We start from the raw sequence: 72,089 nt of genomic DNA, 5'->3' as shown, positions 1-72,089 counted from the left end.
ATAAATATACATAATATATATATATATATGTATATATATATATATATATATATATATATATATATATATATAAAGTATGACCCAGCTAGGGATCATCCCCCCAGGTCTAAGGACCTGTCTACGCCACTGCAACGGACGGATGACAATATGAAATTGCTTTATCACTTACATGGACTCTAAGGTTGTCAAGTTGTTGAAGACACCAGATTCTATATAGCCTATCTCATTCTGTGATAAAACCCTGTGATACAACAAATAATGACGCTGTTTGTAGCAAAGTTGGGCATTTGTAATGCTCTGATTAAGTTACATAATCAGAGCTATAATGCGTTGTACACTGTTAAAATGCTGTGGAAAAACAACAAAGGATTAGTCTCCGTACTTTGAAACAGAAGGTCGTGGGTTCGAGTCCCAGCCATGGCGTAATTTCCTTTTAGGCTCCAGCAAGAATTAATCCACATTGTGATGCACTCAACCAAATGGTGCTTGACAGGAGTTCATTCTTTAAATGGTTGAGTGCTTAACAGTAATTTTAGTGGATCCCTCCATTTTCTCAGAATTTTATTTTATGATGTTTATGATATTTTGCTTATATATAATACTCTGTTTTGTTTTACTCATAGAAAAATCACATATTATACATGCCTCAATTTATATTGTCTGGATAAGTTCATTGTTATTATTTCGACCACTTGACTTTATTCTGTTGAAAAATAAGAAGTTTCCACGCACTCTACAATAAATCCGACATTATTGCCATAGCTTTGGTCGATTTTAATTTTTTTTTCAAATTAAATTTTTTTTAATTTGAAAAAAAAATCGACCAAAGCTAGGGCAATAATGTCGGATTTATTGTAGAGTGCGTGGAAACTTTTGACATGCGCGATTGTTTAGAAGGTATAATAAAACTTATTTATGAATTCTGAAGGATGCGAGTATTCCTATAGCCTAGGTGTACATTCGAACTAAGGTGTTTATAGCTACGACAAAAAACATATTTATTTGCAAAGATAATGTGACCAACTCCACACATCGTTATTGCATCAAGGATAGTCTTAATTACTTACTGAATTATTGGGAAAAATCTAACACGTCCATCGGAGTGTGTTGCTTGGATGTTTATCAAATTTCCTCCTATTCTTTATAGAATATCGAAGTGTGACGTCAGTTGCCATGGAGTCATGGTTCTAAACAGAGTCGCAGTTGACGATCGTCTGTACCTTTGGTCTGTAGGCCTACACATTAAATTGTATTGGCAAATGACTTTGGCTCGTCCGAAAAATGGTTTACAAGCGATCATTCCGATAGCAGCCATTTTCTTCTATGAGAAACACAAACTTTCATTCCGGGTTCATTTGTTTAGAACCAGGCCGTCGTGGCACCTTGGCAACTGACGTCATAGCTTCGGTACTCTATAGCAATGTTAGAAAGAATTGTGCATGTTTACTTACATCATTTGAATAGCAATCAACCCATCAAACGATCCATTGCGAAGAGATGTTAACCGATTATTATTGCAGAATCTGTGGGGATCAATAATTATGAATTACTAGTAAATTGATTTGATTTATTATTAGAACATTTTTACTGGCATTCGCCAATATTGCTTTATCCTCTCCAATTGAGGAATATAAGCAGATAAACAAAAACACACAACAACAGTATGTCGTCAAAAACTTAAGTCTACTTTCACAAATGTTTTGAAATAAATACAGTTGTCAACATCCATTGAAATCATCAATTGTACGGGAGCTTCCAGCATTTTCTTCCGATCCTAAACATAAGTGCGAGATATAATCAGGGGCATTTTTTGTAAAGTGGATAGAGCTCGTTTTATGCCACTGCACACACGACATTGAATCCACAGAAAAAGTACAATGAGGACTCAATTAACTGTAAATGGGGCTATAAGTAAGAAACAACACGCAAACGCATACGCAAGAGAATAAGCGTAGAAGTTTTTGCGTGCTTGACCATTGGGAGTAATAGTAGTTAAAAAAAACAAGTTCGGTGGCCGCGTTGTTGCTCTACCCTTTTCTAATAACAAGTGATATAGGTTTATTCAAACCAATCAGGTGATATACTGTACTATAACAAAGGTTTGCAAAGAGAAAATAACATGAAAGGTTTTGGACCCCATAGAAACAGAGCTTGTGAAAGGGTCCCCTTCATTAAATTATCATAACAACGCAATGAAACAACGGAAGATACATAAAACGTAGCCAAAATATCGGTGCTAAAATTAACATACAAACAAAACAAAAATAATACAAACGTTTTTTTTACAATGATAAGCTAGAAAGTAAACAAAAGTTTAATTGAAGACATTTTGCAAGCTCTAAAATAAGAATTTTTGACTTGCATTTTTTATTATAGGCAGTGTTTGTGGTAATCCATTTAATTCCTTGATACAACCTATCAAACATTAATTCAAGCAGCTTTTGTTCTTGCAAACGATTGATGGATAAAATTAACAAAGCAATAAGTCTGAAGTTCACAATGTTTTTACGTTCACTCTCTGGATATAACTTGCTATTTCGAACTTACAATCTCTCCAATGCAGGCGATTCTCGAAAATTCCCAGGAACTAATTCAGATATCTGGTTGTAATACGCATGCCTACAGGACGAAAATATTAAAGGAATTTTATTTACATTCATATTTTTACATAGCAGACAGAGAGAGGATGACGATAGACAAAATACATACACATAAATAAATATATTGGTACTACAGGTTGAAAATAATATGGTTTAAAAATAATGTCAAACAACATTACGAAAATTCATCAAAATCGATAAGGAATAATAAAGTTATGACAATTCAAACAATTGCTTTTTTTCGGTAACATAATTACATACATGTGTTAGATAATAGGCAATGAGCTAGCTAATAAATGATATCCCGTCTTATTATCATGTATTGTATTAATAAGAATTCAAATTTGCCCCCCCCCCAAAAAAGGAGGGGAATTCTATTGAATCCTGGTTTAATGTGTAATATAATCACTTCTGCATCTTATTTTGTTAAATGAAAGATATATCACACACAAGTCATGTATATTTAAAAAAATATATGAAAGTCATTTAATTTAATACCAAATGAAAAGGGAAAGTGCGGATGTCACATCATCAGCCAGCTTATCGCTTATTCATGACGGTGTTCATGTCAAGTTTTTCACAAAATGTTACCCAACTTCAATATTCGTTAATCAGATTTGACGAAATTAAGCGATTCTCTCGGTGAACAATATTTTGAAAAGCCAATGAGGATTAATTCACTGAATGTGCGTGTGTGATTTTACACAAAAATAACAATTCGATACGGCACAGAGTGGGGCCAAGGCCTTGAACTTTCTTCTCATTTGCATAATTTTCGAGTATTGTGTGTTTTCACAAAAATCAAATCAAATGAACTATGCAAGGAGGTTTGTGACAGATGTCCATAGTTACAAATTGCCTTTTTTCCAATAACGTAAAAATGAGCTAATCACATTCCACATGTTCATTCAAGCGTGAATGTTTAATGAAATGCCTTTGAATCATTGAAGCATGTTAATTGGTCATAAAAACAACGAAAAAGTTGAGAAATGATCATTTTCAGTTCCAAGAATGAAGCAATACTTGCCTATGATATTTGAAAATCGCATTTTTTTTCAATAAATGTTCATTGAACCGTGAAACGATGAATACTGTTGAAGAAACTCTTCCCAAAAATAACTGTCATCATATTCTATCATTTTTATTGATAGAAATGTGTAATATATCCAATTATAGCAAATTTTGGCTTGTGTTTATTCAACCGTGAAATTTAGCCAAAAAGTTGTGTCGTCCTTTAGAAAGTACCTTTTATAAGCCTTCTGACTATTTTTCATGATGAGAATGTGGAATAAGTTCCAATAAAATGGAATCAAAGTCATGATATTTGGCTTGTGACTTTTGAAAAGTGACATTTTTGCCTTCTGACGGTGCTCACTGAAGCATGACGTAAAATACGTCCATAACATTTACTCATAGGGTAGCTTATTAAATTACCTACACGCTCATGTAAAAATATATTAAAAACTCGCATTGGTTTGGAAATTATTGATGTTTGTTTAAGGGGGGACTTACTTTTTTTGTTGTGTATATATGGCATTCCAATTCAAATACACATGCAATTCAGTTTGTTAACTGCAATATGTGGAGAATATTAATAAATACCATTTATCTATCTATCTATCTTTCAAATACAGTCCACAATAAATCCTGAAATGTCATTTTCTTACAAATCAATCAGTGCCGGTAGTCTTGGAAGATAATCCAAATGGGTAATTGCATTAGAAGACAATTCTCTGTAAAGAAATAAATGAAAAGAACACATTGTTAGTATTTATATTTCTCTGGGATAGTATTTATATTTCTTGGGGGAAAATGGTTCGTATCTTATCTAATCAAAGATAACTTTGAAAACGAATTATATTAGTCTCATTTTTTTGTGGAAACAAAAATCGTTGTGTGGGTGCGAGAACGCAGCACTCGTAAGTTGCGTATGGCGTTTCTGCATCCATACGGTGAGCAAAAAAGTTTTGCTGAGGGAATTCTTGCACACGACGAGCTATCCTTTGATCGAAACAGATTATAATCAGATTCTCATATTTTCCAATCGAAAATAATCAGGTCTATATCTAATTAAAGTTATTCTCTGGGTTGATAATAATATGAATTAAACAGATAAATAAAAATCAGACAAACAAGACATTAAAAATAGGATTAGGAATAGCGAAGTTATGGCATTTTAAAGATGTACATTGTTCCGTTGAAACAGTTAAAGGCATGTCTTTATGAATATTCAATGAGCAACTTGATGGTGTCATACCCCCACTTGCTCTTTTGTATGTTGTTATATGAAATTTTATTCAAATTTCTTCTAAAAACTGAAAATTGGAATGACGACTGATTTAGTGCATTAGATATTCATTGCTGCAACTTATCATAAAGGTGACACATTATTCAGACATGCATGGAAAATGACAACAAAATACATGATTTCGTGTAATAGCATAAGAAAGAGGAAAGTTGGGACGTAACATCATCAGCCACCTAATTAATATTCATGGTGACGTAGATATATTTATTTTAACAACTTATTGCTAAACTTTAAAATTCCATAACTTTTTCATTTGCTATCCGATTTTGAGAAAATTTTCAGCATTTGGCTTTGTGAATTTTACTCTGTTTATTTAGATATAAATATTTTCCGCCCGGAGTACCCCTTTAAGGCTTCAGTCACGACTCAGAGCGGCGGTCGACCGAGCGCTTAGTAGCCTGCTCGGGCGCCACTGGAATTTAAGCATCGCCTAACGATTTTTTTTTTTATAGAAGTCGGACGGGCTTTAAAAGACTTATCGGTGGCCGAGCAGTGCTCTGTCTATTACCCACTACTCACACCCAAATCTGAGTCGAATCGAGGAACTTTTCAGTTTGGTGTCCGAGCAGAGATCGGCTGACGACCAACCCATTCCCTGGGCGGTCTCCCACTGGCGACCGGCCTATTTTTAAGTATTCCACCCGGCCAATATTGAATTCGCCGCGAGCTCATCGACCGATTTATGAGCGGTCAGCGGCCGACAACTGGGGTCGATTGCACGAAAGGGTCTTTCCAAGGACCGTCTTTCGTGTCGCCCATTTTTATGATACGCTATAAGCGGGGTGTTTCTGAAATTTATGATAAAGAATAAGATTCGTTAGCTTGCTTTTAAATCAAATTTTATACAATTTCATGATATATCACATCATTTTATAAACAAATATTTTTTTAATTTCAACGGACGAATGAAATATGTTTGTAGGTAATTTATTTAAAATGCGTTTCACATGGCGCATCATAAAAGATGGGCGACACGAAAGACGGTCCTTGCAAAGACCCTTTCGTGCAATCGGCCCCTGGCCGATGATCAATTTGAAAAACATTATGTTGTATTCCCCACCCACCCCCAGCTACCCCGACAAAATATAAACCAAATAAATGTTGACTCAATTGGATGATCCATCCATCCCCCTGATCCAATAATTTTTTTTTTATATCGTATGTGTTATTCAATCAGGGCCTCATGGAAGATCAACCTATTTAATAGGCTAACATGTTGAATTCATTATAAGTTATAATAATAGCATACCATAAGGAGATTGGCTACGTTGGCGAGTTTTCTCAATCGCGTCGGGGACGTATGCTACAGCATAAAAAATCTGTTGAAAATGCCGTCAAATCACAGCTAAGCTGAGAAGTCATTGTCGAAAGTTTGTGAGCCGGGACAACTGATCGTCGTTATACAGTGCATATCAAAAAAAAGTTTACACTTTGAAAAAGCTCTGGGAATTAAAAAATATACAACATGTTGGTATTTTTTTCACATATAATCTTGGGTTTGGGTCTCATCTATCCAATGAAAGTAAAAGTTTTGACAGAATGTTACACTTGACGCAGAGGCGTCGATTATGGGGGGCAGGGGGGGCGATCGCCCCACCAATGAAAATATTGGGGGGGCAAACATATCATTTTGCCCCCCAATAATTCTGCATGTGCTAAAAATAAAATAAGATTGTACTGTTACACAGAAATCAGCAAGCGAGATTGAGATTCACAACTCGTTCTTCGTCTAAAATCGTGCTCAAAATGTCCACTTTTCAGATTGGAATATCAAAAAATTTCAGCTCGCGCTTCGCGCTCGCATCATTTTTGTAACAAAAACCCATACTTTCCATGATTAAATAGGTGAATATGGTCCCGTTTTCAGTTCTAAACCTCAAAAGAACTCCCACTTCGATTTGCAATAATCTTTTGTTGGATATATATATCTTGTTCTTTATTAAAAACGTCCATTAAACTCAATTTTTTTTTTCAGATCGAAATATCAAATTTTCAGCTCACGCTTCGCGCTCGCATTAATCTGCTGGTGATATATATATGTATATATATATATATATATATATATATATATATATATATATATATGTCTGTGTGTGTGTGTGCATGGTGTGTGTGTGTATATATATACATATATATATGTACACATGTATATAGGCATATGTGTGTGGGTGTGATCGAGCGCCTTTGGAAAATTGATTCATGATTTTGCCCCCCCCAATCTGAAAAATGGATCGACGCCCCTGCACTTGAGTGAGCACTGTCCATTTTTGTAAAGCTCGCAGAAATCTGTTTGCGCAGAAATGCTCGTTTTCACGCAGTGTCAAGGGGAAAGGGCGAAATCAAACTTACCCTGCGATACATTTTTCCTACATTTCCCTTGCACTTTTAGTCGATTAAGATAAAATAGATACATCCAAGCATTTTTAAACAAATTTGCCACCCAAATTGAAATTTCAACACTTAGTAAGCGCAAGTTTTACCCTTTTTGTGCCAGCTGGATCTGAGGACATAACTGAATCTGAAAAAAAAAATTACATCAGACATCTCCAGCACTTTTTCACTAAGTTTTTATTATTTAAAGTGGGTTGACATTTCGTTTAATACTTGTTTCTCCACACTTTTCCCAAGCTTGACAATGATTAAGAAAATGGAAATGAAGTCTAATTCATTTTATGTAAATCACAGCTCAGTTTAAATCAAATGTCGTCTTGATGGCCTTGGTGTGTGGGGGAGTGGGGTGGGGCGCAATGCACTCTTCGAAGTGTATTGGGCAAGGAAACAAGTTAAAAGAGGTAAAAGATATCTTCAAATCAATTTCACTTGCTAAATTCTACGTGTTCTTCATGATAAAGGTTTCCTTTTATTCGCTTAGCTATTTCAAAGTTCTGCGCAAATCATTTTTCACTAACTTTTCAAAAGTAAGTGGTGCTCACTCAAGCGGAAATATTTTTCGATAGTTATATCATCATTTGCTTAAATGGATTATACCAATGTTAAAATGTGGAAAAAAATCTTCAGGATATTACAAATGTATAATTTTACAGGATATTTTCAAAGTGTAAACTTTTTTTTGATACGCACTGTAGAGGGTGGGCTGAAGAAAACTTGCAACTAATTGTCCAGGACGAAACTGCTGTTTTGATTCACCGATTTTCGACCAAGACTTCGTTGCCATGAAGGGTTTTTGACAATAGATTTCCTGTGTTGTAGAATTTGTCCCCGTCGCGATTGCTAAATTCCCCCTTTATTGGCAGTGGACGGCTGTTACGTTTTAATCTTCACCATGAAAAGTCATGAAAAAAGTCAAAATAAGAAATTGGAAACATGGCTTACAACTTGATGAGGTTGCTGTAGGTATCAAAGGCATTACAATCGATGTCACTGATTTGGTTATGATCGATGTATCTGAAAAAAGTGAATAGGGAAAGGGGATTATGTATGAGCTCTTCTTGCTGCCATAGTGAACCACATCAACAGCCAGTAACAACTGATACGATTACACTAATAATAAGATATAAACTCAAAGTTTTGAATAGATACTATGTTTCATCTGCAACTTCTCCTACTCCCGTAAGTATAATTACTACTACCACCTCCAATATTGCTGCTAGTCCTTCAGACCACTAAAGTGTACTTCTGTTGCTGATACCATGATACGTTACTTGTCGTAGTCTATGGTACATTACAAGACCACAGAAAATGCCACAATGATTGAAAACCCCCCAACAGATTCCTGTGGTACTGCAAATGCGTATTCTGTTGTGAGTGGTTCAAATAAATATTGCCGGTACCTTAAGAAATACCATACAGCGGACAAGGGCTGTGGTAATTTTATCGTACAGGGTACAGTGCAATACCACATGGAATACCACAAGGGTAAAAACACACACAGATTCCTGCAGTATTCGAGTGGTACTAAAATATGTGTAAGTGAGGAAAACAGGTACCATAAAAATACCATTCGAGTACAACGGTATTGTGGTATTTTTTGTATGGTGCAGTGTATTAATATCACATGAAGTAATATACGGGTGAGCACCCTAAACAGAATCCTTTGGTATTGAAGTGGTATTAAAATAGTGTACGAAATACCTAAGGGCAAAATGGTACCACACAAATACCATACTAGTACAGCAATGCTGTGGTATTTTTATCGTACAGCCTAGCACAGAGTGCCACAGACAAATGAATAAACAAATGACACACACACATAATAGCATGGTGTAGTTAGTAGACCTAATGTAGAATCAAACTAGGATGGCAGCGATTTATATGACAACACTGTGGTACATAACTACGGCTAATACTAATATACGTCTCATGCTTCTGTTGCTGCTACTGCTTTTTGCTGCAACGCCTAATACAATTAAGTAACTACTACGTACTATTACTAGGTCTACTACGAAATATTAAGGTCTCCTATACTACAACAACAATAAAAACTACTACTACTGCTACTACTACTACTACTACTACTACTACTACTACTACTACTACTACTACTACTATACTACTACTACTACTACTAGTACTACTACTACTACTACTACTACTACTACTACTGCTGCTACTACTACTACTACTACTACTACTAGGATATGCGTGCGTGGCTCTCGTGTGGGAAGGACGTGTGCTTACGTCCCTCCGCGTTTTTAAGTTTTTTAAACCTTTGATTTGGATTTTTATCGTATTTTTAATAAAGCAATTTTGTCAGGCAATATCTTAAAAGCATATCAAAAGCTTGTGTATAGTAATTTTTATAAAAAGAACATTTTTGCGGCGAAATTCTTCAGTTTTCTTTCCAACGAGTTCATCGGGCTCCGAAGCGACTTGCCACAGTCGGGGATCTAGCGACTCGCAGCGATTCGCCTCGCCAACAGTCCCGGCGGTCATCTAGTGGAGGAGAGCGGATTGTGATCTGTACACATCTCGATGGTGAAAAGCAACGAAAGACTGTTTGTAATTTCGACACTTGGAAATTGGTTTCAATTCATTCTTTTGCCCGCTGTACTACATTGGACACTCATAGATAGGGTTTAAAGCGTTTTTAGCTACATTTGTGAGAATTTGAAGCCGTATTTAATCATTTTAACTTGCTTCTTGTGTCATTGACTTTTGGCGGGAAAACGGCGGCCATCTTGAATTTTCTCCGTTTTGCCGAAGTCATCCGCTGGAGGGACAATATTCTTGCCAGCTTTCTGGGATGCAACTGAGGAACACCACATCAGGGAAGTAAAAATTATTATTATACTTCTTTGTACTTTATGCATGCTGTATTTGACTTTGACATTATTTGACAATATTGGAACCTGGCTTTGCATGTTCAATGTGAAGAGTGTGTGTCGTTGAGAGTGTCTCTACACTGCAGCTTGCTACACGATGATGTCGACAGTCAATCACTGAATCAGCAATGAAAATGTGATTTTACACCACACCACGCTTTTTAGCCTGTGATTTTAAAAAAAAAAAAGTTTTAAAACATTTGGTCCTAACTGGTCATCCCCCTTCTTTTTAAGAAAGACATTTTAACAAAAGGAATTGAACTTTTTAGCTTAAACTGAGAAAGTCCACAGACATCTTTTGCAGGAACAGAGGATTTGATTTGGTTTTGAAGTCTACAATTTGATAGCTAAATTGACGCAATGTCTTCGTTTAACATTACTATATACATCTTATTTTGGTGTCTCCTGGGAAAATATTTTTCCTTGGGAATGGTCAGTGATGCTTATGTGTCTACGGCTACGCTAAATAACGCTAGGGAAAATGAATGGGACAGTGGTTTTTCTCATCTTATACCAAGATATGATTGTACGAGATACTCTTCTTTGTACATAATTTCGTGTAACCATTTGTCAAGAACATCTCTCATAAACCCTAGAAAGCATTTTGGTTACTTTTTAATTCTCTTGATGAGCGGGGATATTAACCTGAATCCAGGGCCAGGATGTAGTAATTGCAGTAAACTTTTTGCGAGAAACAGTCGGAGATTGAAATGTTATGATTGTGAGGACTTGTTTCATGTTAAATGCGTTGGAGTATCAGCTGCTGAGTATAAGAGCATTCATCAAGATAGTTTGCCTTGGATATGTTCGAACTGTAAACCGGAACCATGTGGGATGTGTGATGAAATGGTTACGAGACATGATAGGGGTATACAGTGTGATGAATGTAACAGATGGATACATGCACATTGCGGTGGAGTTGATGATGAAGCATACAGCAAATTGGAGGGGAAGAACTGTGTGTGGATCTGCCCAATATGTAGTGGAATGAACATTTCAGATTCACTATTTAATTCATCTGCCGAAAGTACCACCTCAAATATATTTTCTGTTCTGAAAGATGGTGATGATGGGAATTTGGCAGATTTTCCAGCCCAAGAAGCTCCTTGTAGATCTCAACCTAAACGAAAGACACGTGGTCATTTAAGAAGGAGAAAACAGCAAAAAGGAAAAAATGTGATTAAGACAATGTTAATAAATTTCCAGAGTATCTGTAATAAAAAATCTGAACTAAAGGTCTTGTTAGAGGAGTTTAAACCTGACATTGTGCAAGGAACCGAGACATGGTTATCTTCTTCAATTCATAGCAATGAAATTTTCCCAGATGACTATGTAGTATTTCGACGGGATAGACAAGTGGGTCAGCATGGGGGTATCCTGACGGCATGCAGAAATGACTTGGTGATGTCACGTAAGGAGGAATTCGAGGGAGATGGTGAGATTCTTTGGACCCAGACTGAGCTTCAGGGTCGACGAACATTGTTGATAGGAACTGTCTATAAGCACAAACATGATGATAAAGATACAGTCAATGAACCGGAACAATCCTTTGGGAAAATAAGTAGGAAGGGTAAGCCTTATAACATATTGCTTTCAGGGGACTTTAACCAACCAAATGTGAATTGGGAAGAGTCAACGATTTTGGCAAATCATGCTGCCTCCAAGGAGACAGCCCAGGCTCTCCTTGAAACTACAACTGGATTTGATCTGACACAAGTTGTTAAGGAACCGACAAGGAAAAAAAATATACTTGATTTAATCTTCACAAACAACACTGGTCTTGTCAGTGATGTCAAGGTTATTGCTGGGGTAAGTGACCATGACATTGTTATAGCTGACTTGAATTTGCAAGCGAGATGGAAGAGGCAACCTAGGAAGAGTTATTTCGTACGGAAGAAAGCAAACGTGGAACAAATCAACTCCAGCATAGATGATTTAGGGAGAACTTACTCTTTATTGCAAGAAGCTTCAGTGCAAGAGAAATGGGATTTGATAGAAGGGGGACTGAAAAGAATCATGAAGGCTCACATACCACAAAAGAAGGCCGCCAAGGTAAACAGCCTCCCATGGTTTAACATACAGCATCACCGATTGAGACGAAGAAAACAAAGACAGTACAACAGAGCTAAACGTTCAGGGAGAGCTTCAGATTGGGATAACTTTGTCTTGACTCAGAAGGCCTTGCGAAAGTCGCTAAACTCAGCAGAGCGTGAGTTTGTGTCTAATAGACTTTCGGATGCACTGAGGGATAATGTCAAGCAGTTTTGGTCTTACATGAAACGACTTGGCAATAGTGAGACAGGTGTAGCAGATCTGATAGTTAACAACAAAATAATTAGTGATGGAAGAGAAAAGGCAGAAGTCCTTAACGCTCAGTTTGCTGGAGTATTTACACAGGAGGACTGTTCTAATATCCCGGAGTTGGGCACAAGCAACATCCCAGCCATTCCAGATTTGAAAATCTATGAAGAGGGTGTGCTCAAACAACTTCGGAACCTCGGTCCCAACAAAGCTCCAGGACCAGATCAGATTCCTCCTTGGTTCCTGCAGATGTTCGCGGATAAGTTGACACCTATTCTCACCGATCTGTTCCAAACATCAGTGGATACTGGCACCCTTCCCCGCCAATGGAAGGAGGCAAATATCTGTGCTGTGTTCAAGAAAGGAAATAAGCAATCACCAGATAACTATAGACCGGTTTCTCTGACATGTGTTCTGAGTAAAGTCCTGGAACACATTGTCCACTCCCACATTATGGACCACTTTGAAGACTACGGGATTCTGGTGGACTCTCAACATGGGTTCAGAGCGAGGCGTTCTACAGAAACACAGTTGATTTTAACAGTTAATGATGTGGCAAAAGCTCTTGATAGAGGAGATTCCATTCACATGGCAATATTGGACTTCACAAAGGCCTTTGATAAGGTTCCGCACGAACGCCTCCTTGGTAAACTTAATTATTATGGAATAAAAGGAAATCTAAACTGGATTCGGGGTTTCTTGACTGGAAGGTCACAGAGGGTAATATGTGAAGGGAGCACGTCATCCTCCAAAGACGTTGTATCAGGCGTTCCGCAAGGAACAGTTCTCGGACCATTGATGTTCCTGACATATATCAACGACATGCCTGACAAGTTAAAATGTCAGGCTAGATTGTTCGCGGACGACTGTTTGTTGTATACCCCAGTCGCAAAAGAGGAAGACATGTGCAACTTGCAAGATGATCTTCGGTTGCTGGAAAAATGGCAAAGTACATGGAAAATGAGCTTCAATCCTTCAAAGTGCACCGTCTTGGCAGTATCTAAGAAGAAATCGCCTCCTCTCAGGGACTATATTTTTTGTGGACAGGTGCTAGAAAAGACAACGTCCCATCCTTATCTGGGGGTTCAGCTGGACAATAAACTAACATGGAGGGATCAAGTGGATAAAACAACTAACAAAGCCCACAAAACCCTTGGCTTTCTAAGAAGAAATCTATGGTTCTGTCCAAGGGATGTCAAAGTCATAGCCTATAAATCGTTAGTCAGACCAGTATTAGAGTACGCCACTTGTGCATGGGATCCTTATAAAGCTGATCAAATCAGAACTCTTGAAGGGGTTCAACGAAAGGCAGCCCGTTTTTGCTGTGGTGATTATAGCCGTGAAAGTAGCGTCAGTGGAATGTTAAAAGACCTCCAACTCGATACGCTGGAAAGTAGAAGGGAAAAGAACAGACTGGCAATGATGTACAAAATCCAGAATAATAATGTTGATATAAACAAAGAGGAATACATTAACTTGATCTCGACAAGAGAGACAAGGAATAATAGTGGTACTCGCATAGAAGTGCCATTTGCCCGGACAGATACTTACAAAAACTCATTCTTTCCAAGAACAATCAGAGCTTGGAATGACTTGAATCCCGATATAAAAAACAAAACATCAGTAGAAAGTTTTAGAGCAACACTCTAACCCACACGTGAGCAGCACGCTGGCGATTTGCAGACTACTGCCCTGCCGGTGTAAACTTCAGAAGGTTCAGAAGGTAATAATACTACTACTAATACTATGCTACTATTACTACTACTACTACTGCTGCTGCTGCTGCTACTACTACTACAACGACAACAACAACTACTACTACTACAGCTACTACAACTACATGTACTACTACTACTACTACTACTACTATTACTACTACTACTACTATTACTACTACTACTACCACTACTACTACTACAACTTCTACTATATTTCTACTGCTTCCACTACTAGGACTACGAATCACACAATTACAACATACGACTGATACTGCTGCTGCTACTACTTGTAATATTTCTACTATACTAGTATTACTACTATTACTACTACTATACTACTACTACTACTACTATACTACTACTACTACTATTACTACTACTACTACTACTACTGCTACTACTACTACTACTATACTACTATTACTACTACTACTACTACTGCTGCTGCTGCTACTACTACTACTACTACAACGACAGCAACAACTACTACTACTACAGCTACTACAACTACATGTACTACTACTACAACTACTATACTACTACTATTACTACTACTACTTCTACTACTACAACTTCTACTATATTTCTACTGCTTCCACAACTAGGACTACGAATCACACAACTACAACATACGACTGATACTGCTGCTGCTATTACTTGTAATATTTCTACTATACTACTATTACTATTACTATACTACTACTACTACTACTTGTACTTCTAGTAGAAGTGGTGGTGGTGGTAGTAGTAGTAGTAGTAGTAGTAGTAGTAGTAGTAGTAGTAGTAGTAGTAGTAGTAGTAATAGTAGTAGTAGTAGTAGTTCTACTGCTTATTTTGCAGCTGCTATAGTCTTAATGCAATTAATCATGTGATTGAATATGATTTCAAATACTTACAACTGCTGAAGGTTTACTGGACTATTCCATTCGTTTCCACGGAACTCAGCCATCCTGGTTACTGTTATCTCGCTGCAATGTGATATAGAGACAAGCCAATCCGGAGCAAATAAAATGAGCAAATTATCCTGTGAGTGTAACTCAGAATTTACCTCTTTATAGATAATAAACAGAGCTGAAACATGCACAAGTTTATAACGAAAAATAACTTGTGAAATTTCTTGGGACCAAAACGACCTTATTTTTTTATTGAAAACCGGTATTTTTGCTTGTCAAATTTCTTGGGTCAATACGACTTTGATTTTGTAGTAAAAAGTTTGTTTTGGGCTTGCCTTTACTTCAGCAGCCCCAGCCGAAATATCGTTTCCAGGGCCCTGCATAGCGAGGGCTCGCATAGATGAATGTCTTTCCCCACTTTGTTTTACATTTATAATTATGTAATGCATAATGTTAGTATTAAATTGTATTTCATTTAAATGCATTCAGTACAAAAATGAGAAAGTTCAGTGACAAATGGACTTTCTAAGAAATATATTTCGTCGGCATCACTCGCTTTGCTCAATTGTTGAAAAAAAATGTTTCAGAGCAACCCGACATAATTTCAAAGGCGAAATGATACTAAATTGACCCTATCTATCTATATCGCTATCTGTAATTTTACTATATTGCTGTATTTTGTTATTGAAATTGTGAAAATAGGTTGATCTTACAGATACAATAACAAAGGCCTGGATGAGATGAGTCGCGGGAAGTCTCCATAGCTCGTAGAATTTCCTCTGATGGACCTACATAAAATGATAATTATGGATTATAAGCAATATAAATTTAAAAAAAGATCTCACGTGGCATTACTTCCTTAAAATATCCTTTAAAATTCTTAATTGAAACATTTTGATAACCGTTAAAAGGGATGAATAAATGAATCGGTGAGTTCATAAACCAATAGGCCTACACTGAACTAGGACCTTTTCTACTCTCTATCTCTCTGAGATTATCTTTGTATCTCCCTATCTCTCTCCCTATCTTTCTCCCTATCTCTCTTTGTCTCCGGGTAGATATATATATATCCTTGTGTTTAGACAGACCAGTCTCATTCTTAATAGCAGTGTAAAAAAAATATTTTTCGTATTATCCTTACAAAACACCGTACGCAATAATGGTTTGGATAACCAGGGAAAACATATCAGAGGTTTCTGTTAGTTGCATTTACTTACAATTTTCTTACTCCGTGACTGAAACTGCTTTCATCAATGACGTCATCCCCGTAGATTGTACATGCGGCTTCGAAAGCGGTACACGGTGAACATTTATGAGAACATGAAGAAAAGTTAGCTGGCATGAAAAGTAAGGGAAATCCAAATAAAATCACAAAATTTGCTTTGGGAATTAACACTTAATTACAGAGACATCCAATTTAGTTTATTTTTTTATTTCAACCATCAGTCAGAATACATTGTAACAGATAACAAAATATATGATCGATCTCAATGAAATGTCTGTTAAAAGTTTATACTCTATTTTCGTCGTTCGACAAATAAAAGTATGACTGGTAAGAAAGGCATTGACTCTTGAGTTTCTTTGGCTACCACTGCATGAAAACAAAACTTATGTTGCCCATCATTTTAGGTGTGTAGTATAGAAGAAGAAGTAGTAGCAGCAGTAGCAGCATCAGCATATAGTATCATATCATCTTACCACAAAGTAATTCATCACTCCCATCCAAGCAATCGAAGCGGCCATTGCAGACTGAGCTGAAACTGATGCAATTCTCAGACTTATTGAGACATCGAACATATCCTGGGTGACATCCTGTACCTGTAGAAGTTCATGAGACCATTACTGAAATGAAGCTAGATAATCATTTCTTCTTATTGGACAGTACAACTGATATAATATAATAATGATATAATATAACTGGTATAATAAAATCTTGAATCATTGAAACAAGTCATGCTAAATAAGGAATCCATTTTAGTATCAAGTTGGACTTTGTTCAGATAAGAGGGTAAATAATATGATAGCAACGGTTTACTTTCGCCTTACCTGGCGAAATCAAAGAAGTTATCGAAAGCGAAAATTTTGTTCATGTGAAAGGAGCTCGCACTCATACGTCCGCGAAATTCGTAAACAGCAAAGTGCCATAGCATATGTTGATTGAAAATTGTTTCCTGGTTTACCGCCTTAAAGATCACTAAAATTATGCTTATTCACGCACGCTTTTGAATAAATGTAACTCTTTTCCCTCTTTCTTATGTTTTCATTTTCTTTTTCTTTACTGCGCCATGAGCATCTTAACGACGCATAGCAAGTGTCGATATTATCATCATACATGAGTATTAGTTATTAAAAAATAATATTCAATCATGAATCATTATGAACTGTAAAACATTTATAACTTGAGGAATACAATTACTCTGCATAATGTGTGAGTGTGCATGTCTGGGGTATGAATGTGTAGTCGGGGCGGGGGGGGGGACACTTTTACATAGCTTACTACAAAGAAGTTCATCATCTCCTCTTGGGCACGTAGTAATACCATCGCAGAAGTCCTCAAAAGTAAAAGTCAGGTTGCTTCCTTGACAAGGAAGTAAACCTGTGAATTCAAAGAGACCAAATATGAAAAAAAAAACATTTGCATTTAAGCCATGCGAAGTATCATTATTTTTTGTACAAGTATAGAATGCAAGTATACAAAGTGAAAATATAGGGGCAGATACAGCTACAGGTACAAATACACATACAAATTCACATTCAAATACGAAGTTAATACAATTCTAACTTTAAAGGAAAGAACGAAATGTAAAACCAGTTTATTAATAGAATATCACAAGTATGTCTTTGACATGTTTGAAGCGTAAGTATTTTAATCTTAATAATTGCAGATTGAAACATGAATCTTAGGGATTTGACTAAATTCAGAGTTTGGCTGGTTATTAATTAATATAGATTGTACAGAGCACACAACAAATACATTTTCGCCGAGTTCTGACCTGGCACCTACTTCATAAAACAAACGTGACGACTGCGAATTTGTTCTTTTTAATATTAAATTTGGACGTAGAATTGCAATATGAAACGGAATTTGAATACTATTTCTTCCGATTTACTGTGAAGAAATGTTTGAAAGCCTCAACTATTTGACTAAAAATTTTAACATTTTGAATGCAATCCAACATCCCACGACTCATTTATCTATCGTTCTTTGTAACAAAGGATGTTAAAATGTTTATCCTTTATGGGCCAATATTTATTTTATAGTTTAGAAAGAGCGAAACAGCAACGCCTTTTGAAAATTAATACATGGTTCACGCGACTGTTAGCTGTGGCTTATGTCAATGTGTTAGCACTGGCCAAACATAGACAATGTCACGTTCTTCATCTTAGAACCTTGGAAATTCATACCAAATATGGCTCCATTTTTATTTACAGAAGGGGAATATTTTACAAATCAAATAAGTTGAATTGGACATGCCAGGGTGTACTGCAGTCCATTAATTATTTTTGTTTCAGGGAATATTAATTGGCTAATGGAGAAATTGGAACGTTCGTTGGTAACGTGGGAGGAGAAAAAAAAAACAGATTTATGTTGAAATGTTGAAAGTGAAAAAAATATGTTTATTTGAAACTGAAAAATTAAAGTTTCCATTCAAAATAAGTGTCTTTAATAGTCTATATTTTATTTTTAACGCAAAAATTATCTATAAAATCTGTTATACGCAATATATACCAGTTTGTTGTTAACGTTTAAGACTTATGGTCGAGTCATTTACTCGGTAAATGTTTGAAACTTCTATCAATTTTTCAATTTCCACTTTTATCATTAATCTAATTAGGCAGTTTAGCCTTTTGGAGAAGTTTGAGAACAGGTCGAATCATAGGTAAACGCAAATTGCACCCGAAATGTATATAATTCAATCAAATTTTTATTGATCACAATCAACACGTAATGAAATAAAAATATTATCAAATGGAAAAAAGACAGGTCAATATATGGTCTGAACAGGAAAAAAATGCAGCAAAAGGATTTTCAACTGTTTCTTGCATATGTGACCTTAAAACATAATATACTAAAAATCTACCAAAATCCGCATCCGGGAAAGTAAATGTAGTTAGTTTTATTTTTTAAAGATGGCGACTAAGATGGCCGCTATTCACTAAAAATGAATATAACCCACTCGTTATCCACCCTAGAATCCTATTTCGGTTCATATTTCATGGTCCAGGGGGTAAAAGAGTTTGTTGATACAAGTCAAAGTGAATATAAGCACTCCGGGGTACCTGGGAAAATCCAAGATGCCGCCCAAAATGGCTGTCGTAGGCTAAAAATCCTCAATAATTCATAACTTACTGAAGTGTCTTTAATTTGGGCTATATCCAATGGTTTTTAGGAAGAAATTACAAGGTGTGTTTAGGATTCTTGTGTGGATAATGAGTGAGTTATATCCTTTTAATAGGGAATATAGTGGGCATCTTGGATGCCATCTTGAAAATTGCCACTTTATTTCCGGATGCCGATTATCATAGATTTTTAGTATGTTATTCCTGAGGTCAAATAGTACCAAAATCGTTGAAAAATCATTCCGGGTAAGGGCATTTTTGGTCGTATACTGACCCGTCTGAAAGAAAAGTTACACAGTGATCAAAACTCATCACATTTCAACAAGTCCACATTGCACGTCTTTATTCCAAGACCAATGTATATGTCACAATTGGACAAAAGAAGTGGTTCGCTTTGAAAGACTTTTCCCCGGTAAGATGTCGTTACCTGGAAAATGCAGTTTACGTTCGAAAATGTGTCCTGCCCCTAACTTACTCAACGGGTTAAAAAACACAATAAATATATTGAAAATTCTCGACAAATGGCAAAAAAAAAACGTCTGGGTCATTTTCGAAAATTGGTGAACCTGAACAGCAGTTTCGGAGCAGACGAAAAATGTTAAAATATGTCGTTTGTCAAGAGCCCAGGACGAAAACTGCTGACTTTGATTCACCAGTTTTCGACAAAGACCTTCCGGTTGTTCATTGTCATTTTACTAGCAGTTCAATACATTAACTGTATTCTCAATCTTCTACGTTAGGAGCGAAAGCTCCCTACTGCACTTTCAAATAGGCACATTTCGGTGATTTACCGACAAATGCAATTTACATCCGGATGGCCACTTCCATTGACGAGTGGATACCATGCGCGAACATGGGGTTGCGAAAGACACCCTAGACAAGTATTTTCCATATTCTGAAAATGCACCCCTTAACAAGTATTGGCATATGAAAAACGTTTGTTAACCGTGCGATAGCTTCTGTGGTAAATCGGTGAAAGCACGTTTCATTAACGAAATCTTTGAAATACGAGCACCGTTTCGAGGGAACAGAACTTTTTAACTTCTTGGCCATTTTCTGTGATTAAGGTATGAAATAAAAGAGCAGATATTGAACCTTTTAGGCATGTGATTTTCCCTTTGAAATTAAGATACCCCAAATGAGTTTTCGGTATCCTTTATTCAAATTGGGTTTGCTCACTCATGCGTGAAAAAGGAATAATCTAAGTAATTTCAGAGGAGATTCTGAGCTTAACATCGGTAGGCCATTTGTCAATTGTATTTATGATGAAGTTATGATAAATCATCGCTAAATCTCGGTTTCGTTTTTTTTTGTTGTGTGTGTGTGAGACGCACTGTATTAATAATCGCAGAAGAATTAAGTTTAACTACATTTGATTCAGAAGGCGATATGTGTGTGTGATATTACGATGTCTTTTAGTTAAAGAGTGATACAAATTACGATCATATATATAATGTTGATACTCACCTTGATTAGATGAAGTTTCATGTCCTTCCTCGATCAGGGCAGAAGAAGCAGCGACAAAGACTATCAGCAACAAAAACCGGTCCATTATCGCTTAGGTTTGGCGTTTTTCAAAACAACCATCATCTATGACCAGGAATTTTACCAACTTCGCTTTTTATAACCCCCACCCTCTTGCTTGGCGACCAGTTGAAGATGGTAAAGGAAATGTGTTGACCCGAGACAAATCCGAAGTACATTATCATTGTAGATGTTGATATTGAAATATGGTTTGAAAGTGTTTCCTCGAATAAGCATGCAGGCTTGAGACCTGCCGTAGGCGCCATGTTGACCCTAGCAATATCATAGTCATTTGATTTGATTAAAAAGCGAGGAGGAAGCGATATGGTATAATGAGAAACGGTGTATGGCGTTTTTAAGTAATAAGACAACCAAACAGACTAGTGCAGATGAGATATTTCAATTTCTCCGGCTGGAACATGTTTGTGCAAACTAAATATTGAGTACTTTCACTATCTTTTGTTTTAAAGGGATGGTCCGAGCTGAAAATATTCATCTCTAAATAAATAGAGTAAATTTCATGGAGCAAAATAGTGAAAATTTCATCAAAATCGGATAACAAATAACCCAGTTATTGGATTTTAAATTTTACGGATATTGTGTGAAAACAATTATATAAGACATCGTCATGAATATTCATTAGGTGGGCTGATAATGTCACAACCACTTTCTTTTTTCCTATGTTATTACATGATTACATGAATTCATTAATGTTTCAACTTTTCATACATGTGTAAATGATGGGTCTCCGTTATGATGAAATAAGTTGCGGCAATAAACAACTAAATCACTTAATCAGTTGTCAGTCCAATTGTCTTAGTTCTTGGTAGAACAAATTTGAATAAACCTAATTTCATATACCGTAATAAAATACAAAAGAACAAGTGGGGATATGACATCATCAGCCCATCTAATGAATATTCATAAAGACATGCCTAAAACCGTTTCACCAGAATAATGCAATCCTTTGAAATTCAACAACTTTGTAACTTGGTATCCGATTTAGATCAAATTTTCAGCATTTTGCTCAGTGAATTTTACTCTATTTATCAAGATAGAATATCTTCAGTCAGGACCATCTCTTTAAATGATGATTTAAGATGGTTATGGTGATGAGGATATGTAATTGGTCTGAAAGTAGACGCAAAATAGCAGGGTGGGTGTTTTTTAGCGATATAACATAATACTTCAGTTCTTTTAGGGCGGGGATGTTCTCCCTCATCTTGTGTTTTTTCATAAGTGTCTATTTCCTCGATTTTTGGAGGGGAGGGGGGGGGGGGGTCAGACCGAGTTTATATAACGGTTAGACTGATGCCTACATATATAGGTACAGAAAACATGTAGGAGTTTCCCCAAGGGTGGGTCAAGAATCAACAACAGGAGAAAGGGGCTGGGCACCTTTCTACTTTTACATAAAAATTGACAAGGAAGAGAGAGAGAGAGAGAGAGGGGGGGGGGGAAGAGAGGGAGAAAAAACGACAGAAAGGATAAGGTGGAGGAAAGGAAAATCAGCCTTTTATCTGAATAGCACAACAATGCCCAGAAAACAAGCGAGTCATTAATGTTTAAAAGTTTTACACACACATTCATGTAACTAAAGAAGAGAGAGAAGGGGGGGGGGGGTAAAGAGAGATTGGTCTTTCCACTATGTGAAAAAAAAATGTAGAGATGGAAGAAATGTTCCTTGATATGTAACTTGTAGGGTCTATTAAGTTTGTTTTTATCATAAAACAATTTGAACAAGGAATGTCGGACACTGGTTCACTGTATACTGAATGAGTATTATAAAAATCGACGATTGAACTTTAAACTATTTAAAATCCTCTTAACATACATTTTCATCGATATTGATATTTTGTTTTTTTTATACTAGAATGCATTAAAAGTTGTCCGACCCAAAAGCAATATATGCTATTGTGAACTGCCATAGCGATACATTTCACATTCTTACAGATAAAGGGCTATGACGTGACTTGTATTAATGGCAGGTGAATAAAACACAAGAGGCCTAAAATACCCAACAAACATAGACAGGTGAAAAGACACGTACAAATATTTTGGCCACAAATTTATTTCTATTTATAGGTAAAGCTAACAAAACCAAAGATAGTTCTATGTTGCGTTGTGTAAAAAACATTACTTAATAATTTTTCTCTTAAACCCCCCCCCCTGATTTTCCACATTTTCTCCCCAAAAGAAAAAAAAAAGGAAAGAAAGTGTAGGAGAATAGAAGAGACATTCAAAGCAACCTTAACCTTCTAACCGAAATTGTGATCGCTAATCACATTTAATCAAAATCTAAATACATGAAGTGCAAAAATACCCAGGCGCACACCTCGCACCCACACATAATTATATTCCCACCTATCGTCTACTATATTCTCTATTTCTCTCGCACACATACGCCCACACCCCACTACACACCCACCCACTCACAATTCCACACCTGCTTTTCCTCACCCACATACATACACCCTCACGCACACAAGCCTACACCATGTGTGTCCACAATGTCTGGATGTATGTGTTGGAGGTGGTAAGTCAATCGACACCCAAGCTCCCGCAGAACCACTCACTGTTACCCCCCCCCCCACCCCGGTCATTCGATCTCTTAAACATCCTTCAGGAAGTCAGGGAGATTAAAATGATTAGAATAGACACTCTTTATTGCACGTAAGATTTATTTTCTGCTTTTCTCCCTCTTTTTATATTCAGACATAAATGAGGTAGTATTAGAAAGTTTTCGCATTTACCACGGAGTCGCTCTGTACAACGCACTAATTCCTTTAATAATGCTAGCCAAACCACAATGGAGAGCTGATCTCGAGAGGCTTTTGTGGACCAAGAGAGTAAACCATCCAAAGATTTGGACTGGACGAACAATTGCAAAGTCGTTGACCAGAGTCAAGAGACTACGCTGCTGTCCCGGTTCACTTCCGACAAAAGCCTCTCAGCTTTCCATTTTGATTTGACGTGCATTTTCAAAGGAATTGATGCATTGAAGAGAGCGACTCCGTAGTAAATGCGAAAACTCTAATCAAACAGGGGCGGTGCTAAGATCCAGGGTTATGGGCAGCCACAAGGGCCAAAATTATCAACCTTAGAAATAAGCAACCCATAAAAGATACATAAACATCCAGAAATAAACATGATGTCTTTATTTCTGCTTTAACTTATCTTTCAATAAAAGTTGTTTTATTTGTTATCGTAATTTTATTTTGTGTCATTTGTCATCTAATTTAACACGTTTTTTGTTTTTATTCTTAAGGTTAATAATTTTGGACAACGGCCGCCACTGCAGGGGTGACGGTCCGTGTTTTTTTTTTCGAAAAAAAAAAATGGAGAGAAGAAAAATGAAAAAAATTGTACAAAAAGAGAGATTCGAGAAGTGCATGTCTATCACATCCATTCACTTCTTTTCAAAAATTTGAAATAAACTGTGTGACCTAATGTCCGAGTAACGCGTTCATAATTATGTGTGGGGGCGTCGCGTCGTGGTCTAGTTGCTGTGAGTCTCGTCTTTTTGATCTTGAGGGAAGTGGGTTCATTCCCAGCCATATGGCGTGTTTTCCTTCAACAAGAATTATTTACCCACATTGTGCTGCACTCAACCCAGGTGAGGAAAATGGGTAACCGGTAGGCAGATATTCCGCGAATGCTTGGGCGCCTATAGGCAGCGCAGCTAAAGCCGTGGTAATAATTGCAGCGCTTTGTATACTCAGGCAAAGAGCTTTATATAAATCCAGCTATTATTCTCATTATAAAGCACCTTCTTGAGTGGCGGTATTATTAAGTTTTAATACTGTAGAATGCCTACTCAAAATCGAATCGCAAATCAGTGTCAGCCATTTTCTCTTGATAGACTCGGTCGAACTCTTCATTCTCGCTCACCGTGAATCGTTTCTTCCAGCTTGCGACTACACCTGGAAAAACGAAGGAAGGGATGAACCTGTAAACATATTTATCAAATATTTTTCCAAATATCAACAAATACTGATGTCAATAATAGATCACTGAAAGCATTCTTATTCGACTGTCCCATAACTTTATATCATCATCGAACAGTCTATGTAATAAATATGTATTCCGTTTCCACTTTTGTTCGCTCAAAGTAACAACTTATTTTTTTCCCCCAATGGGAGCCTAATTTTCTACAAGCTCTGCTTTTTATTTAGGCTCCGCACTTTTTTTTTACATTTTGTAGTGTACCTTATGCTTAAATACCTATATTAGATACTTATTTTTATCATTGATAAACTATGTTTATGAATTCATTTGTTATGTATATTAAGGTATTTGTTTTAAAAGTGGAATCAATAAATGAAATGAAATGAATGAAACCTGTAATAACTGATGTGTAGCTTTTTGCCCTAGCCTGGATATCTGTATCCTGTCTTGTCATTATAAAGCCTTAATTTTTGAAATGTCAATTACGAACAAAAACTCTTACCTTTACTCATGTAGGGATATTTCCCCATAGCTTTGACGAGTTCCTCTTTTCCAGCTTCTTCAATCTTATCAAAACTTTTCTTCATTCCTTTGAATGAACTGTTTTTCACAATTTTCTGTACAGTGTCTTCCGACAGAGGGCGCTCCAGAAATCCAGCGATTGATTCGACGGCTCCCTTTGGGTCCTGGCATACGAAAGTGGAGGTGAGGAAAATACATGTAGCCTACATGGTTAAATTAATTAAATGTGTTTGAGAATATTAAATGGGATCATTTTTTCCTGAAGCATCAACCCAAAGAACAGCGACGTGATATCTTGAAAAGGATACTTGGATACCATGTACTACGTAAGTTTACTCTCTTAAATTTCTAGTTCATTCAAATAAAAAATCAATTTCCTCCATTTTCAGGGATGAAGTTTACTGTTTGACATGATGTCATATTAATTGATTGATTTAATCATGTGTTGTTTATTTAGTCAGTGGAGCGGTTGTGTGACAAAAAAAATGGCCAAGATGCTCGGATCTGGCAGAAAGTGTGAAATTTGGTAACAGGGGTTTTTGGGGGTGCCGATTTCGAAAATTGCTGGCCCCTAGCGATTTGACCATCGGGTCGGCCGCCATTTTGAAATCCAAGATGGCCACCATGAAAAATCATTAAATATCATTTTCTTGAGTTTTACATGGCATGTGACATTGAAATTTGGCATATAGGGGTATTTTAATGGAATGATAAATATTGCCAGCCCCTACCAATTTGACCATTTGGTCGGCGGCAAAATGGTCGCCATATTGAAATCCAAGATGACCGCAATGATATATTATTGCAATCATTTTCTTGAATTTTATATGAACTGCGGTATTGAAATTTGGCATATAGGCTTAATTTGGGGCGATGATTTCAAATTTTGTCGGCCTCAAGCGATTTGACGATCGGGTCGGCCACCATTTTGAAATCCAAAATGGCCGCCATGAAAAAAAATCATCGAAACTCATTTTCTTGACTTTTACACAATATTTGTCATTGAAATTTGTAGTATATGGGTATTAGGGTGTGTTCATTTAAAAGATTGCCGGATCCAAGCAATTTGACAATTGGTCGGCGGAAAAATGGTCGTCATCTTGAATTCCAAGCTGGCTGCCATGAAATATTGCAAATTTTTCTTTGAGTTTTATATGATCTGCGGTATTGCACTTTGACACATAGACGTAGTGTGGTGTGCTTATTTAAAATATTGCTGGCCCTCAATGATCTGATCCCTAGTCAGGGTTACACGGGCCTAATTACAACTGGCAGGCCAAAGATATTCATTCAAACCAACCCATTCTAGATTTCTAAATTTTGATATTGCTGATTGAAAAAAATGAATGAATATGATTGACAATCTAACACTGATTCTAGGGAGGGTAACTATACTGAACTTCCTTTTTTTAAATTGGGAAGATATATCACCACTTTGGAACTAAGCTGGCGGAAGAAGTAGGGCCATTTTACTGTCTCAAGTGATGAATTTAATCCTGTCAGGTATAGACTTCATAAATGCCGATTTATTTTTAAAATGAGCCGGTCGAGGTACCCTTTTCTAGACAGATATGGAATGCCAGACATATACCCTATCCACTGTTAGTAAGCATTCAAGCCTTGAATGTCATCCTTATTTTTCACGATTTTTTTAAAGCGCCTCATAAATTGAGCACACGAGTCTAAGGGAAATGCTTTAGGCCCGTGATTGCTCAGCTGCAAAATGGCAGCCATATTGAACCCCAAGATGACTGCCATTTTGCAACTGACTCAGGGGATTAGATCGCTGAGGGCCAGCAATATTTGAAATTTAAGCACCCCACACTCCGCCAATATGGCAAAGTGCAGTACTGCAGATCATATAAAACTCAAAGAGATAATTGCAATTCTATTACAGCCTCTCAACAGAAAATGATTGTTCCGGATGGTTATTATTCAACCGAAGCCCACTTCAAATGTGTAAATGCATGCAGAATATTCAAATGTGTAGAATCTAGCTGGTTTGTGTATTATGGTGCTTCATACTTATGTAGCATCTATATAATCATAATATTAATAATATTGCGCATTTATATAGCGCTTGATACATCGGAACGACGTCTCTAAGCGCTTTACAGATATATTATTACCCCGGTCATCGGATCCTTGAATGCCCCCATACCGCATACATTCGTAATTCCGAAGCTTCGTTTATTCCGAAGGTTCGTAATTCCGAAGGCTCGTTCGTCCGAAAAAAATGAGGTTCGTAATTCCGAAGGTTCGTTAGTCCGAAAATGAAGTGAGGTTCGTAATTCCGAAGGTTCGTTAGTCCGAAAATGAAGTGAGGTTCGTAATTCCGAAGGTTCGTTAGTCCGAAAACGAAATGATTAACGAACCTTCGGAACAACGAATCTTATTTCGTTTTCGGATTAACGAACCTTCGGAATAACGCCACAAATGTTCGGATTAACGAACCCTTTCACTTTTTCGGATTAACGAACATCGAGGTACAGGCAATTTACGTGTTTCGGAATTACGAATCTTCGGAATAAAGAACCTTCGGAATTACGAAGTGTAAACGTGCATACAATGTATGCACCTTCTCCACTCCCTGGGGAGCATTTCTACAAGAGTTCCAAGACTCAATTGCTAGGCATATACTACATAGGCTTTCGCATCCTCCCGGGTACCCATTTAACACCTGGGTGGAGAGTTGCAAATTGTGGATTGACGCCTTGCCAAAGGACGCTAGGCCATGGTTGGATTCGAACACACGACCCTCTGATAACAAGGCGAGAGTCAGATCCGCTACACCACGGTGCTTCCACAGCAGTTAATGGTGCCAAAGTATCATAATACTTGCAACGGACAAAGATGTGGTTGTGTTGGATTTTTTTCTTCAGCATGTTCAGTGCCAATACAATGGGTTTTACTCACCATTGTAATATTGTACATCATTCAAACTTGGTAACCATATTGGAATTCAAATAGCAGCTAATTTATTATGGGTTTTTTCATTGATTAAGGATGTAAAGATCCATTTCCTCCAAATTTACAGTGTTACAGGCCATACACTTGAGCAGATTATCTTTCATGGCTGCCATCGGTCTGACAATAATCAGTGCCTAAATATATGCCTAGATGAAAACTTTCAGGGCCAGAGATTCATTAGAATTCAGGAAAATTATCATTTCTGTTAATTCTTGGCGGTCATTTTACCAAAACCTGGTAGTCACATTGCTTGTGGCTGGCAAAAATCAGTGCCACGTACTTCTGAATGCCAAATTTTGGTGTCATAAATAATTCAAAATCCAAGAAAATTATTTTGATATACTAGTATATGGTTTTTCATAGCAGCCATCTTGCCGCTAAACTGATGGTCAGATCACTTGTGACCAGTAATTTTTTTTAATCAGCACCCCCAAAATAGTTCTATTTGCCAAAGTTCAGAACACGTATCAAATTCTAGAAAATGATTTTTAATGATTTTTCATGGCGGCCATTTTGGATCTCAAAATAGCAGATGATGTGGTGGTAAGACTATATTTGAAAAAAGTGCCCTAAACTATTCTACACTGTATATGCTAAAATGCAATACCATAGTTAATACAAAACTAGAGAAAATTATTGCAATGATATTTCATGGCGGCCAACTTGAATTTCAAGATGGCGGCCATATTGCCGCCGACCAGGTGGATTTCAAAATGGCGTCCGACCTGATCGTCAAAACGCTTGACGCTGGCAATATTTGAAATCAGCGCCCCAAATTAAGCCTAAATGGCAATTTTTAATAATGCAGTTAATATAAAACTTGAGAAAATGATTGCAATATTATATCAAGGCGGCCATCTTGGATTTCAATATGGCGGCCATTTTGCCGCCGACCAAATGGTCAAATTGTTGGAGTCGGCAAAATTTAAAATCAGTGCCTCAAAATACCCCTATATGCCAAATTTCAGTGTCACATGCCATGTAAAACTCAAGAAAATGATATTTAATGATTTTTCATGGCGGCCATCTTGGATTTCAAAATGGCGGCCGACCTGACGGTCAAATCGCTTGGGGTCGGAAATTTTTGAAATCAGCGCCCAAAATACCCCTTTGTGCCAAATTTCACACTTTCTGCCAGATTCGAGCATTTTTTCACATATCTTACGGACTAATTAGGAATGATAGATTATGGTGAAAGGTAATCCGGTTCATTTATACAAGATCCAATCTTCATGAAGTATTAAAAAAATTCCAACGTTTTTTTTTGTCAGAAGAAAATAAGTCCCTGTATGGGGTATGCCAGTTGATACGCCTGTTCCTAATATACAATACAAAGACAGAAGGGCTAGAAGAAGGGATGAGGGGAAAATGAAAAGGGAAGGTGTCGATGAAGCGGGAGAAAGAAAAGTGAGCTGGAAAGTTGGCATGAACTAGATATATACTGGACAAATAAATGTACAAAAGAGTACCTTTGATATGAATGTGGCCTACTTAATTTTCGCTGCTTTTTCAGCGGTCTTTAAAAAGTTCTTCAATCTAACTATACCAGAATTACCTAGGACTCGCCATAAAGATGCTAAAGATGGCTCCTGGTGGAGCAAATAATAATCTTTGGCAAAGCGAAGTCTGACTGGCTGGCTGGCGAGGGAAGAATTATACTGAGATTGCGTATCACTGGGCAGTAGAGTAAAGGCGGTGAACGAAGGTTAGGGCAATCTGGCCACACCTCCTACGAGAACAAGAGAGGTGTGGTCGGAAGACACAAATGACTTTTGAAGATAAACAACAAAACTAGTCTTTGGTGAGGGGTGAGGTTGGCAGGAGGTCGACAAGATTCAAAATTGTTCAACAAAAGTGACCGGGAAAACAGTTTTCATGTATGTCTTGTTCGTCTTGTATAAAAGAACTCAATGAAATGCCACCTTAATAATAGAAGATTATGCAGAAGGACATCAATTTCGACACGCTCTGAATTTCTACCTTTTTCATATCTTCATATTTGATGAAGAGTCTGTTTTCTTGATGACGTAGATCCCAGGATGTTTTCACGTGATCAAACCATGAGCCATAATTCCTCGCTGTAAAAAAAGAGAGAAAAAGAGAAAGAAATAAAACAATGATTTTTGTTGTTGAATTGGATTTGAATTTTAATTTATGTGCCAATGTTAAAAATCAGCATGCACATCATTAACAATCACAAATATGTACAAATTGATGAGCCAGGACCTTTAGAAATTATGTTGAGGGCGAGGCCCTACGACAACACAATAAAATAAAATAAATTATGTTCTGATACCTTAAAGTATCGGTTCAGGCTTATTCATGTTCTTTGCAATAACTAAAGCAAAATCATTTCAGTTAATGGTGCGATGAAATTGAAACGGGTATTTTTTTCATCAAATTCAATTCTCCGTAATACTATTTATTTAGATTTTTTATTTTCCTTACGTCTTTTATCATAGACGAATCCAGTGAAATTGGAGTTACATAAAAAGTCCATATTATACCACTTGAACGTACACTTATAACTTACAGCTTATTTTTCAAAGCAAATGTGATCAAATTTTGCTTTCTACACTATATTAAAATTGTTTCCAGTTTAACACATAGAATAATAAATCGCACGGCTGTATATATTGCGTACAAATATTCCCCTCATTCTTTATAAATTAATGTCATTTTCTAAACAAAGTATGCCTAAAGATGAACGATTTATGCAAGAGGTTTTTTTTTCTTCGGGGGTTTGCTCTTCATCTTAATTGCGACTAAGTTGATGTATGAGTGTATGTGAGGGTATGTGGGTGACGGTGTCTGTAATGGTGTGTGGATGTGAGTGTCTGTAAAGGTATACAGGTGGTCATTTTATCCTACACTGAGAAGTGTGACAGTGTCTGTGATGGTATGCGCAGGTGATATAGTGTATCCAATGGTATATATGTGGGTGAGAGTGTTTCAGATGGTATGTTGATGCAAGTGTCTGTGAGTGTTTGTGGGTGACATGTGTTTGAGAGTGTATGTGGGTGACTTTGGCCCGGTATTTGATTTGGGTTACTGCGATGGTATATACATACTTAGGTGACAGTGTATGCGAGGGTATGTTGGTGGCGGCGTCTATGACAGTATGTTGACATGTAGTTTCTGTATGTATTGGTGACAGTGTTTTTGGAGGGTATGTGGGATGTGGGTGACAGTTTTTGAGAGGGTGACAGTGTATATGCGAGGGTTATGTTGGTGTGGGTGTCTTTGAGGGTATATGGGTGACAGTGTATGTGATGGTAAGTGGGTGACAGTGAATGTGAGAGTATGTGGGTGACAGTGTGTGGAAGGGGATGTGGGTGACCGTGTTTGGGAGGGTGACGGGGCATGTTGGTGGGGGTGTCTATGAGGGTGTGCTGATGTGGGTGCCTATGGTGGTAAGTGAGTGACAGTATAAGGGAATGCTGTGTCGGTGTTTGTGAGGGTAGGTTGCTGACAGTGTCTGTAAGGAAATGCCGTGACAGTGTTTGTGTGGGTATGTTGCTGGTATGTGGGTGACAGTGTTTGAGAGGGTATGTTGTTGTTGGTGTATATAAAGGTGAGGGTGAAAATGAGAGTATGGGGTGGTTCACGTGGGTGTGTTTGTGAGGGTGTGTGGGTGAAAGTGTGTGGGAGGGTATGTGTTGGTGGGTGTGTGTGACGGTAGATATGTGGGAGGCAGTGTTTGTAAGGAAATGCTATGACAGTGTTTGTGAGGGTATGTTGCTGGTATGTGGGTGACAGCGTTTGTGTGGGTATGTTGTTGTGGGTGTATATAAGGGTGAGAGTGAAAGTGAGAGTATGTGGGTGAGTATCACATGGGTGTGTCTGTTAGGATGTGTGGGTGACAGTGAATGTGAGAGTATGTGGGTGTGTGTTGATGTGTGAGAGGGTGTGTGTGTGTGTGATGGTATGTATGTGGGTGACAGTCTATATGAGGGTATAAGGGTAAGATTGTGTGAGTGGGTTGGTGGGGACAGTGTTTTAGAGGGTATGTTGGTATGGGTGTATTTTATGGCATGTTGGTGTAGGTGTCTGAGAGTGTAAGTGAGTGACAATGTTTTAGAGGCTATGCTGGTGAAGGTGTCTGTGATGGTATGTACATGGGGGACAATGCATGTAAGGATATGTGGGTGACAGATCTGAGGGGAGGGTTGTTCTTACTTCCAGCCATGAATTCCTTGAGGGCACCTTGCCATCTGATGTAATCACCCATCTCATTATTTCCTACGAATCGATCGAGGGAAGTAATCACATCTTTTGGGTTTCGAGCAACATAGATCACCTGGATAATTACAGAAAATGAAAAGGTTCTCACGGGCAAATAAAAAAGTAGCATGACGAACATTTTGAGAACTGTTAAAACTGTTCGCTATAAACATCAATACTTTTGGCTAGAATATTATTATGGAAGAAAGGTAATTGACCTACCTTATAATATCGTCAAGAATCTCATTTTCATAGCTCAAGACAATAAAAAAATGAAAAAAAGAACATAGCTTTTTGCACCACTCCAAAAATCAATCTTGTTTATGTTTTTAGAATTGAATTTAACTGATTGGATTTATTAACGACCTTAATCCACTTGTCTTATCAATATATTACCTTAAAACAATAAATTAGCAGTTAGAGCTAACATAACAAAATGACAAACAATATTAATCCCAAATTATTTGATTCCTAGCTTAAACATTAGTTTAAAGTAAAACACAATATTAACTCAAATTCAGTATTATCTATATTCATTACTTATTCAGGTCACAAGTCGTGTGGTCCAGTGGTTAGAGCATTGGACTCATAATCGCAAGGTTGTGAGTTCGATCCCAACTCTGCCATTGTCTCCACTTTAATAAAAAGGCCCGAGAGTGAAATCTGTCGTCTATAATGTCAGCCATTATGACTGATTAACCTAGACCATATAGCTCTATGCCTAGACGTAAAATGTTTCATAGGTAATTGGTTATATACCAGCTTGGCGTTTACCAGCAAAATGCTGTCCTGCCGAGTTCCTACGGGAGTTACCACAAACAGAAACAAGTTCGGTAATCGTTAACGGACGTACTACATACACACGAATAAATCTTCAATATTTATTGAAATTGTTAATGAAGAATTGCTTTAGGCAGTATATACAGATATCTAATTCATATTCTTCTACCTGCATTCCTGTTAACGACTTGCCAAATATTTTTCTCCATGTGGTGTTTCTTACATCACTTTGCAAAGTATTCCATATAGAAGGGCTAGAAAAAAAGTTGATTTAGTTGACTAATTTTTTGATAAATCAATATGAGGTTCATCACAATTGAAATTATAAATAGAATTGAGTCACCCACTCCTAAGAATAATTTCAAGAGTTTGCAAAACCGTTTATAGTTCTGTTTATTTCTCCAATGACGATGTTCTGGGGAGCGTTTCATCAATATTTTCATCCGACAAGTTGTCATATCTGACATCTTTCCATGATTTTGATTGGCTGAGAGGCACTGTTCCTATGGTAACTGTCGGATAAAATGGGACTTGTCGGATAAAACGTCCGACAAGTACTTTCATGAAACGCCCCCTGGTCATTCTGAATGTCTTATCAACAACTTGATGTGAAGGATCGGGTTATTGAGTTCGAAGTTTTTACGTATTTTAAACTGATTAAGTTTTCAACGATACCTTAGCTTTTTTCTCATCAATTCCAGGTGGAAGGTATTTAACAGGTAGGTGAGACTGTATGATACGAGGTGACGGTGCCTTCTCTATGATCTTATAGAATGGGAGATGTCGCGTCTTTCCCTCATCATAAGAATCTTTCTGGAAGTAGATCATCTCGATGTTCCCTTGCGTGGTCGTTCGGTCGATCGTCTCTGGATTACCGTGGTTTAATATTAAATGAACGATCTCCGACGTCCAATGAGTTCCTGTATATGTGGTGGTGTTTAAAAAATAAATTAAAACCTATACTAGATCTTATAACATATACATGAATATATTAGTGTTCTGTACAGTATAATTTAGTGCATTTCTTTTATAAAAGTCAGCGGCGGAGCAAGGATACTATAAAGACGGGGGCTCGATCAAGGGGGCCAAAAATGAAATAACAACATATTAGTCATTATCCTCACTGTTTGTGAATCCGAATAATATGTATATATATTCTTTAAAAAGGGGTTCATCATGGTTCGGGGCGGGAGGGGGGGGGGGGTGGTATCAAGTACAAATCCTTGTACAATGAATACATTGGTTGATCTTTATGATCCACATAGGGCGACTTATAGTCCCCTACATCCGACAATGATGGGGCACGAAGAAAAAAGTGATATAACATTGGAGAATGTATGAAAGATTAGGCCTATTGGAGAGACAATGACAGATGATGAGGAATACACATTAAAATTCTATCTGAACATGCTGAATACGATTTATAATGATAGATGCATTAATGTTTTTCTTAAATACGAATCAGTGACATTTCTATCCTATCATTTACTACTTTGGTTTACATATATTACTTATAAAAACAAATCCGTGTGATGATGTCGGATGAGTTGAATTAATCGATACCCCAACCCCCCATTATAGTGTGATTTCAAAATTACCTGACTTGGCATAAGTATTGATCCAGATATCATCATCTCTGACATCAAACGTCTTCATAGCTTCGATGCTTGACGGGATGACCAAGGCATTGAATTTAATTCCATCATAGTAAAAACTTCCATGGACTGAATGTTCTAGCCAATCATCGGAACTGTATAATGACAGATCCATTTTCATATCTGTTTTACGATTCTTCTGTTCCTCTCTAGGTATACCCCGGTAGCTTTCGCTCCTTCTTACCGCTTCGGCGCCTCGATCGGTCTCGGTTCGGGCTCCCCTTTTCCGGGCCCTTTTCCCTAATTAGTTTACGGTCAAATTACTTGCATCATGCCAATAACTTCTGGTACAAGAAGACCGGAACTGCAACCTAGCAAAAACAAATGGAAGTTATACATTTACACCATATTTTTTTTCTTTTAGACACAATAATAAACTAACGCGGCGACCATGTAAAATGACATGGACCAGGCGCGGATCTAGGAGGGGGCCGAGCCGGCCCCGCCTCCCTATTTTTTGACAACCTGCAGAAAAAGTATACTCTTTAACTTGGTAGAAACTATGAAAACAGAAAGAAAAGTAAAAAAGAGGTATCATACCCATAAATGTAATTTACAGCCTCGTAACGGCCGGCCCGACCCGAAAGGAAACAAAAAAAGGTGAGGGGAAGAATCGGAAAATTGACTTTATATACAAATTTTCGCTCGCGCTTCGCGCTCGCATTGCCTGTGTAATCAATCCCATTCAAGAGGATTAAATGGCACTTACATATGCAGTTCTGAAATCAATTTGCACACAATATTTTAGCTCGCACATCAAGCTTTCATTATTTTGTTTGATTTACACAAAGTGTTTATATATATATAAATTTTCAGCTCGCGCTGCGAGCTCAGCTCGCGCTGCGAGCTCGCATATCCTTTTTGGAAATTCTTACCAAAATTTGTCAAAATGCTCCTTTATCATGTCAGTATATCAAAAAATTAAGCTCGTGCTTCGCGCTCGCATTATTGTTTGAGACACACAGCTTGTTCTTTATCTAAATAAAAACGCGCTTAGACTGTCCAGTTTTCAGGTCGGAATATCAGAATATTGAGCTCGCGCTTTTGCACTCTCATTTAATTTGTGATACTTGTAACATTTTCATTAATCACTAAAAACCAGTAATAATTGAGTCCCTTTTCACGTTACTATAATAGAATTTCGGCTCGCGCTTCGCGCTCGCATTGTTTAGTTGGATACTTATCTTTTTTTTCATGATTATACAATCTCCTCAGAATCTTCAGGTCTAAGGACATAAAATATCAAAGAATTTGAGCTCGCGCTTCGCGCTATCATGTTGTTGCTGTTGTTGATGTTGTTGTAGTTCGTAGTGGGTCGTTTCCACGCCCAAATTATCTTTTAGGTAAACTTTAAGTGGGACTGTCACAGTTAAGATTGATGAGCTGCTATACTATTCAAATACTGATGTATAGAAGGTGGCATTGATGCTAGTGATGAAGCGCATCAAATAATATGAGATTATATATTGCAATATGTGGGGGGGGGGGGGGGGAATTGGGGGTTATATATAGTGCCAAGAAGCGAAAATAGAGACATATTATCATGAAGATAGGGAGGGGTGTTTGTCATTTTGTGAATTCCTACGAACAAGCCTAAGAATGATCCTCTTCAGGTCTGAATTTCAAAAAGTTACAGCTCACGCTTCGCGCGCTCGCAATATTTGATTAGTTCCATGATTACAATGACTATACAAAAAGTGCTTCATGTGTTTAGGTGTCATCCTCACAAAATCAACAAGCGCTTGGCGCTCGCATTGAATGGCTTTTATATGTATTCTCTTTATGAATTCATGAAAATGGCCCTAAAATGTCCCTGTTTGGAGTCAATAGGCCTATATACAAAAATTTCAGCTCGCGTTTTGCACTCGCATTGTTTGTTTAATAGTGAGACAGCTTCGTATCATGATTACAAAAATTTCATGCGTCTTTTTTATGTTTGAATATAAGAATTCCTTAGCTCGCTTTATTTGATCAGTGAGATACCCCTTTAACGGCACATTCCTTAAAATATCCCTATTAGGTTGGTATACTTAAAATCGAGCGCGCTTCTCGTGCCCAGTGACTAAAACAGCGCCCTTGCCCCCCCCCATGCCGTGACCAACGGTACGCCACTAGGCATGCATGTTCAAGTGTATCTGCCTGTCTTGTGGAATCTCACCGAAATGAACATCGAGAGAGAGAGAGGTAAGGGGGCGTATCTGAACCAGAGCAATCGGAATCAGAATAATAAAGTAAATTGGACAATATATTAGACCGGTGAACGGGCCGGTGATGACCGATATGCCATACTTTATATGCCTAAACTTTACTGTACCATATCGTTGTCTGTCTCGTTCACTGCAAAATCGGGCAAAATATCAAATGCAATTATCTTATTGAAGTTGAAGATGAACTATTTTCAAAAACGTAAAACACACTACAATAAAGTACTACTTACCCTACTCACTGAGCATGCATCGCCGGAGCCCGAATAATATTCAGCTCTCTATATACGAACAGTACATAACGAAAAGGCCTATATAGTTTTTCTGTATACAAACACCGGGCTCGGACTCCGGAAAGGTTTAATGATTATCGATTTTCTGACAAACAATAAATGGACTGGAGATTGACCGACTTAGAATCGACGGGGCGGGGCTTGCGAAGGTTCCAATGATGACCAAAATAAGTGCATTCGCCTTCATGCTTAATCATCAAAAGAGAGGGCTGAAGTAGAATAATGATAGTATAGACAAGTACAAGTATACCGATAACTTAATACCAGTTAATTCCCGTTGAATCGTATCGCATTTATCATCATTTTAATTATCAGTATTAATTGAATTTAATCGATTAACATATCGACACTTTGTATTTGTTGTATATATTTATTCCATTCTTTATTGTATTTGTAATTAACTGCCATATTAATATTTTGATTTTCATATTCTCGGTTGTACTTATATCATTTATTTTTCTAAGCGCTTTGAAACATATTGTTTAAAGCACTTTACACATTTTGGGCATGTTTATTTTGTTATTATTATCATTATTATTATCATTAGTAGTAGTAGTAGTAGTACATTCGTATGCATACTAATATTTAGATTTTGAATATTAATCGAGTGTTACAATTCAAACTGAGCTAACAGGGAATTAGGTATAATAATCCTTGGAATATTATAATAAAGTTTTACCACACTATTAAAAGGTATCATGTGGTCAGAATAATAATAAGCAAAAAAGGGTAGTATACCGTAGACTACCAGCATTAACTTAAATCAAGAGACGTTTTAGATAGGCCGTCTATGATAGATGCAAGTATGCATCTTTGTAGTTATCTATGTTTAAAATAAAAAAATATACGATATTTTTTAAAAATCAATATATGCATTTATGAATAAAAGACAATTTTGTGGTGATCATTTTGACCCCTGAACTCCCTTAAATATAGATTTTGAATATGAATCGAGTGTTACAATTCAAACTGAGCTAACAGGGAATTAGGTATAATAATCCTTGGAATATTATAATAAAGTTTTACCACACCATTAAAAGGTATCATGTGGTCAGAATAATAAGCAAAAAAGGGTAGTATACCGTAGACTACCAGCATTAACATTAAATATGACGTGTATGGCTTAAATCAAGAGACGTTTTAGATAGGCCGTCTATGATAGATGCAAGTATGCATCTTTGTAGTTATCTATGTTTAAAATAAAAAAATATACGATATTTTTTTAAAATCAATATATGCATTTATGAATAAAAGACAATTTTGTGGTGATCATTTTGACCCCTGAACTCCCTTAAATATAGATTTTGAATATTAATCGAGTGTTACAATTCAAACTGAGCTAACATGGAATTAGGTATCATAATCCTTGGAATATTATAATAAAGTTTTACCACACTATTAAAAGGTATCATGTGGTCAGAATAATAATAAGCAAAAAAGGGTAGTATACCGTAGACTACCAGCATTAACATTAAATATGACGTGTATGGCTTAAATCAAGAGACGTTTTAGATAGGCCGTCTATGATAGATGCAAGTATGCATCTTTGTAGTTATCTATGTTTAAAATAAAAAAATATACGATATTTTGTTAAAATCAATATATGCATTTATGAATAAAAGACAGTTTTGTGGTGATCATTTTGACCCCTGAACTCCCTTAAATAATTTGTCGGGGTCATGAAACGTGATCTAGGTCGATGCCCTATAAATTGCCAGTTCGTCTACTGCCAACTCGTCATTTGGTCTACTTTCATTTAGTCTAATGCCATTCCGTCCATCAAAATTTCGTCTATCAACCATTTGGTCCAATCATTACTTCGTCTAATCCCCCTTTCATCTATCACCATTTCGTCTCATAACCAGTTGGTCCGGCAGTCGGTCTAATATCCATTTCTTTTTTCATTCATTTTGCACAATTTAACACTATAAGTCCAATTAGACCAAATGGTATATTGACTTAATGGCTATTGGACGAACTGGTTATTAGATAGAATGGCATTAATTAGACTAAATGAAAGTAGACCATGTGGTGAGTGGACGAACTGATGGTAGACCAAATTATAGTAGACGAGTTGGCAATTGGACGAATTGGCATTAGACGAGTTGGAAATAAACCATCTGGGCCCTGTCTCACTAAGAGTTGTGACTGATTTGATTAATCTCAACTAGAATGAAAATCCATCAATGCCATATTTTTTTTTATACAGGAAATCTGCACGATGTTTTTTTTTTAATACAAATGGAAACACGCCGAGTTGCCAATGGTGAATGTAGGCCTATACATGTACCTATGCACATCATATCTAGAATACAGACATGTATTGCTTACGATGGTGTTGCTGGCTTTCCATTGTAATTGTGGTTGATCGGATTAATTGCAACACTTTGTAACAATTGCTACAAAAAAACTTTGTAACAATTGCTACAAAAAACTTTGTAACACTTTGTAACAATTGCTACAAAAAAAACTTTGTAACACTTTGTAACAATTGCTACAAAAAAACTTTGTAACACTTTGTAACAATTGCTACAAAAAAACTTTGTAACACTTTGTAACAATTGCTACAAAAAAAACTTTGTAACACTTTGTAACAATTGCTACAAAAAACTTTGTAACACTTTGTAACAATTGCTACAAAAAAAAACTTTGTCACACTTTGTAACAATTGCTACAAAAAAAACTTTGTAACACTTTGTAACAATTGCTACAAAAAACAACTTTGTAACACTTTGTAACAATTGCTACAAAAAACAACTTTGTAATACTTTGTAACAATTGCTACAAAAAACCAACTTTGTAACATTTTGTAACAATTGCTAAAAAAAACAACTTTGTAACACTTTGTAACAATTGCTACAAAAAACAACTTTGTAATACTTTGTAACAATTGCTACAAAAAACCAACTTTGTAACACTTTGTAACAATTGCTACAAAAAACAACTTTGTAACAATTGCTACAAAAAAAACTTTGTAACCCTTTGTAACAATTGCTACAAAAAAAATGTTGTAACACTTTGTAACAATTGCTACAAAAAAACTTTGTAACACTTTGTAACAATTGCTACAAAAAACAAGGTTCTGGAGAATGACAGGAACACAACAGGCCCAATAAAGGGGAATTATAAGGCAATCCAGCAAATTTTTCCTTTTTAAGATGAATCGAGTAGAGAGCTGTCTAGGTCAAAATGATTTTGTAAAAGGGCAGTATATATATATATCAAGTCTTATCATTGGAGTCATGTGAAGGGGGGGGGGTAGTGAGAGATGAGATCGAGAGAGAGAGAATGATGGGGGAGAGTGAGAGGTGTACACACACACACAAAGCAAGATAGAGAGAGAAAGATGGAAAGAGGGGAGAGTAATATATTTCATTTTATTCTTCTTCCCAGGGCAGGTTCGTTTTCATAGTATAAACAAGCTCAGAAAAAAAATCTACTCAAGTATACCATAATCCATTTACAGATCAAATACATGTAGGCCTACACATTTCTTGCATCTTGATTACTAAGTTACACGCACTTATATTCGAAACAAGTAATAATAATAGGAATAATAAAGCCAATTTTTATAAAGAGCTTTTCCCAGAATGGCTCAAAGCGCTTTACAGCATATCATTACCCCGGTCATTGGATTCATTTCAATCCCGCACGAAAAGCGCACAATTTCCACTCCCTGGGGAGCATTCCTTGCATTCATCGCACCCTCATTATGGCGCTGGCAAATTCAAACATACAATATCTTTCGCATCCTACCGGGTACGTACCCTTTCAGCACCTGGGTCGAGAGTGGCAGAGTGTGGATTAATGCTTTGCCAAAGGATGCTTGACCGCGGTGGGATTCGAACACACGACCCTCTCTTATAAAGGGGAGAGTCAGAACCACTACACCACGTCTCTGCCAGTAAAACAAAATTCTTGAACTCCAACTTTGTCGCTTTCTCTTTAAATTATAATTTTGTGAGATGAGATACTGAATACTTCTCTCGTGTTTAAATTAAGAAAATCATTGCTGTCACATTAACCATATAGGACTTACTATTTTTAAGTTACTGTTCAGTAATTAAGTCATAAACACAATGAATCTCAAAAACTTCTACTCATCATTCACAATATCGTTATTACCGTTATTGAATTACCATCACCAACACCATCAATATTGACATCACTGCCATTTCTGATATATTCATTTTCTTCACCTGCTACCACACTCCAACTTGGACAGATAAGATTAGAATAAAGCAAAAACACGTATTACAATAATCCTGTATGTATTTATTTACCCAGATTTACATATCATTGCACATTATAAACGATTGAAAAGAATAAATCTATCATACACTATTACAAAATACCATTAAAATCATTTTGACACTGTACACAAAAATAACATTCAATAAATGTAATTTGTGTAATACTTTGTGGCACATGGATAATCTATGAATAAAATTCATTCATAAACCAAGATCTGAGGGCCATTTAATGAATTCGGAAGTATCAATTGATCATGCATTGCAATAGATTGATTTCAAACTGATAACTGATAATACAAAAGAAAGTGAAGGTGAAGGTTATGAGATTATTAGAAAACATCTACTCAGCAGACAAAATTCGAAAATTAGACAAATTACAACACACAAAAAAAATATATCAGCTTTTCATAATAAAACTGTTGTACGAACAAACACTAAAGTATGGATACAATACACAAGGAAACTCTAAAAACCGACATGTCAAATCCACATTTGAAAGGTTGGAGTGACAATCTACTAAATGTTGCAATTACCACTTTAAATGGTTCAACCAACACTTCAATTGTTGGATTCGGCTTTATGCAAGGTTGGATGTAACATTTGGAAAACATCACTCCTCCAACCTTTCTGTTGTTAATTCAACATTTTAGTTTTTTGAGTGATGCACAATATGAAAAACACATAAGCGATCCTGGCAGTATTAAGAGAGGTTCTTGTAAATCCTATACAAGTGGATGTCAAAAACTGATACCTGACAAGGATAGCTGGCAACACCCAGATGGTGTCACAAAGCTATTTGTCATAATATGCAGGATCTTACAAATGACTAGGATATGACAAATCGATTGTGTGAACAAAATATGCAGGTATATATTTGCTTCACGAGAAACAGGCTGTCAGAGTATTGTATAATACTCGAGCTTTGTTTTCTGTACTTCATATTCTAAGTAATTGATGAAAATATGTGTAACCCCATGGAAATCTATATGATAGAAACTGGTCCCATGTCACATCCCTGAGGGAGGCTCACACATTCAGCAAACAAGGGAATATACAAGTGCATGACTCAATATTCATAACTAAATTCTTGTATAACCACTTACCTTAAAACCTTAAATGAAGAGAAACAAAGTTTAGGGGAAATGAAGGTGGTGAGATTTAAAGGAGACTGTATTTTTTCAACATTACTTCTAAATTCAGTACTTCAAGAGTGAATAGGCATAACGTTGCGATTTTACAATAGAAGCAATAAATAATCTATCATATAGGCAGTAGCAAATCATCAGGCCAGTGTTTGATATTAAGCTGCACATTTCTTTTATAATAGGATAAAAATTATACTACTTTCATTAAGTCATCCAGAAATAAAAGCTATATGAAAATAAATTGAAATTACCTTAGCTGTATAACTAAATATTTCACCTTCATCTTGCACCCCCACAAAAAAATCTGCATCAAACCAGCAAATACATTGCATAACATGAAAATGTTAGTGAATGTTAGTGAATGCAAATGATTTCAATATATTGAAATAACTAAAACAAAATATCATTGAACAATAGACACAAAGAGATGTATATATGAACATATTCTATATCAAAATACAAGGTGCAGAATTAGGTATTTCAATCTATTATCTGTGTTTTTTCCTCAAAATAAGACACAGGCACTTATAGTGTTTCTTAACCATTACAAGGTTTTATGATTTTATCTCTGCAAAATAGATACCATCAGTTTGCTCTGAAACTCATAATGGTATCGTTCCCCCACACTCAGCATCAATATGCAAATAAAAAATTATGAAAATTGTCCTATTTACGGACAATAATTTAAATAAATATATTTCTACAATTTTTACAAGCACTGAAGCACATAATTTTTTTTTCTTTCTTAGAATGTTTAATTTTGATAACATCACATTGTTTACATAAATTGTACACAGCTATCTCAATGCACGGCACATTTGTGCAAAATTACTGAAACCGAAAATAACACTACTCTTATTTTGCAAAACAAATAGCTGACACCTTTACCACACATCCAGCATCATTGTAATCCTTTTTATAAATCTATGCACTAATTGTTAAACAATTTGTTTGCTATTAAAATTAAGTAACATTATTTGTGCACTTACTGACAGATAACTCACACTCACTTAATGATTTGAAACCAATTTTTATAAATTCATTCCACTTGAGCACCAGCAAACTAAAATTGGGATAGGACTCAAACTAACGATATATTTTACTAGTACTGGACCTATTCATCATTGCTATTTAACACATTTGTACAGAGTAAACACACACATTATCACACAAAATTAACTATCCCAATTCAAGTTTTTGAAAAGTATTCTGTCAAATTCACATTTGTTCAGGAAGAAAAAGGTGTAGTTTAACAGTAAAAAAATATTGAGAAAAAAAATGAATGTAAAACTCTAGCACAAAGAATATCATATGCACAGGTCTAGATTTACATTCATTATAGTGTGTTTAAATAAAAGTATGCATTTTTTAATGAAAGAGACCACCAGGAACAAAAAATACAATGCCATGAGGTTGAAAATAAATTGTATCAAAAGAAAAAGAAAAATTGATAGAATACCCATTCACACCCAGTGAATAATATAAAAATAAAGGAATGTAGCTTATTTTACAATGAAGAATATCAAAAGCCTGGATCAGGTATACAACGTATGTTCAAAATTACAAAGCTCATACAACTAGTATTTGTTGATACTTGGATCACAATAGGGTCAGATGATGAGGAGGTTTACACCATTAATAGAGAGTTTTCGCATTTACTACGGAGCCGCTCTCTACAACGCACCAATTCATTTGAAAATGCAATTCAAATCACAATGGAGAGCTGATCTAGGCTTTTGTCGAAAGTTAGTGGATTAGGAACAGAAGCTGGAGTGGAATTGTTGATCTGCCAGATCAATCAACTTTCGACAAAAGCCTCTCAACGCTCAATTGTTGCATTTTCAAAGGAATTGGTACGTTGTAGAATGCGGCTCCGTAGTAAATGCAAAAACTCTCTACTACGCGATAGGAATAACACAGGAAATGCCTCTGAAACATTTCAATAAGTTAAATGGTAGAAAGAAGGAAAAATCACAGAAAACAGATCCAAGAAAGTTTGAGAAAAAAAATGGACATTCAACTGCTCATAACATAAGTTTCGTTAGAAATAATATATCATTTTTCGCAAACTTTCCTTGATCTTATTCGACAATTTTCCAGTTTCCACACAAGCTAATTTGGAGGGATGAAGTCAGGGCTGGTAGTCACAAGACAGATGGAGAAAACTTTCTCTCATAGACTTTGTACATGTGACTCTGGCCTCCATTACATCACTGTAAATTGTTCCAAGGGATTCAACATTTTCAGAATCCCCAGACAGTAACCTGATCAAAGGTAGGTATTACAAAATTGGTCCTTGAGATTTGTGATAAAACTTGAATGTATACAAAAACTATCCCTAGTTGCCGACTTGTAAATCTCATTTTTTCCCCTTCGCAAATAGAAAGAACGAGAGAGAGAGTAATTTTTTTTTCCACTATTGATAAATGAAAAGTCACAATCAACATAGGTTTAGACACATATGTCTCAATATCAAATTTTGATTGCATACTTGTATACTCTTAAAATAGATACTCCTTACCCCCCCCCCTTCATTCAATTCTAAGCGAGTTACCCTCACTGCATATAGATGTTGTATGGACAAAGAGCTTACCCTGAACAAATCTAGGGTAAAACTGTCCCCATGAATCTTTCATGCCATATCAAAGGCAATTTACAAGCCTTAGAGATGTTTTGTATAAAACTCAATTTGATTGGAAGATGGTACCTATGCAGCCTGGATTCACAGCCAAACAAATTCATTAAGTTGGTACCAAATATGATCTTATGTGATCCTCTATGCAACCATGGATGAACATCTCTTATACTCAACTTGAGTTGACCATCAATGTGCATTCAACATATACGTTGGGCGGGCTGTTACGTTGTTTCAATGATCCATGACGAAAAGCTTTGCAAATGATCACAGAACAAAGTTTTGCAATTGATTGAATACAACCAATCATGAAATCGATCATAAGATCATTTGCTATGCCTTGTGCAGTGGGACCCTTAACACTGGAAATGTCCTTTGGCTTTTCTTTGCACAATATCTGAGGCAACCTTAGATATCTATAGGTAACTCTGTCTAAGTCGACCTTCCATATTTAAGTCAAATAATCGTCTGAGTCAAAGCATTTTTTTTAACCAGATTATTAAAAACATGTATTATATACCTCTCCTCAGTCGAATTCCTCCTAAATCAACCAGATTTCTGTGGGCCAAAAGGATTCAACTAAGAAAGAACTGGGTGAGTGTTTTATCAACATTTTTGCCCGATCTGACAACTTTCCTTGATTTTGATTGGCTGGGAAGCACTGTTGCTATGAAAACAGTCAGATAAAGTGGAACTTGTCAGATAAAACGTCCACTAATTCCTTACATGACATGCTTCCCCGATCTTTTCACGTCCTTTCATTGGAAGATATCTAATTACTAGGAGAATCATCTCGATTTGATTGTCTTGAAGATTGCAAGGTTGGTGACGATGATCAACTCTGAAAACACTACACAAGAAGTCCTTTCTTTTAAGTTCATTAACAGGTGTATGTATAGTGTTGAAGTAAGATGGACTTATTATGTAAGACACTAGGTAATTGTTGAAGATCAACTCCAAATAGACTGCAGAAGTACCGGTTAGTCAGATAATAAACAGATCAACTTATCTATGGTGTACACAGACATCCTTTTTCCTCTCTCCTTTGGAAAGTGATTCAATAATTATTTTAAAAAATCGTATGCACTGTTCTATGATGGACCAAGCGAGGGGGTATGAATTATGAAGCGTTCAGTTCCTCTTCTTCATCCTCATCTGTAAGTGCATTATTCATGTCTGGAAAGTCTACAGTTTTGGAGCTATTTGCTTCAACCTTATCAGCCCCTGATGATGATGGTATGAGGGTGGGGGATGTGGCACCCGTCAGGGAGGGGTCTGTCGTACTGTGCATGGGGGAGGGGTCCTCTCCGTGAAGGAATCCTGCTTCATCTCGTAAGCTGCTAATCACATCCTCCCAGGCTTGAAGTATCTACGATCAACAAAGGACAACCAAATATATTGTATCCTACATCATGTTCTGATATTGGACCCCCATCAATGTCCATATTTAAAGGACAAGTCCACCTCAACAAATACTTGATTTGAATAAAAAGAGAAAAATTCAACAAGCATAACACTGAAAATTTCATCAAAATCTGATGTAAAATAAGAAAGTTATGGCATTTTAAAGTTTCGCTTATTTTCAACAAAATAGTTATGGGCAGGTCCAAGCTATTTCCCCCTCTGAAGCCAAAATTAAAACTTTGCCTAAATATAACATATTGAATGTCATTTTAAAGCTTATACTCTGTAGTTTTTTGCCCTATATTTTTTATCTTCTGAAAACTTAAAGTTAATGAATGTCAAGGTCACAATTCCGAGAAATCATTAATTAGCGTGACGTACGGGACATCACATTTTTTGATCTGCAGATAATGCAAATTATATATTTGAAAATTTTTCTGTGGGGACATGTACATGTAGTGCTAAGTTAATGCAATCATTTGAAAGAAAAAATTATTTTGAAATTTAATTAATTAAGTTAATTATCTGGTGTCCAACAGGCAGTGTCCCGTACGTCACAATTTAGCATATGTTTTTTTTAGATTCTAATTAAGAAAAAGTTGAACAGTTTTCTTCACACTTTGGAGAGTTCTAATTTACATTACTATACATAAAAAAATTAGAGTGAATTTACTGAATTAATTTCATGTCTTATTATATCAGCTTATTAAGCTTTGTGACGTACGGGACAAATGTGTGATGTATGGGACACACCATAGGATTTGTATGTAATTCTAATTAGGGTTGTTTTTCAATTAGGAGCAAAGATAAAGTAAATTGACATAAATAATATTATATCAGTGGTTGAATATTGGTAAAAGGCTGATAATAAAGTTATGACTTGTAATAAATAACAAGGATGCATATATTAACATACTCGTTATCATATGTTATTAATTAAATCTTTCGTAAAATCCAAGGTCATAAAGTTTTTTATGTTTTGTTTGTTCATATACCGGTAGAAATGTATATCAATCATACTTATCCATGTAAAATTTACTCACTTTGGTTTACATCCAGTTAATTATAAATTTTGATGAAATGTCACTTTTCCCATTCGTTTAACACATGGAATTATTTGCAAGACATCTTTCATAATATTCATAAGGTCGTAAAGTGTTTGGTATGTTTTGTTTCAGTGTATGATATTACAGAAATATATATCAATCATGATAATCCATGCAAGACTTAACTTACTTTGTTTTACATCAAGTTAACTATAAATTTTGATGAAATTTCACTTTCCCTATTCGTTTTACACATGGACAAATGTCCCGTACGTCACAGCGCGGATGTTTATATTTTGAGCTATTACATAATAACAACAATGAGTTCTATCATTTCATTCATGGCTAATGAAACTTGATAAGATACAAGATGAAAACATGATAATGAGAGATTTCCAGCTTATTCCAATTCACAGAGTTTTAATGACAAACTTTTTTTAAAAAAAAAATCGGCTTTTGTCTGGTCCCGTACGTCACAGTGCATATTAATTAAAATATTAATATCGTTAATGGAATTGTAGATCACTAATTTTTTTACTGAATAAAGAGGGCACAACTGGCCTTCTAAAATCCATAAAAGATTCTCTGTTGTGCATTTATTTTTTATGTTACACAACTTTAAAGTCTCTAAATGTTCCGTACGTCACAAGTGGAATAGCTTGGACCTGCCCATATATGAACGAGCCAGTTACATCCACATGAGAGTTGATGACATCACTCACTATTTCTTTTGTATTTTATTATATGAAATATTTTTATTTTCTCATCATTGTCATGTGAAATGAAGTTTCATTCCTCCCTGAACACGTGGAATTCTATTATTATTAACATTTTATGCTTCAGGCAAGGAGGTCCTTATCGTCAAATTCGTAAAAATTGAAATATTGTAGAATTCAAACAATAAAAAAACAAAAGAAATAGTGAGTGACATCATCGACTCTCTCATTTGGATGTAACTGGCTCGTTCATATAACTATTTTGTTGAAAATAAGCGAAAATTTGAAATGTCATAACTTTCTTATTTTACATCCGATTTTGATGAAATTTTCAGCATTGTGCTTGTCTGATTTTTCTCTATTGATTCAAATCAACATTTTTCTGAGGTGGACTTGACCTTCAAACTGCTTAGTTCTATTCACAAAGGAAACACATTAATTGTCTATCTTAAATGGCTCTTCGCCTTTTGGTCTTAGGCTACTATTGAACCTATTGTGGTTATATCTTCTCTCTTTTATTGTATTTATTTGTTTATTTATCTATTTACTTATCTATTCCTTTATTTATTCATTTATTTACTTTATTATTATCATTACTATTGTATTAATCTATTATTTCTTGTCAGGGGGGGGGGGGGGAAGGCTGATCTGATGGTACACATCACAAGATAAAATTGCAAAACTAATATTATATACAGCTGTAGAAACATGTTTATTGGATTCTCATCGGGTCTGAGACAATTTATATATAAACAATTGTTGAATAAAAATTCACAAATATTCTTGCCGTAGGTTTAGGCTCATTTTCAAGGACATGGTTACACCCAAAGAATAAGGTTTTGAGGATATTTAGGGGCAAATAGGGATGGAATAGGACCACAATCACATGTCGCTCGCGTCTTCTTCTACACTGCACTTAAAAGGCATGATCTGTTGGTAGGCCATTCAACTCAGAATGTCTTTCATATCCAAGTAAATTTAACATGCTAAGTTCAAACTCACCCCAGTGTAAGCAATGATATGTTGATAGGCTATACAACTCACCATGTTTTTTATAAGTCCCATTTAGGTTGCTAAGCTTAAACTCACCCCAGTGTAAGCCATGATCTGTTGATAGGCCATACCACTCTTTAAGTGCTAAGTGATTTTTAAGGTGCTAAATTCAAACTCACCCCAGTGTAAGCCATGATCTGTTGATAGGCCACACCACTACAAAGTCCCTCTTTAGGTGCTTAGTGATTTTTAAGGTGCTAAGTTCAAACTCACCCCAGTGTAAGCCATAATCTGTTGAAAGGCCACACCACTACAAAGTCCCTCTTTAGGTGCTTAGTGATTTTTAAGGTGCTTAATTCAAACTCACCCCAGTGTAAGCCATGATCTGTTGATAGGCCACACCACTCAAAAGTCCTCTTTAGGTACTTAGTGATTTTTAAGGTGCTAAATTCAAACTCACCCCAGTGTAAGCCATGATCTGTTGATAGGCCATACCACTCATCATGTCCTTCATATCTTTCCTTCTATTATGATGCCATCTTTCCATGTCTGCTTTGAGATCTGCATTGGCACATTCGGCTCGGTCAGAGAACACTTCTACTTCCTTCTGGAGCTGTTTTCAGGGGCAAAGACAAAATCAAGAATTCAATGAGTGGGTAAAGGCAGATGGAAAATAGTGGAAAATGATTCTTATTCCTTATGTTAGTACTAAGAATAATATTCAAATAATAAAGAGCTTTAGAAATATGTAAGACATTAAATCAACGAATCATCAATGTAAACATTATCTTTTATATATATATATTTCATAATTGTATAAGGAACCATTTCCTAGTAAACAAAATATAACTTTCAAGAAAAAAAAATGTCCGTAACTCAGATAGACTATTGGAAACCTATTTGAATAAAAATTGACTTTTTATAAAGACAAAATTCATGATTTGAAGGAAAATGCAATGAAAGAATACATTGCTAGAATGCACTTCAAAATTTTCATTATTTTCACAATCATTATATATATATTTTTTTTAATTCACCAAGAGAATTATTACATATCTATTTTCAGTTAAAAAAAAATACAAATTGAGCATATGTTATCATACCTCTCAAATTACTATTGCAAGTACAAGTTACAGATAAAAGTAAATACGAAGATAGAATATTTGCAAGGCAAAGAAAGGAAAAACCAGTAGAAAGTGACCAACATGATATGTCATACAATTAGAAACCAACATAGTCTTTGTACAGAATAAGGGGAAAAACAGAGAATGTCTAGCTGAATAATCCAAACTGGCTTAAATACACTGCAATTCTACCAGGTGGGTGTTTATAAAGCTGTTCAGAAGTTACGAGCTACTTTATGAGTGATAGGTGATCCTATCTTAGGAGCCAAATCCACACCAATGAAAACTTGGTGCACATAATTAACCTCAAGAAAGGATCACCAGTTGTTCATAAAGTCACACATAGCTTACAAACTTCTTTAGGAACCACTTGTTTTTAGAGGTTTTGGATAAGATTAGTCACAATCTCATACAAACAAGTGGCTGTAAATGGGCTGAAAGTCCATTAAAACTTTTTGTTAGGCATAAACTTAACTCCAAGCTTCCAAGCTGCTTCATAGAATGGTCCTATTATAGGTCCATGTTCATAGCTAGCAGCATGTTTGCTATTTAATAGCTCTTTGAAAGGCAAAGATGATGGAGCCAAATTCAAATCTAAGCTACTTAGCTAAATCTACATCTATGCCAATAAGACTAAATAATTGTTGGTGGCACTCTTTGTAAAGCAGACATTCAATCCTATTTAACCCATTGGAGATTGAGCCTACATATATGTGGGCTGGAGTGAATCGAAAACATGTGTTAAAGTGAAATCAATTAATCTTCAATGGGTTAAACTGTTAAAGTAGCTAATATACATGTTACCCTATAATACAAATTCTACTAGATCATTATTTGACTTCTTAAAGGCAACACACCGCAAAACACAACGGCTTGACTCCTGAAGGTGATTTTGAATTCATGGGCTGATAGAACTGGGCAGTAGCTGGGTTGGATGATTGATTTTTAAGCTTATTTCATGTGCATATTAATCATTTTGAATGACTCTTTTTCTCCCCCCCCTTTTTTAGAGAGATGAAGGGGTATTACATGTCATTTTGTGGAATTAATCGTTTCTGGAGGAGCAGGAAGAGAATGGTATAAAGGTTGTAGCAACATGGTCACAACATATAACTATACAACACTTCAGGTCAGGTGGGTGTTTCGTAAAGCTGTTCGTAAGAGCGACTTCAAGAACGACTGGTGATCCTTTCTTGTGGTAAATTGTATATTCGTTGGAGATGGTTTATTGAGTAAGAAAGGATCACCAGTTGTTCTTAAAGTCGCTCTTAACTTACAAACAGCTTTATGAAACTGCTCCCTGGATAAATAATACTGAATCCCTGTCACTGCGAAATAGCAAGGTTTCTTTACGTACACAGATGTAAGCAATTTTTACAATTGATTGCAACTTTTATGCATTATTGAAAAGTATTTACCATAGACTTAGAATACCACAAAATTGGACATGGCCCATAAGAGAGGCAGGGAGTAATATTTTGTTTTTCAATAGTATCTAAACTATTGTATCAAACAAGCTGCTCAAATCCATTCAATCATAATGTGCGCATATGAATATTTATGATAAGTAGATGCAGAAGGACAATGAGAGGATTTGGAAGGATTTTTTTTTAGAAAGGTATTGCAAGAGAGTTAAAGAAGGATTAGAAAACAGTGAAGTGTTTTAGGAAAGGTTGAACTACTGCACACACACCCCACTCAAGAAAAAATAATTTCATGGCATTGAAGAAAGAAAAAAATAGATGCATTTTAAAACTGGCTATATCATACAAAATCATTCTTGGATATGGCTTCTATCAATAATCATACAAATGATTACTTGTGACATATTTGGAACAGGAATCTACAGAATCAAATTGCGAGACAAAAGCAGCTCTCCCACACCTTAGAGAATACTGAGCAAGACAACCGGCAACTGGGATTTCATACCAGACGAAAGATGAGATAAAGTTATGGACACATTGAGAAAATTGGATTGAATGATTTAAGATTGCTGTGAAGTATTAAAAAGGAGAGAAAAAGGTCAAGATAATATGGCATGAGAATAATCTTATCTAAAACATGCTGAAAAAATTGGCATGTAGGCAAGGAAAAACCATTTTAGAAGGATTGGTTAAAAATCAAAGTCTGAATTACTCCTCATAATTAGGCAAAAAAAAAAAGAATTTTTCTTTGTCATAACCTGACCAACCCTTGCCAAACCTGCTGACTTTTATTTCTTATTCAAATATGACCCCAAAGGTGCTGACCCTAATATTCATTCATTTGCCTACTCTTTTGTTTATAACATGGGAATAAAAAAAACACCCAACTGACTGATCCACTTTTCTTTTTTTTTTACCTCTGTTCTGGTAAACAAACATCAGGTGTTATTGTAAATTTGATATCTGATGTCTTCTATTGATTGTCTTTCTGTTATATCTTTGATAACAATCTTGATAGCTTTTGAGATTATCTTATCATCATGATAAGAAATTATGAATCTTATTTTATTTTTTGCTCAGTACCTGTAATATGTCACAAAAAGAAAGGAATAGAAAGAAAAAAGTTGAGGATGTTAGTAAACCACACCTCAAAAACCAAATGAATGGAACATACTCCTGTCCATGCATGTTTGTCTAGAGTGATATATCTACCTGTTCTATTTGAGCTACTATCCTTCCACTCTTTGCCTCTTTGACTTCGGATGGGTCTTTACCCATGAACGCACCAAACGAGTAGTTCTGATCCGATATTTTCACCTGCACCAGTCGACATGCAAACAGACAGACAGACATACATACACACAGACATGGAAAAAGTGAGACAGGATTGGATTACATCATGCAACTGCTCAGAATAGCACAGGGGACTCGATGATAAAAATAAAAGTAGAATATTATACATGGGAGTAGATATATTGGAGTATGGGGTGCTGGAATTAAAAAAAAACTAAAAAGATATGACAGAAAAATAAAAGGAAGGTTTCATCAAACGTCTTGTCAAGATATTAACTGACAAATGGGACATCAGCCAATCAGATGCAAGGATTTTAGTAGCTTATGACAAGTTACTTCATGAAACGCTTCCCTGATGTCATACAATGAGAGAATATGAACACAGATGTGTAGTAAATGTATAGGAAGCAGAAACTTGGCTTTAAGGAAAATGCATGATGGACCCGTATGGATAAGAAAATATTGAAATTAAGACCATGCACAGAAAGCAAGCAAAAAAAAAAAAAGAGTTGCAGGGGAAAAATGACAAGGGAGATCAGGGCAATTTTGCCCCCCAAATGCTTAAAGAGCCCTGGAAATTGAAAAAGAGCTATATAAAAATCCCTATTTACTACAGCATTTTATCCAATGTTGCAGATTTAGGCAGTAGATCGTTAAAAGTGGCCCTCAAAATTAAAATGTGATTTTTGCCTGAAAAGGTTCCATTCATAGTTTGGGTTTTAATAGCAAAGTCCTTGAAAAACTAAGCAGCAGAAGAGTAATGTACATCAACAGGAATCACAACCGAACCAAGGGCGTATGCAGGCATTTCTTCAGGGGGGGGGGGGGGCACGAATATGTGACAGTACATACATATCAATCTTTTTGCATACTAAGGTGAAAGGATTTGGGGCACAGTTTGTGTTTATTTGAATTTGAAAGTAAAAAAACTTAGAATTTGTGATATTTGGGGGTTGGGGAACCACTCCCTAGCCATCATTACAGAAAGGAAGGAGAAAAAGATGGCAATGAAATCAATTTTAGCAGGAGGGGAAGAACAGAACCGAACGAGGGACTACTCATCATTACGTTGTGTTTATTGTCAGTGCTCATAATTGATATTATGACTAAAGTGGAAAAAAATTGCAGATAAAATGTATCCATCACTCAGTAGTTTTCATTCACATGAACGTAATGGGCATAAAAAAAGAATGAAAAGAAAACCAAGGGCATGAAAGCAGGAATAAGATTGCATACAGCAGGCAATGATAATATGCAAGTTAAAGTGCTGTCCAATGGGAGGTAAGAGTTGCAGAGAATAATGAAAACACATGAAGCAAAGAAGCCAGAACTCAAATAACCAGAAAGAACTAAATGCCTTTGAATGCAGATACCTGCATTAAGCAACATAGAACCAAATAAAAAAAAGCTTGCAAAGAAATGAATGTTACAGCAGGGAAATGACATCAATGAGTAAACACAAAGCAACCGGATTACATTTTCGCAATGTTTACCCAGCATAAAGAAGGTTTCTAATGAGCTGCAAATACAATTATCCAATAATATACCATTGATACACATATACCGTGATGTTACCTTTGGTATAAGTTGCCTGCGTTTAGAATGAATCTGTTATTTAATATGCAATGGTATGAACATGAGTTAATGAAATGATGATTAACTGTAACAATATGTAATCAAACAAAAAAAAAATCAGGAAAAAGTCAAGAAAGAGGAATTCAAATACATGTAAATACCCCAAAAGTTTGGAATAGTCTTTCAATTGAAATTCGATCTTGTAAAACACTTAACGTATTTAAAAGGAAGCTTAAGAAATATTTGCTGACATCCTGAATATTTTAGATATGCTGCTTTGTATAGGGTTGTGTGGTATCTGTCCTATTCTTCTGTTAATTTAATTTCAATATAGTTTTATATCTGGTTTTATTTCAATATTGACAATAATTTATTTCCCCCTACTAGGGTAGCCTGCTCGACAAGCCATCTGGCTTTTTTTTTGGCTTTCCCCTAATTCCTGTAAATTGCAATATGTTAACATTATTCGTATATACCATGTATACCAAATTATTGTTTAATCCTTGTTTCTATTGTGTATAGATATATGTATTTTTAATGTTATTTTTATATGGAATTTGAAATAAAATGAACTGAACTGAACTGAAAATACATGTAAATGGAAAATTAGATATTATAGGATGAATGAGCTTTCTCCATGGTCTGGACAATGTTTTCGTGTATGAGATTAATTTTCAGCCTGTCTGCTGCAACCGATAAGTGCCCCCCACAATGCATGTGGACAGCCTGTAATACGAAGGATCAGCTAAGATGTTCCAAGGTGGCTGAATGGGTGGATATTAATATTGAACTGTGTTTGCAGCAGAGTACATAGATATGCACAGACTGGATGTGTTGCAGGGATTATATAATCAATGGAAAGGTGCCATACCATGTTTACTCTGCTACTTATTCTTAAACATTTTCTTCATTCTTAAAACAAAATTTCAACAAATTTCTCAATATAACTGAAATCAAATTTCTCATAAATTTCCCATAAATTGTATTTTAGCCGGGGTAATAATAATAGTAGGGCCTGCTGGGAGAAGAGTTTTCGGAACTGAAGTAGCTACCCTGGGCAAATATGCCATTATCATTATTATTATTGTGAAGGCTTCTCTAATCCAACTTATAGAAAATGATATCAAGTTTATGAAGCAAATAAAGGTGTTTCACATAGCAAGATGATAAAAATGATACACAAATATGAAAGGATAACCAACGAAAAACTGCAATCCAGCATAATTAACATGACCGTAAAGATTTAAAAAAAAAGCAATGTGTTGTTAGTAAAAGCCAATTGATGTCAAATCTATGATGATAGAAAAAAAACTTTCCTCCAACAGAAAACCCTTTCCAAATTATGTAAAGCAATGCAGGTTTGAGTATTAAAATCTTGGTATACACTATAGAATTATATTAAACATGATGATAGGTATCAATTTATTGTCTTGCCAATTTCCCATTTTACAATATTCCCCTTTAAAACAATGCAATGTAATGAAATAGGGAATATGCATAAATGTAATTGTGGGAGGGGGCTAGAAATGTGAAATGATGCCCTTTTCAAATTATACATATTCAAATACTGTGGCAGATTATTATTATTATTTTTTTTTTTGGGGGGGTGAAAATGCAGAATTATTCAAAAATTTTAGAATTATGTGTATGCCATAATATTTGCTTAAACAGTTGGAATTTAAGGACTTTACATTAGTAACTAATGAAAAATTATACAATATTTAAGGTAAGTCTATTACTTTGTAAACTTATGAAAAATTATACCATATTCAAGGAAAGTCTATTACTTTGTAAACTGATGAAAAATTATACAATATTCAAGGTAAGTCTATTACTTTGTAAACTACACAAAAATTTCGATGAAAAATTGATTCAATCAAGAAACTTATAAAAAAAATTGAAGGAAGAATAGTTTAAAAAAGGTTTTGATTTTCCTACTTACCACACTTTCATAATCAGTATAATCAGTTATCATTTTAAAATAGTTACTGATGGTTTGAGTCAGAATGCTGAATAGAAGTTGAACCTCTTTTTTCAGAGACTTGAGCCACATTTCCACAGATCTGACAAGCTACACTTGAGGTCAGACCATTGGCCGACAAGTTTGACCTGTTCGCTATAATTATCCCATTATAGGATTCAGTAAATCTATACTTGGCCCAATGGTTCCCGTAAACAACTAGCTGATAACTTACAGATTGTCTTAACAGCTCTCTATCATTCTTTTTCTTATCAATTTCTCTTAATAGTGCCCTATGTGGTGCCATTCTTGAATAAAAGTTATTCATTTACTTATGCTTAGTCATAACACATTTTTAATTACCATTGTGATGCGTAAACGACAATGAATCTTAAAATGCAAATTGGCAAATATTTTGTGAATATTTGTTGCCAACTTGGGGATCATAACTATATTAACATTGATCCCATGAAAGCTCAATGATCAAATGATTACATTACCTGTTCTCTTTCATTCTTCTTCTTATTAAGTTCTTCTACGGCTAATTCATGTTCCATTTGAAACTGATCACGTTTCTTCAAGACACTCTGTGAAGTGGACAATCACAAAATATGTTCTCTATTTATTACATTGTGAATATATCTAAAGTATATTTTCAACTAAGATCCACTGTCATCCCAAATATTTTTTATCATTTTCATAAACTTTGTCTAAACTACAACATGAGGTTGTACCAAATTCTAAAAACAGTCTGAAATTGGTAACAAATGTGGATTTTGTGCAACAGTTGGCAGCTCTGTGATAATAAAATTCTGAAGAGGAGAAGGAGAAGAAAGTGGTACAGGAGTTCTCACCTTTATGGATTCTGTATAAAGGCTGTATTCTTTGACTAAAGGCAAGAAATCTGTTTCTTGATAAGTATTCTGTGAAAAAAGGAAATGACAAAAAAAATGATGCATAGTTTATGTATACAAAATTACATGTACATCAGTTATAAACACTTGTGTTTGAAGTAAAGGCTGTAAATTATAAAACCATTTTTTTGCATAATATATCACAGAATATTCATGTTGCTATTATATAGGAACATTCTACTTTAAACCCTATCTAAGCAAGGGTATTTTGGGAGTTCATATGGCCGGGTTCATATCGGCTGTTGGCTGTGCGATCGCGCCGAAAATTGGAATGCAGGTTTTCTGGGATAACCAAATATACAAAATTGTATACTAATTTATTTCATGCAAATGGCCATTATTGTGATTATGCTGATTTATGCGCAATTAGTATGCAAAATCATACTTTTCCCTCCAACTCCGTAAATAAAGCTCCAAATCTACTCATATTTGGTATACATGTAGGAACTCTTTGTGGTGTTCTCAGCAAGTGTACATGAACAAAATTGCAAGATCAAATCATTCTCTTATGTATTATATTCCTTTTTTTTCAATTTCTTATGAATTTCATTGTTTCTTGGACCTTTTATTTTTGTTTTTTCAAAGAAATTTGTTGGGGACTCTTCTGAGATCATAAACAGCACAAAATAAATACATTTAGACCAGCAAAACTAAAAATATTCATATATTTATGATTTTTGGTTGAAAACACAATTTGCATTGACTTTGTACACAAAATCATGTTTTTGAGCAATTTTTGGTCTGACATGCATTTACACATTAATGTGTAATTTCAGAACCGCATACCCGGGTGATGCAAAACGAGTCTCAAAAGTTGCGCAAGACTTGAGAGTAAGAAGTCAGCGAGCGGCTCGGTCAAAAAAATTTGCGCGGCGAAAATATTGCGTGATTGAAATGCTGAAATAATCAAGTTTTCAAGGAATATCACAAACAACCACTAAGACTTGGCTGCTCTGGAGTACCATTCAACAATATTAGGCTACTAGTATATCTTAAAAAATCTTTTAGCCAATAGCAAGGTTACAAACAACAGATAAAGTGCTGTTTGATTGGTTTACATAAAAGTTTATCTTGGAATTTTAGCATCAGTGAGAACATCATTTTTTATTGTTCTTGACTCTTGTCATTCGATCAGAGAGTTTTAGGTTTGAATCCCAGTAATGGCGCTACTTTCTTCAGTAAGAAAATTATCTGGGAAGTGATACACTCAAACCTGGGGACAGTTGCAGAAAGAGTTGCACTGAAAAAAACACGACTGAACATTATTAAGTGCAAGTCATGAATGTGCACTCTTGATTCTTTTTCAAATCAATCAATGTATCATTTTTAGAATTGCATTTGATTTCAAATCTTGTTGCAACTGACACACTGTAGGTGTAGTGAATGTGTACTTGACTGGGACATTCATTTCTGCTTGTACACCTGGAAGATACCTGGTGAGTGTTTCATGAAACTGAGCAACTTTACAATTCATTGGTGATCCTTTCTTGTGGTAAATGATACACGCCACATTTTCATTGGCGTTGATTTATTCCTATGAATTGGCCACCAGTCGTTCGTAAAGTCACTCATAACTTACAAACAGCTTAATAATATACAAACCTGGGGGCTGTTTCATATAGTTGTTCGTAAGAGCGACTTTAAGAACGACTGGTGATCCCTTCTTACGTGCTAAACCATTGCCAATTCAATGTACCATTTACCACAAGATAGGATCACCAGTCATTCTTAACTTACGAAGACTTTACGCACAACTGGTGACCCCTTCTTGTGATAGATATACTTCAATTCAATTCAATTCATTTTATTTCCACAATTCAATAAAAAATTACATCAAAATTGCACAAAGTGATTCAAAAAACAATGAATAATACAATACATAGACTTACTTGGTACAAAAACAAAAGGATAAACAAGTACGGAACATTAACAGAATATTAAAAAGTGGAGGGACAAACAAAGGCCTGGGGCCTATCAAAGGCTTGTCCCCAACATATAAAGATAACATATGACTGATCATAAACAAACAAGCAAATAAACAAACATAAAAAGCAATAAAGTTATTCAAAAATTAAAAATAGAAGTAAAATCAGGGAGTATAAGAATTAATTAGATTATTTATGTACATCTTCTTAAACCTAGACAATGTAGGGCAACTCTTCATATCAGAATCTAAACAGTTCCATAGCTTTGGACCAGTGAAAATGATTGTGGACCGAGAAAACTCATATTTTAATTTAGGAACACGGATGTGATTTGACTGTCTGGTTGTGTAAGGAACAGTTAAATTATTCTCTTGAAAACAATCATTTAAAAATTTAGGTAGTATATTGTGTAAATAAGAAAACATAAAGATTGCAACTTGTAATTTATGAATATCCTGAATTTTCAGTTGTCTGAATTTGAAAAATAAAGGATTGGTATGTGAAAAGGGAGCTGAGTTTGTAATGACGCGTATTACCCGTTTCTGCAACAAAAAGAGTCTATTGAGATTCCTTACGTCATTCATTTAGGACATAAGAATATGTTTCAGTCGTTCGTAAAGTTGCAGCCTGCACAACTTTACGAGCAACTTTATGAAACACCCACCTGAAAGGTAACCACCTACAAGAGGGGGTTATATCAAATGGCACCTTGATAACTCTGCAGAGTGGATATGTTTTATGGCATTGATAAAAGGTTTTATGTAACAGGGTCTGGAACTTACTTGATCTTCTACTGAGTTGATACAGATGTCTACACAGTCAGCCATCTTGGTAAGGGGTATTGTAAGATCGCTCTCTGAATTACTCCACAGTCGGAATGCAGGGCTGTACATCTTCAACTCACCAACATATTCTAGTAGTGAGATACAAAAGATTGAAGGTTAATATAATGAAGGTAACAATGCTCGTGTCTAAAGGCCTCTGTGCACCTTACGACTCTCCCGCGATCCGATTTTGGTACAAATCTCATTTTGCTCATATTCTGAAAATATGAGGGACAAGTATCAGTTGCCGGTCAGTCTACACTAAACTTGGTCACATAGTCTAAATTTACAATCCTCGTATTCTGAAGTCAGGTTTAACTTAGACCATGGTCTAGCTATATGCTAAATATTATGCTTACATGTGTAGAGAATATTTTTTATGTTAAATATTTTGTTACCTTTTGCTTTCATAAAGAATAATACTTCGGTTATCATTCCCAGACAATTACAAACAATTTGGGCATCATATCAGATAATAAATTGAATGTGTACTGTTAGGGATTTGTGCTCCAATTGGCTCTCCATAGTTAAACCACAACTTCAAACCAGGGTTTAATTTAAACCAGAGTTCGGAAGACAGGTACTAACAATTTCGCACTATACCAAAAGAAACTATCATGCATGAACAGTTCATCTAATCACATGTAACTTAAGTAGCGTTAGACCAAATTAGACAGAGTGGCCCGTATTCTGAAGTCGGGTTTAACTTAAACTCAGGTTTAAAGTTGTGGTTTAAGTATGGCGAGCCAATTGTTACATAAATCATTGACAGTAAAGATATCATACTTCAGCTCATTTGGCTCTCAAATGATTCATAATTGTCTAGGAAGTATAAAAAGATTATTGGCTTCACCATCGATGAATCAGGAAAGAGCACAGTAAACATATAAGAAACAAATAACTTAATAACAAATTTGATACTTTTGGCTTCCCATACTTAAACCACATCTTTAAACCTGAGTTTAACTTAAACCCGACTTCAGAATACGGGCCAATGGGTATAGTCTTACTGGAAGTAAAGACAGAATAGATAATGGGCTAAAAATAAGATGAATTGGGTGAAGATGACATAGGAGTAAACCATGTGGGATGTGATCAAACATAAGAATAGGCGGGAGTGATGATGATGATGCACAGCATTTGCATAGCGCCATATATCTGTCAAAGACATTCAAAGGGGCATTGGAGGAGCCAGCCAATCAGGGTCACCAAGGAGGGCGCACACACTGAACTGTGACCCACAGGTCTCTCCTGCGATAACTGGTTGGGGAATGCAGGTGGACCACTACACCGGGGTTTCCCCCTACACTTATTTGAATAGTGCAGTGGGTTCTTAACTTGCAAAGGTGGTGATTCTCCTCTACACGGGCATCCATTTAACGTCATATCTGAGGGACGGAGTGTTTCCCACTGTAACATAGCCTGCATCTATGAAACAGGGGAGAGACCTTTACACACAACGACACACTGGCTTCAGTCATCCGCCCGAGGTGGACTCGAACCCACGATCTTTGGTTCGACGGGTAGACGCTTTACCGACTAAGCCAACTTTGCTCTCAGTGGGAGTGGGTGTAGACCTAATGGCAGTTTATGCATATTTACCTTTGGATTCTTGTAGTATCCTTAGCGATATCCTTTCAACGGATCCTAGTTTCTCTCCCAACATCTGGACATACTCTCCCATCACGGTGAACTCTGGACTCCTATTCCTGAGCAATGCAGCCGTGGTAGACGTTCTCAGGGAGGAACCCATTCTGCTCATCAGGGAGGTCGACTGTCTACGATGGGCTGCTAGCTCCTGCAAGTCAGGTAGTAATCAGAATAAAAAATCAATTTATATGTATATTGAAAGGCTTAAAATCACAAATTATATCGATAATATCAATAAAGGAAAATGATACTGTATTCACCCCCCCCCCCCGCAAAAAAAAATTTTACAGACTAATGATTAAACCAAAACTATGGTTTTAAATACTACTTAAAGTAGACAACCGAAGAATCAAAAGTATTTTATAATGACTTTTTTTGGTCATCATTGTAAAGGGGAAGTATTACTAATCAGATATATAACTTCACCTTTTAAAATAGTGATTAGAGTTTGCAGAAATCAGCTCTCAAAAATAACTTATTTTCATGGCATATTTCTGCCTTCGTCCGTCCTCTGGCGAGCTCCAGCTGAGTGACGTCACACCACGAGCAGCGAGCAGCTGAGCTGACAGCAGCCCATTGAAGACGATCTTTCCAATCAGCGTTTTTTGCTCTTAGAATAGTTTATTCCTCTCAAGATTGGTCTTATTACATAGATAAAAGTTTGAATTTTCTGAACAGTAAAATGAAATGCACATTTAACATTTTTTGGTAACCGATATTTAGCTTAGAAAAAATTATTTGTTTTCAAGAAATATACGTGAATAAACAAAGCATATTTTCACTTAGAAATCATGCTTGCACCACATTGATATTATTATCAATATAAAGCATAGACATTCGTCTTCACAACTGAATAAAAATTATGAAATTTAATTACGTAGCAAGTTCAGGAACCACAAAAAAACACGGCAATATATGATCGCGAAATGATTGGAATTGCACTTGGATTGCCGAAGCATTGCGAGGCAACTGCAGCGAACGCACTTTGTTCATATATCGTTATGAACACGGTCTGTACAACAAGGTCTGTGGACAAATCTGTACGCACGCAGTTTTTTTATGAGTTCGAAACTCTTTGATTTTTTTTTGGTTCTGGATTTTTTTTTTTAATTATGTTCCTTCCCCATTCCTATCAGCTCTTTTTTCTCTTTTTATTTTCATGTGAGATTCTATTCAGTCCTGTATTTATTAAATCTTACTTCTTAATTGCTGCTTTTGATTTTCAAGTTCTTGATTAGATTCTCTACTTATATTATTTGGGCAGCGACTCACTCACTCACTGACTGGAGTGGAGCAACACAATGACGACTGCAGTGGACAAAATTGGTCTTTACAGTCCACAATTCAATAAAAACGGGCAAAGCTGATTCACGTTTGGTCTGAAGTTGTCGAAAACAGAAATTGAATATCACATTACATGAAGAAAACGGTAAATTCGGAAGATATTGAACAGGTCAGTAAGGTGATTCAGTGCATGATGCACAGAGAGATGATGAGCACGTCGATTGTGTGACGTCATAATTCTCGACCGTTTTCGGCTGCGTGATTGTCGGTCTGGGGGGCTGAGAAGGGTGTCTAATAATTTCATTTCTTGCATTTCCACGACATCTATAAGACTTTTTAGTGACATATTTGTGTATAAAAAGACAATACCTTTCCATCCATATATAATTTGTCTATAATCATCACTTTCGTGAAATTTTCTTCGTGTGTCTCCTTTAAATATAGTGACGCATGCATATTTTGACTCTCTCCAGAATTGATATCCCTATTACAGGATGTACAGTACAAGTACACTTTCAATGGAGTGCTTTTACAAATATAAGACAAATTAAGAAAATAGCAACACAGACATCATACCAAAATTATCCACTTCTTCCATAAGAAAAGTAGACTTGGTACTACAGAAAGGTGGATTTGTTGAACAAAGGAATCTGCTGAATATCACAATGGAAGTGACATTCTCAGACAAATCATTTCATACAGACTTCAAAAATGAATAACATACGCTGTAGGAATAGTTTGAAAGGTAACAAATATTACATAAATTGTGCACGAGGAGCTGCAGGTAACTAAACAATCTATGAAGTCACTCTAACGTCATAAATAGAACAAAAAATAATGTTTTTAGAGTCTTTCAGTACAAAACTAGTTATCTATAGCATAATACTTCATTGTATTGCATTGACATTTTACACAGCCACATTGCCTTATTTTAGCTTCCATTTTCTTTTCATTTTCTGCTGATAATTTCCCCTTCTTTTTTAATTTAAGGGTATTGTAGTGAGTAAGTGAAATTCTGTAACTTCTTCAGATGTATTTCACTTGTATCAATATGTTTATGATTGCATGTATTTTATTCATATTGAATGTCATGACCTGTTTTTTATGCGAATATATGAAAATAAATGAGCAAATAATAGCCCAAAATAATGCTTAATCAACACCAAAAAAAAATATAATTAAAAATAAGAATACTTTACCACATCACTTTTCATGCAAGCAAATTGGAGGAAGAGACCAAACGCCACAGGAAAGGAAAGTATTGACATTTTTAGGACAAAAAAATTGGAAGAAATAAAGAGTTTACCCATGCCTTGGCTGTAAGAAAGATTTGAAGGTTCTCATTGAAGGAAAGGACTGGATGCTGCGAGATACGCTCTAAAAACTTGTTGAGTGCTCTTCGTCTGGCTGCCAGGAATTCAGGAGCAAACCGGTCTAATCTCATACTCTGCTTCTCAGGAAGAGGCTGGAATGAAAAAAAAAATTGAGGAAAAGAGGGAGAGAAATAATAAGATCTCATAAAAATAAAACATGTTAACCTCCATGTCGGTGGCTGCTCCAAAACCTCTGTCAAATTTATGACTCTGCTATTGCTAGATCTGAAACATGTTACAATGTCCTAAAATTTTCAAATAAAAACCTCTGCGAATTTTGCCCTTGTGAACATTAATCCTAATCAGATACATGTATTTGTCATGCCTATACTTGGAATAAGTATGATTTTCAATCCTCAAACAGTACTTTATTGTGAGAACGAAAACAGGATGGATGGAAAGACGGACATCAGGAAAACATTATGCCAACAGCAACATTCTGGAGTGGATGGTGGCATATAAAATCAAAAGATATACGATCATTTCATACATTAACCATATAAGGACCCCAAAAATGAAGAGTTTTATTCTTGCTACTATTGCAATAAATTTAAAAAGACTAATAAAGTAATACTATCCCCTGGTTACATGCAAAGGTCAATGCACTTGACAGAAACATGATAAACCTGATAATAATAATAATAAGATAGAGTATTTATATTGCGCACACATCCACCTTGATAGGTGCTCAAGGCACTCCTATATTACCCGGCTAAGCTAGGCGTTCATAGCGCACACAGCTTTTTAAGGATTTACTTCCTACCGGTACCCATTTACCTCACCTGGGTTGAGTGCAGCACATTGTGGATCAATTTCTTGCTGAAGGAAATTACGCCATGGCTGGGATTCGAACCCACAACCTTCTGTTTCAAAGTCCGAAGACTAATCCACTGGGCCTCAACGCTCCACAATAACTATTTACAAAACCAGTACAGTCATTAAAATGACACACTTATAACACATTATCACAGGATACATGAACAAAGGAAATATGATAGGTTTATAAACAAATATCTATGAATATCTTTGAGGGTGAAGAAATATGTTCAAGATCTTACTGGAACTAGATGCGTAGGTTGGACCTCTGCAAGCTTCTGCCTCAGCCAAAGGAAATCTTGATACCGTCTTCTTACGCTGTATTCAGGATTGTCAAATGAACTCCTTGTTGTCTGGTCAGAAAAGAAAGAATGTTTTGGTACATAAATGACTTTACTAATGTGATTGGTGATGTTCTTAGAAATATCTTGGACATTGGTGGCAAGTATGGGGGCACGGAGGGGGGGGGGGGTAGTTCTGAGGGAGCTAATTTCAAGGGGTGGGGTAAAAAAAAAAGATAGAGATGAACAAGACATTTAAAAAAAGAACTTAGTTTAATATATCAAATAACCAAATCAGATGACAGTGTAAAAAAAATGAAGGGGCACAGTTAAAAAAAAAAACAAGAAGCTCAAGCTTCAAGAAATTTCTTTCTACTGGATACCCATTTACTACATTCACCTGGGTGTAGAATGGCAATTGTACAGATAAACAAAGGTGCATAATTGAACCCCAGTAAGTACTCACCTTTGTTGTAACTCTATAGCTGACAAATGATTCCATCTTGCCAGTGTGTCTCATGGGGTCATCAACCTTTATAAAGAGATCTCTTGTGTCCTGGTCATCATCAAACTTGTATGAACCAATCAGAGCCTTGGTAGAGGATATAGTATCTCCACCAGGTGATGCTAGGATTGTCTGTTCAAAACACAACAGGAAAATATTAGTTTCTGAATCAACATGATTGATTTCAAGTTGACATTCATTCTTTCATTCATTCATTCATTCATCCATGGATCCCTCCATTTATCCATGCATTCATTCATCCCTCCATCTTTTGGATTATTTCATATTCATTCGTTAAATTTCTTTCAATACAAAGTTGATGGTGGTAGTTTGTATTTATACTGATAGTAGGGGAGCAGGCCAAGGTTAAATGCATCTAACATCGGTTTGACTTTTAAAAAAATGAGAGCATGCAAGGCCCCACTTTTCACACGAGTCTGTGACATGTTACATAAACAAGGCCAAGAAAAATCATTAACCCTTTGAACCCGATAGGCCTGCCAGAAAACACGCAAATACCCGATAGGCCGGAATACCGGCCTCCAGCCATGTGACTTCAAAAGCATGGATTCTAAATGTCAGGTGATCTTCTAAAATGACGTCATCTTTCTAGTACGTGTAAGAATATTTAGTCGATAATTTCAGTCATTGTCGGCAATGATTTCGGAAGGATTTAGCTTCAAAAATGGCCAAAATATGCCACTTTTTTGTGATTGCTCGTGTCGTAGGTGCGGTAATACGCGGCGAGTCACGTGCTTACTATGGGGAAGCAATTGGTATATCTCACTTTGGTGAAAACAGTGATTTTGAGCCCAAAACAGACACTAAATATGATATTACTGATTGTAGACTAGGTCTACGAGAAGCCAAACAACTTCAGCCGGCTCGGGCCGGATACTAGCGGGGGGAAGGTGCCGTTGGGTCTCGAATCATGGGGGATTGTATGAATGTAGTCGAGAAGTCATATATGTGCAAATAATTCAGGGTGTATGTCACGAACGCCCCAATAATTCAGGGTTCAAAGGGTTAATAGTGCGTCAAAAAAGTAATTTAATATAAAGTGACCATAAACACCATCTTAATTCTATTTATTACTCAAAGATGTGAAATTAATTGTACCGTAATCTTGGTGCGCGTTGTACGTACTTTTCAATCTCAATATTACTTTGTTTTCAAAGTTTTGTAGTTCTAATACATGTATGTATTCATGCACATGTTTCATCTTGGTTTGATAATTTTTTTTAACTGGTTGTTCGCTGAGGATTTCCCCACCAGTAATTGTTCACAAATGTCATATCAAGTCTTTCAATCACATTTAAAGGTCAATATGCCCAACTACTATTCCGAATATCGCAATCTGGAATGGCTGTATTTCAGCTTTTGATCTTAGCGTCATCATTTGAATTCTCAGTCAGAAATTTCTTTGCTTGGATTCGCGGTAAGTTTGATGTGGACTGAAGTTAGCAACTGAAATCATGCGAACATGTGGTGAACAAATGGGTGAGCTGCCACAGGCAGATCTTTCGGTCACTATCTTCAGTCCATATCAAAACTAGGGCGAAACCAAGCATTGAAGCGATGTCTGAATAATAAGAATTTTACAATGACCTCATGATCCAACTGAGATACAGCCGATCGCGATATCCAGTAAAACGGTGGGCATATCATCATTTTGACCAATAAATAGGTCTATTTCTGTCAAGGGTATGCTCCGCTGAAGCCTTTGTCTGGCTCCGGGGCATCCCCTCCGTCAAGAAACCGATGACAGCAAATGGGCTCATAGTGGTGGAGCTCCGACGCCTGAACTACAGCGTCTATGGAGAAAAGGGCACGTTGGCGCACCCTCCTCGATACTCGTAAATTTTGCTTTTTGACAGGGAAAAGGGAAGAAATAATAAAGATAACTTTATATTGAATACATTCAGCTCACTGCCTTTCCAAAAAAAATATGCCGTGAAAAGTTAATTTTGATGATAATCAAATCAGGATCAACCAGGTTCTTCTTTGATCTCTTGATCGCCATCAGCTTAGGTACAGCTGAGCCAATGAACATGCCAACCAATCCGCTGGGGTGTCCGTTCAGTTATAGCTGACGGTGATCGAGCAATCAAAGGAGAACCTAGCTCGCTGATCCTGATCTGTTTGTCATCAAAATTTGCTATTTTCCAGCATATTTTTAGGAAAGGTGGTGGGCAGGTTGTATTTGATATAAATCTATCTTTATCATTTCGTCCCTTTTTCCCCCATCAAAAGGAATAATCAAGGAGATCCATAGATCATACTTTTTAAATGGCCGACATCTTTCTGGAGGACAAAAAAAATCAGAAATGTTGAAAAACTCCCCCGAAACAGCGGATTTATCAGTCTTATCATGATCAACCTTGATATGTGATTGAGAGACTTGATTGCTGTGTTATATACGAGAACTGCACTAGTGGGGAATTCTCTTGAAGTTGGCCGGTACGAAATTGCATTAGCAGTAGAGGTGCTGGTCCAAAAATTGGGATTGTCCAAGAAAACAAGGATATCTTTATAAACTAAGACAAATCATGTCTTAATAATTGTTTATGGGGACATTTTTTTTCACTTACCCCTGAGGGACATAGACGGCAATTACGGGAACATAGCATGCTAAAAATAGATTCCCCCAAGTTCAAAGTCTATTATTCACAACGCCATTTGTCGTCTTCTTGTTATGAAACCTGACTTGTTAAATACATTGACTAGCGGTCAGACGCGTGTGTCGCGTAACATTGACGAAGAATAGGAAACAAGATGGTGGCGTAAACATCGGGCGAGTCTCTTCCGTCTTGTCATAATATTTTCTCATTTTTTTGATGAATTCTTGTTCAAAAATATAATCGATAGTGTAGAATTGTCGGAAATGAAGTTTTATCTCATGTACATGATTTAGGGCTAGATCTTTTAGAAGGAAAGTAGAAATCTCGGGGTGCAAGTTTCAGGTTTTGTTGCCCTTCGTGCATATGAATTGGAAGGAAGACCTGGCTTCGTTGAGAGTAACCTTATGTTAGTAAATTATATTTACTCTCTAGAGGCTGCCTGGCTAGTCTTGGTCTAAAGACTGGAGCTTTTGGTCTGTTCTGCCAGCTCTAGTTAAAATAAAATAGCCTCATGTATAGTGAGTGATTGTATTGCCGACCGGCCTTGCACTTGTTCACTGCTACCACCGTGCCTATGGTGAATCTACAGGTAGAACTATGGATGCCAATGCTCTACATAGCACACAATTTAAAAAATCATCAAAATATCACTTTTTTGACTAAAATTACTGATTTCCATACAGTTGCAATTTATTTTTAATTAGTAACTTCCGAATAATTTTTGTATTCACCAGAGCGCTCAAAAACTTGAACTTGGGGCATATTTTTGTGTACGCCCTCTATTGGTGGAAAGTAATTATGGAAAGAAAATTTTCATTTTTCAATCTCTATTTTCAATTAAGAAAAAATAGTTTAAAAAATCAAATTTACATAAGAGCCAAGTAATATAATGAATAGCTGTAATGAAAACTGAAAGTGTAAGAAAATCAAGCATTTGTCCAATAGAAAAAGAGAAAATAAGCCAAACATATCAGAACCTTGTTCATTGAATGAGTGCGGCCTTGTATTACTAAACGCGCGCATCGTACGGGTCACAAATTAATTTCATAAAACTTTGCAACATCCTTCCAAAACTAAGGAACTTGTATAGAAAGATGATGAAAAATGGTCAAAAACACATTTTCAAAGTAGCTTAATATGCTAAACATAAGATATGGTCAAAATAGCTCATTAGTGATTTTGTTGTTTTCCCAACTTTTCCTATAAAAAACACACGTTCAGTAATCACTATTATAATACGATCCCTCTTTCAAGAATCAAGTGACCATAGTCTTTCACATGCGAAGTCGAAGAGGGGTCCGATTGCGATTGGAAGCTAATATCATAAAAAGGAAAAACGATTTCTGCCAATTTTTACATATTTATACTAGGTAATTGTATATTCATAGTGATGAAAGTTTGGTGAATGTTATGAGAATAATGTGTTTGATATGATTGAATTCATGAATACGTCAATACGATCCACTCCGGGGGGGGGGTGGGGGGCACTCGACCAAAAAAGTGGTGGGGGTGTGCCGCGGGCGAGACAAAAAACGGGGGCCTTGGAGCGGGCGTACTGTAAAAAGGAGGGTCCTCGGAACGGGCTTCGGAACGACAAATGTTTGTAAAACGGGGGTCCTTGGAGCGGATCGCCAGCGTGTGAGTGCGTATGCATCCCTATGGAACTGCATGATGCAGCTAGCGCGGCCTCCGCCGGGGGAGCTCTGCGGCCGCTTTTCACCAAAATTACAGCTCATTCAATGCGATCGGAGCGGCGTAACGAAAAATATGCGAAGCTTTGGAGCGGATTTCTCTCTTCTTTTTTCTCGATAAGAAGAAAATGCTATGCCTTGGAGCGGCTTTCTTTGTTCTTTTTCTCAACAAGGCAATAATGCTATGCCTTGGAACGGAAATTTGAGTGTGAAAATGGGGGTCCCCTCCGCGGCACATACCCACTATGCATTATATACTGAGTCCCCCCCCCCCCGGGATCCACTGCACTGTACAGTCAATCAGACACAGTCACTCGTCATATTCATCGTCAATACAGACAGTACCGTATTAAAGATAAGTTATACAAAGAAAAAAAATGACGAATAAAAAACATAAAAAATAGTTTAATAATGATATACGATACCGATATAATATCCTCTTCTTCATCATCCATTGCAGCTGCTAGCGGATGAATATCTTTGCCATCTTTCGTTCCATTTTCGTGATTCTCTTCACCAATAACATTGGTGGGTGTTTCTGTGATTTCTGCCATGTTGGAGATATGTAGTAGCCAATTTGCAGATACAGACATCCACGATAAAATTTATTTCTTTATTTGTATATAAAAATAATTTAAACAAAAGAATTCAATAAAATAATAAGTTTAGTAAATTTAAGTGGAATATTTGATATTTTCACCTTAATCTAAATAACAATTAATCAAATGTTCCGATCATATTTACCAAGCTTGCACACGTAAACAAAGTGTAGTCTGCTAGAAATATCAGCCGACGTCAGTACGTGTACGTGCGTCCTGCCTTCAGGGTTTGTGATGTCTTCGATGTCTTTGTCGGTAGTTTTGATGCAATTTTTTTAATTATTACTTGTCACTTTAATTTGCCTGCTTTCTTAGCCTACAGTTTGCTCATTTTGTCCCCAAAAGGGAATAAACCATGGCTACTTTTATTTCTCTCTTGATTCAATCCCTCCTTTTCAGTCTCCATACCTCACAGCTTCCCTAGCTGCAACTTCGATCCTCCTATGAATCTGATTGGTCGGTCTCATCATGGCGT

General features: G+C 36.1%; 2 protein-coding genes across 7 annotated transcripts; both read right to left on the bottom strand.

Moving 5' to 3' along the window:
• Positions 1-23,617: 23,617 nt before the first annotated feature.
• Positions 23,618-37,641, bottom strand: LOC121424349 (sulfotransferase family cytosolic 1B member 1-like). Its single transcript, XM_041619999.1, has 7 exons — positions 37,504-37,641; positions 35,010-35,377; positions 34,087-34,331; positions 32,587-32,707; positions 30,388-30,485; positions 25,418-25,601; positions 23,618-24,890 (listed from the first exon to the last, which is right to left on the bottom strand). Exons 2-7 carry the CDS (start codon positions 35,185-35,187, stop codon positions 24,781-24,783), a joined length of 936 nt encoding a protein of 311 aa, XP_041475933.1. The 5' UTR covers positions 35,188-35,377; positions 37,504-37,641; the 3' UTR covers positions 23,618-24,780.
• A 4,176-nt stretch (positions 37,642-41,817) lies between these two features.
• On the bottom strand, positions 41,818-71,858 carry LOC121423562 (sorting nexin-30-like). Of its 6 annotated transcripts, none has more exons than XM_041618918.1 (11): positions 71,760-71,858; positions 66,665-66,835; positions 66,160-66,270; positions 65,035-65,193; positions 62,397-62,592; positions 60,753-60,883; positions 57,986-58,054; positions 57,632-57,718; positions 53,516-53,620; positions 50,216-50,368; positions 41,818-46,965 (listed from the first exon to the last, which is right to left on the bottom strand). In XM_041618918.1, exons 2-11 carry the CDS (start codon positions 66,716-66,718, stop codon positions 46,717-46,719), a joined length of 1,314 nt encoding a protein of 437 aa, XP_041474852.1. In that variant the 5' UTR covers positions 66,719-66,835; positions 71,760-71,858; the 3' UTR covers positions 41,818-46,716. The 6 variants fall into 6 exon arrangements, with proteins under 6 accessions (XP_041474852.1, XP_041474850.1, XP_041474848.1 ...); XM_041618916.1 differs by lacking the exons at positions 53,516-53,620; positions 71,760-71,858 and adding exons at positions 55,172-55,204; positions 71,441-71,584; XM_041618914.1 differs by lacking the exon at positions 71,760-71,858 and adding an exon at positions 71,441-71,584.
• Positions 71,859-72,089: the final 231 nt, after the last annotated feature.

This window comes from Lytechinus variegatus, chromosome 11 (assembly GCF_018143015.1).
Source record: "Lytechinus variegatus isolate NC3 chromosome 11, Lvar_3.0, whole genome shotgun sequence".
In the NCBI taxonomy this organism is placed as follows: domain Eukaryota; kingdom Metazoa; phylum Echinodermata; class Echinoidea; order Temnopleuroida; family Toxopneustidae; genus Lytechinus; species Lytechinus variegatus.
The sequence above is the reverse complement of the archived record's forward strand: the minus strand, read 5'-3'. Positions and strand labels throughout refer to the sequence as shown.

Coding starts and splice junctions, on each gene's coding strand:
- LOC121424349 (XM_041619999.1), bottom strand. CDS start 35,187: ATGAAAATGGATCTGTCATTATACAGTTCCGATGATTGGCTAGAACAT. Junction 25,602..30,387: donor AATATGAAGATATGAAAAAG/GTAGAAATTCAG, acceptor TTCGTATGCCAG/GACCCAAAGGGAGCCGTCGA. Junction 24,891..25,417: donor ATATCCCTACATGAGTAAAG/GTAAGAGTTTTT, acceptor TCGTTTTTCCAG/GTGTAGTCGCAAGCTGGAAG.
- LOC121423562 (XM_041618914.1), bottom strand. CDS start 71,569: ATGGCAGAAATCACAGAAACACCCACCAATGTTATTGGTGAAGAGAAT. Junction 53,621..57,631: donor AGAAGAATGAAAGAGAACAG/GTAATGTAATCA, acceptor CGACTGGTGCAG/GTGAAAATATCGGATCAGAA. Junction 46,966..50,215: donor AGATCATGGCTTACACTGGG/GTGAGTTTGAAT, acceptor TGTTGATCGTAG/ATACTTCAAGCCTGGGAGGA.